Source organism: Arvicanthis niloticus, chromosome 22 (assembly GCF_011762505.2).
Source record: "Arvicanthis niloticus isolate mArvNil1 chromosome 22, mArvNil1.pat.X, whole genome shotgun sequence".
In the NCBI taxonomy this organism is placed as follows: domain Eukaryota; kingdom Metazoa; phylum Chordata; class Mammalia; order Rodentia; family Muridae; genus Arvicanthis; species Arvicanthis niloticus.
The window spans coordinates 39,904,589-39,976,677 of NC_133429.1; the positions used below are offsets into that span (position 1 = coordinate 39,904,589).

Genomic DNA, 72,089 nt, shown 5'->3' on the forward strand with positions numbered 1-72,089 from the left:
CAGCTGGGACCAGACAGTCCCAGCTACCCCCACCAGCTGACCACAAATTCATGAACTCGATTACTGAGATTAACCAAAGTACAAGGAGAGCATCAGAGATGGCCAGCTGACCCACAGACTCATAGTAGCGAATACATGGTTTTAAGTTTAAGCGACCGCCTTCGGAGGAGTTTGCTAGACTATAGCAATGGAAGATTAACAGAAGAGACAGAAGGAACCACTAGATGGAAGGAATCAGTGGAGGAATCGAAGGAACTAGGTTCTAGGATCACATCATCCAACTCTCGTGAGAGGAGCTACAGTCAGGAAGTGGTAGAACCAGAAAGCTCATTGAGAAGCCATTGCTACAAGCCCTAAAACTTATTTAATAGCCAGTGGTCAATGATATTAAATTGATTTCTTTTACTTTTTAGGTGCACTGTTTTACACCTGGGTATTCACTCTATACTGTCACACACCGTTGTTGGCTCATACTGAGAGACTGGAGGGCGGGCAGACAACATAGTACTGAGATTTTCTGAACTCATCTCTCCAGCAAAGCATATAAATCTGTTAGGATAACCAACAATGAAAAAAAAAAAAAAAAAAAAAAAAAAACCAACCAAAGCGGAAGAAACTGATGTCATATTCTGAAAAAACAAACAAACAAACAAACAAACAAACCAAGAAACTCAATCACATATTGACACTTGGTAGAGCATCGCTAACAGGAAGAAGGGTAATTATTAGCATTCTGTCTAAACTCCACCCCACAGTTACCTGGCAACAGCCAGGTAGGCCCGACCTTATAAAAGGGGCTGCTCGCCGGGTCCTCGCTCTCTTGTTCTCTCTTGCCTTTTTGCTCCCACTCTGTCCTCTCACCCCTTCCCTGCTCTCTCCTCATTCCCATCTCCCCTTCTCTTTCCATGTGCTCATGGTTGGCCTCTACTCCTCTACTCTCTCTCTGCCTTTCTCTGTCTCTACTACCCTCTTATCTCCCCCCCCCCCCATGCCCTGAATAAACTCTATTCTATACTAAACTGTGTGGATAGTCCCTCAGGGGAAGGGATGCCTAGGCATGGGCCTGCTGAGACACCCCTTTCCCCCACACCTCACCACACCTCCATAGAACATATTTCTCTTTCTCTTTATCTTTTTATGAACACATCATTAATCTTAGAAGGGGAAAGAAAACCTGGTCTTGACCCACAGTTATGAAGTGCACAACATTAACTATGTGGCAAAGAAATAGTTCAAAGTTTATGTTGGCCTAAAGGCAGACATTTACATGATTCTTGGGGGGTTTTGGATCAGATTCTCTGACAATGCCTTAAGAGATAGCATCTGGGGTCTGGATGATGGCTCAGTGGTTAAGAGTATTCATTATTCACAGAGGACCTGGATTTGACTCCCATCATCCCATGCTAGCTAATGACATCTGTAACTCCACTTCCAGAACATCCCACACCCTCTTCTGGCTTCCTCGTTGCTACATGCACATGGCACACAGACATACAAGTTAGCAAAAATTGAATACATATAAATACATATAAATGCATATAAAATAAAATAAATAAAAATTTACAAACAAATTAACGAAATATGACACCTGGGCCCTACACCCAGAGTATACAGGAAAACAACTGGGTTCACTGATTTATTAAAATAAAGGAGAAAGTGGGCTGGGAGGAGTTGGGAAGAATAAGGGGCAGGTGATGGATATGACCAAAATATACTGTATAAAATTCTCAAATGATTAATGAAACATTATATATAATATATAAAGTGTATATTATATATACACAGATGCCATTTTTCTACATATGAAATGGTATCTGATTTTATATGACAAGAAAATGCTTCCAAATCGACAGTTAGTAATTCTGGAGAAAAACTTATGGTCCCGTGGGTGCTCTGTACAGGGATGGTGATTTAAGACAATGGGTAATTAGGGGAGAAAAAGGAAGCTGATTCTTAGGTAGCAGAATCATCAACAGTGTTGGTGTCAAAATGGAAGGAATTTGTGGCCCCAGTTTTGTTCCTGTGTCTACCAGCGGAGGCATATTGTTATTTCGAGATGTGAGGTTTGTGGTATTTTCCGGTTCACTAAGAACTACTTTTCTTAGCCATGGCCCTGTATGGTGAGGAGTCCTTTACACTTACCCAAAGGAAAAAGTCCTTGATAAGAGAACCTGGAGTTCCTCCAAAGGACCCCCAAAGCTGCTCCATTTGGTTGTTACAAAAGCCACCCCCCCCCCCACACACACACACTGACAATAAACTATCCCTACAGTTAAAAACCCAGAGGGCAAATTCAACTTGACTCATTAGCAAGTCTCAACCACAGATTTGCCTATTCAGACTGACATTAATGTGAAGTATCAGACGGAGAGCCCCGGTTTGCTAGTTCAGTTTCTTTGCCTGTTGTACAATCAGAAACTCATTGGTGTGAAGTTAGTGCCTACAGAAAAATATTGGAAGAGCCCATGCGTTGGAGCCATTCCCATTTGGAAGGTGTGGAGCTTAAAATTTACTAAGGATAATCCCAGGAAGTTGCAGGGCTGAAGGACTGGGAGGGGGAACACATAGAGCTTCAGTCACTCTGTAGGGCATTTCAGAGAGCACAGGAGGCTGCTCACCCTGTCCGTGCACTGGGTTTCCAAACCAGCTTCACTTGATTTCAGAAGCAGCAAGGAAAGGGGGCGGGAGATACAGAGATAAGGACACAGCGATTTGCATTTGGCGGAGCAAATGTTAGTTACGTCTTCCCAAGGAGGGATCCAAATAACATCCAAGGAAGGATCCGAATAGCGTCCGGCTTGATGCGCTACTGGGTGGGGGGCGTGGGGAGGAAGAGAACAAAGAAAAAGTGAAAGGCCCTAGATCAGGTGTTTCTGAGGGTGGCATTTAAAAGCAGTTTCTTTGTCCCGCTTAGTCTTTCGTCTCGCCTCGGTGGAACTTTCCGGCAGAAGATTTAAAAGCATCGTTAGCATATCCAGGTGCTCTCCGGCAGCCCCTGCCCTGTTCTCGCCTTTCCCTTTATTTCCTGCATTCTTTGTCTGTGTGTCCCTCCTCATGTGAGATTGTAATCAGCTTTGACAGCAGGGCCTCGTCGTATTCATCTCTGTAACACCTTTTCCCACCCCCCTGTCTTCTGGTGCTTTACCCTTGTATAATTCTGTGTTGTTAAATAAAATAAAATAGATTTAGAAGCAAATACAGGTTCTCCAGTATTTCTGTGGCCACCAGCAGAAGAGACAAAGGATGCATCTGGAAGGCGACGAGCTCCCGTGTTTAATTGGATGGTATGCAAGTACATCTGTTTCAAGAGAAAATAAAAGTTTCCTTTAAAAAATTTCGTTACTGTTTTAGTGTTTAAGAGAACCGGCAGTATTATTGTAGTGTATGTAAATTAGAATGGCCCCAGAAGCGATGGTGGAAGGAGTTAATTTATATAAGGAAAACGACCCTAAAGGTAACTAACTATTAATACTGACTCCAAAAAGCTGTCCTTTGACCTCCACATATACACATGGCACACGTGTGCTCCCTCCATTAAAAATACTTTTCGTACCCTTATAAGTGGGCTGGGTAAAACACCTCTCTCTAGCTGCTGCTAATAGGGTTTGTGTCTCCCTGTGAGTATCATAAGACACATCTTTTCCTGTATTTGTCCTTTATTTCAACTGTTGGCAGGTCATATGCATACTCTGTTTCTTGCTTTTATCTCTGAGACTCTTGCACACTAACTCATGGAGACCCTCCCCCACCTCTTTTTTGAGATTCTGTATAATCCTGGAACTTGCTCTGTAAACCAGACTGGGCTCGAACTCCTCTGCCTCCGGAGTGCTAGGATTAAAAGTGTGGACTGCCTCTTTTTTGTTGCAGTAAATCTCCAACCCAAATAAGACTGGTCAAAGAAAACACAACTCAGTAATTATGGTTATATTCTGCAAGCCTAGATTGGGCAGATTCACCACTTCACTGCCCTGTTCCCCAGCTATGAGACCCTTATAACGTGAGGATTTTCCAGACCCTGTGTCTGTCCTTCTACCTCCTGCTTCCCAGTTGTCTCCTCCCTCTTCCTCTTTGGTCTTCTCTCTCTCTCTCTCCTCCCTTCTCTGCTCCCTCCCACCGACCTTTATTTCTCCACCTCCCCTTCTTCTGCCCAATCACTGGCTCCAGCCTTTATTTTACAAATTAAGATGGGCAGAAGGTTCACTAGAATTCACTTGTGTAATGATCCACTCCTCTGCAGCCCTTCACAGGAAAGGGGAATTAGTATCAAAATACAAGGCCGGGGCTATCCACAGCACTTTTTCTTTAAGGATTATACAGTGTGGGCAAGTTGCCTGTCAGTTCCTGCCTTCTTAGTTAAGACTCTGCAAACCATAAGGACAGCACCGTGTTAAGTTTGCTAAGAACCCCAGAGAGAGGCTGAAATGCTCTGAATGGAGCTGCTGGCCCTCGCAGTGGTACCCAAACAGTGACCTCATAGCCCCTGGTGGCAATCCGCGGTAGGTTTCAGCTTCCCGCTTTCTCTTTGCCCTACTTGGCCTTTCCCTGGTAGCTTCATGCTGTTCCCTCAGGGTGTTGGCACCACCTGGGCAGTGAGACTTTCTCAGAGGCTCATTTCATAGGCTTCTCCTGTAAATCTCTCCCCTGTAGGAACCCTTTATGGACATAACTAAGACACGCTCCCAGGCACCGATACCGTGTGAGTTGCTTCCTGCTAAGTTACTAATCCCTCTTTCTCCTTTTCCTTCAAGAAAATAAAGCCCATGAATTTTCTCTTTGCAGAAATGCCTAGGCAGTTTTGGTTGTCCTGGCAGGACTACAGCAGATACAGTACTGGATACCGGAAGACCCAACACACTCAGAGCTGCTGTGGCAGAGACCCTAAGTGGCAGAGCACCTGATACTCGTCTATCTGCTGAAAAGCCTGTTCTTTCCCTGGGCCTCAGATGAACCATATGTATTTAACTTGTCCCGTTGGATGGACAGTTAGATTGTCTCTTTCTGCATGAGTTACTTTTCTCACTGCTTTAAGCAGACTGTGCTCCACTGTCTGCGCCTCTTTGTTGTTGGCAGAAGCAACTTAAAGGAGGAAGGATTTATTTCGGTGCACAGTTTAAGGGATGTAGTCCATCGCGGTGGAAGACAAGGCGGTGGGACCACCAGGCAGCTGGTCATGTAGTCACGTGCAGGAAGCAAAGAGAGATGGATGCTGATGTCTGTGGTTTTTTTTTTTTTTTTTCCTTCCTACCTGCCCTCCTTCGCTGTCTCCTGAAGTCTCAGCCATGGGCTGCTGATGCCCATGTGCAAGGTTGAGTCTTTTTCTTTCCTTTCGCTGGAAACACAGAGAGACACGTTCAGAGGTGAACTTCCTAGACGGTTTTAAACTCACTTTTCGTGATCAGCAACGATGCATCAAACAATCTTTTTTGTTTTTTTCATAAATTTTATTGATTCTTTGTGAATTTTGCATCATGTGCCCCAATTCCACCTATCTCCTGGTTCTTCCATATCTGCCCTCCACCCTTGTAACCGCCCCCCAAATATAAATAAAAATTAAAAAACAAAATAAACCCGCCACAAACAAAACAATCTCCCCTTGGAAGCTGGGGAGTGTCACAGTATATACTCTTTAGTCCACATTTCTTTACTTGCAAATGTTCATTGCCATGAATCATTGGTCTGACTCCAGGCCTCTGGCTTCTGCTATACCATCAATACTGGACCCTCACTGGGACTCCTCTCCGAGTAGTGGAGATCCTGAAGCTTTGGTTCTGTAGGACTTAGACCTTCAAGCACTCTAGCAGATCAGAGGGTAGATGTTAGGGTGGGTGAGCTCAATGTCCCGAATCTGAGCCTGGAAGTTAACTGAGTTGGTCAGCCCACACCACTGGGACAGCTCTCCTGTGCTCACACCATCGGGGTTAGCATCAAACATTCTTTTCTTTTTGTTTTTTTGTTTTTCGAGACAGGGTTTCTCTGTGTAGTCCTAGCTGTCCTGGAACTCACTCTGTAGACCAGGCTGGCCTCGAACTCAGAAATCCACCTGTCTCTGCCTCCCAAGTGCTGGGATTAAAGGCGTGTGCCACCACCGCCCAGCTAGCATCAAACATTCTTAAATGAATATTTTTTCCCATATATGTATGAGTCTGTCCATAATATAAATTTATAGAAGAGGAATTGGTGTGTCAAAAGGATTGTCAAATTGCTCCTGTTTGGGATTAAAGGAAATCTACTTGTAAGGGAAATGGAGACTCTTCCAGAGAGAAGCAGGAAGCAGGTATGGTACCCTTCCTTGTCCCACTGTGGGAAACTGTTCTGGCCTGAGCTGCCCCACGCTTGGGGGCCAAAAATATTGGGGACCGCTCTATCACTGTTGGAACCCGCACTGCCAAAAGCCTTGGGGACTAACTTGTTAGTCCGCACTGCCCCAAGCTGCTCCAGTCCGAGGGTTGGGGTTCAGCAAGAGAGAGAGAGTGAGGATGGACTCGAGGAATGGAGACCAGACAGAGTGTGATTCAATCCCGTTTATTCTTCAGTCTCTCTTCTTCTCTCCAAGTCCCAAGTCTTGAGTTTCTAGTCCCTAGTTCCTAGTTTCTAGTGCCTCCAAGTTCCAAGTTCAAGTGTATAATCCAAGTGCCTACTGTCTAATTCCAAGTTCTTCCTCCAAGTGCCTAATACTTAATAATTCTTCTTCCGAGTTCTCTAGTGCAAGTGTCTTCTTTTTCAATGCCTAATTCCTACTCCAAGTTGTACTGAACTCTTCTGTCTGCCTCTCTCCTTTTATATGTCTCACTTCTAAGTCAAGCCCTTAAGTCATGCCCTTAGGTCTTATCTCTAAATCTGGTCTCTAAATCACGCCCTTAAGTCTCAGCTCTAAATCACACCTTTAAGTCTCATACACCACCCAAGGGAAGATCCTGGGTATCTAAAGCAAGATGTTATCAGAGTGTGCTCAGCTGTTGTAGGCTGATGTAATCAAATCTCTTGTCAGGGTATATGGCTCAAGATGGCTGCAAGGATGATAGCCACCTTCTGTTGGCTCCCCACAAGAAACTCCTATGGGAAGAGAGAAGAAGCACAGAATGAAATCTACCTTAAGAGGAATCACTTTCTGGATTAGTTCCAATGGACTTCACTCTGAGACCTTTGGAGATAAGAAAGGCCAAAAGCAAAGCAAAGCAAAGCAAAGCAAAGCAAAGCAAAGCAAAGCAAAGCAAAGCAAAGCAAAGCAAAGCAAAGCAAAGCAAACCAAACCAAACCAAACCAAACCAAACCAAACCAAACCAAACCACTCTCATTTGCTTAGTAGAGAGAACGAGAGGGAAGAGGGTGGTCTGTCACATATCCCCAGGCCGATGAGTACTTTTATCTAGTGGAAACTTAGTACCCAGCTACTGTGGTTGTAGCCAGCAGTAAGAAGACATCTATAGATCTTCTGCTATCGGAGAGAGTGGTTGTGGAACTGGGTGGACTGTGCATAGCATAAATATACCAGTGAGGCAGTTCCTATTGAGTCCTGGAAAATGTGTGTGGGATTTTGGAAGCTGCTCCATCCTTGTGAGGGGTTTTGTTTTTGTTTTTGCTGAGAAGGCAAGAGTTGGTAACACACAGACTATACAACTCATTCAGTGTTCAAACCTTTTTTTTTTTTTAAACTCCACATCTTTCATTCATTTCCCCAACGGGGGTGGGGGGGGGGTGGAGGTATTGATCTTGGCTTAACAGAGAAAAAGTAAACATTTCCCCCTTGAGTCCTTGTAATACATCTCTAGCAGACCTGGGTGTCACCAAGTCACTTTTACCATCTGCTATTTGTGTTTCCTGTCATTGATTCCCCACCCAGCAGAGCTTCATCACAATGGTCGTTGTCCCTGTTTAAGTAGACAGGCTACTACCTTCATGCTAACTTCCCCTTGAGATTGTGTGGTGACAAAGCTTTGTGTACAATCAGAACTGGGTCTTTCCTATCCCCTAAGGTTTCGGCTGGCTTCCTGCAGGGGGCCTTTGTCTCCTGATCCACTGTGTCTTGCCTGTGTCATTCTTAATTCACAAGGCTGCAGTTCTGTTCTGTCCTCACCGATTAACATTAATGAAAGGCCTCCTGGATGCATGGCAGCACAGAGACTTATTTAATATTCTGTTTTAGATATCAGGTGGCATCTTCAAATGAATTTTTAAGTATCTCCGTGATAATGAAGAAGATCAGAGACATCAATTAGGAACCAGAAAGACAAGTCTGAAGGGTTGATGTGAACATCCTAACACATGACAAAGGTAACCGGTAAATTCATTATTCCTGGATGAACCCTGGCAGCCTTCTCTCTAGACGTCTGTCTGCCTTGATCATCTTATTTTCCTCTTCTTGCAGTTGTAATTTTCAAGGCCAAGTCTGAAAAATTTCCCTGAGCCTTTTCTAATCATCTCTACCCTCAGGGACACCTCTGCTTCAAACTTTCTGTTCAAGCTTCTCACTTGGAAAGCAAGCCCAGGACAACATTATTATTATTATTATTGACTAAATATATGTATATCCTTCTCAAGCATGTCTGGGTAATTTCTTTCTAGACTTTTAGAATTAGAAGTGTTAAGAAATATTCATGATGGGCAATAACCTATACAAATAAGATGGAATCTTTTTGTTATTTATTCTTTCAAGACCGGGTTTTTCTGTGTATCCCGGAACTCACTCTGTAGACCAGGCAGAGATCTATCTGGCTCTGCCTCCCCAAGGTTAGGGTGCATGCCTTTAATACCAGTACTATGCAGACAGAGCCAGGTAGATATCTTTGAGTTCGAGGCCAGCCTGGTATACAAAGGGAATTTTATTTTTTAAAAGGACGAGAGGAGAAAGAATGCTGAAGGACTGGTATTTGTGATTTAAAAACGTGTTTTTTTCTCTCTAAGCCCTAGTATGAGCCTGTTTTTTTTTTTTTTTTTTTTTTTTTTTTTTTTTTTTTTGTTTTGTTTTGTTTTTTTTTTTTTTTTCTGGAGGGGGGTCAGTGGGTGAAGGAAGTTCATCAAAAGATAACACTCGGCTTTGCTGTCTTAATAAACTTTATTTGAATCAGCCTACGTCGTCGCATGTATTTTTGTACCTATCCTTTTTGACCCAAGGCTAGCGTAAGTTGGTAGCAACTGCTTTTCAGCCGGGTACTCTAGGACAATTTCCTTTATGGACAAAGAGACTTTGGGTTCTGTCGTGCATTCTGGAATGCCAGGCGCACTTTCACGTTCTGTGATGTCAGAGACCTGGAATCAAGGCAGGCTCTTGCAGAAGCCGGCCGCAGAGGAGCCGGGCTGCGGGACTAGAAGTGCCCGGACTTGGCCGCAGACCCCTGGACAAAGCTCCCGCGGGCCCCGCCCACCGCAGCTCCCGTACCTTTATTGGCCAGCTCTCCGCCCGCCGTTAGGGAGCGGGACGGTGCCCTTACGAGTGCTGGTTGGTCTAATCGTAATGACGGTAAGGTTTGCCATTGGTCTTCAGAACTTAAAATGGGCGGAGCAAGGCAGGGAGGCGGGGCGGGAGGGCGGTCGCGGAGTGCGCCGGCGCGTCGTCGGGGACGCCGGGTCTAGCATCTTGCTAGGGAACCAGTGTTGTCGCCCCGCCCCCTCGGGGCTTTTGGTCCCGTTAACTGTCGGCGGGGCTGGTTCGGCAGCGCAGGGCGACATGCCGGTTCGCTTCAAGGTGAGGCCCGGGGCTCGGCGGCGGGTGGCGGCGACGCCGCGGGGTGGGTGCGTGACGCGCCTGTACTATACGGAGCCTCCTGGCCGGAGTCTGTGCGGGGCGGAGGATGCACCGTCCCGTGGCCCAGCGTGGAGGTGCGGGCGGGGGAGAGTTCGATGGGGGGCCCCGACGGAGTCAGTCTGGGGTCGCCAGGAGCGGAGGCGGAAGGAGGGCCCTCGACAGTGGGATGAAAGGCTGCTGCGGGACACCTGTGGTCCTTCTGACACTGTCATCCAGCTCCTTTCCTGCAAAACTTGAAAGCGCGCGGGTCTTTTAAACGCTTAGGAAACGGGCCCCAAGTAAAAGGAGAGCGTGGGTAGGTGTGCAGCCTGCTAGTTGTACGTTTGCTTTAGGTTTGTTAACAGTTCCACATAGCGTGTCTGTGTCTAGCGCCTCTCCACGCAACAGGTGGCCACAGTGTTCCTTTTAATCCTCCACTCTTAATTCTAGAGTGCCTGTCGACCGAGTGGGAGGGGAAACTCGTCTTTCTCTAATTGCCTTTTAGTAAAAGGAACTAAGCAGAACTCATAACATTATGTACTTGATGGTGACTTAGGATAAATCTCTCGTGGTGAGGACTTCGGTTTGGAATTAGAGAACCAGTTATAGCGCAGCCTCATTGAGCGCCAGACTCTTGCTTCCATCTGCCTTAGGTGGTGAGGATTAAGGGGCTACTTAGCCCAGGGCTGGGTAAATATTAGCTGTTATAAAGGAGCTTGTCTGGGGTTTAATTCTCATTCTTGGGCCTTTCAAAAACACTCTTCAGAGGTCGTGAATTTTTTTTTTTTTTCTCTTTCCGATGCCGGATTTTAAAACACTGTGCTCAAATTGTACTTTTCGTTATAGGGGCTGAGTGAATACCAGAGAAACTTCCTGTGGAAAAAGTCCTATTTGTCTGAGTCTTATAATCCCTCTGTGGGCCGAAAGTACTCATGGGCAGGACTTAGATCGGATCAGTCGGGTAAGTTGAGCAAACTGATAGCTATTATAACTTGAATAAATTTTGGGTTATGTTTACAGAACAATTAAAATGCACCTGTGTTGGCTGACTAGATCATGTATCGTTGACAAATATTTATTGACGATATACTGTGATCCCAGAATCCCTTAGGTACAGAAGAACAGAGAAACTCAGCGAATCAGGTGTTTCAGGTTGTATATAAAATAGCATGATAGCAAAAAGCTCGAAGAGCAGTAGTATGGAAGGAGAAACACCTAAGATTGCTTGTTTGGAAGAGGCTTTTCTGGAGGTGTTTGATCTGGGACCGGAAAATGGAGAGGGAGAAGCCTGGGGATGAGAGCTTGCAAAGTCTTGAAGCATAGGTAACAGAGGTATGACTCGAACTTGTCCCTCTTGGTCAGTGTCATGAGTTCAGAGATGATGCCCTTCTTCTTACATATGCTGCTTCTCCTGACCTCAAGAGAATTTGAGCCCTCGGGCCAAGGCTTCCTACAGCAGGTTGGAAAGAGAGGACTGACTTATTATATCTGCTGTTTCTCTCACCAGATAAGATTTCAGTGAGAGCCCTCTGTCTCCTTGTTTGTCAGTAGAAGCGCAAGGCTTTGAGACACCCTCCTCCCTAGTAAAACTGAGTTTTAACTTAGTTTTATTTTTGTATGCATGCCGGTTACACCAGTGTGTATATGCATGCAGAGGCCAGAAAACCATCCTGTGTGTTTCTCCTCAGGAAGGCGGCCCACTTCATTTTAAAACAGGGTCTCTCATTGCTCACCAGTTAGACTAGGCCTCCTGGCCAGAGAGCCCCAGAAGTCCACTGATCTCTGCCTCTCCAGTGCTCAGATTATAAGAGCACACGGCCACACTTAGCTTTTTTACATGGGTCCTGGCCGGTCAAACTCAGGTTTTCGTGCTTACAAGGCAACTGATCATATCATCAACCCTAAAACTAGATTTTAAATTAATGAATACATCTGAATTTGGATATACAATAATAATAATCTTGAGCAAATCAGACCTGCCAAGTGGGCCTTAGGAAGCCACACTGCACAGGGTGGACGTGGGTGTTTGTTGGTTGGTGAGGGTTTTATGTGCATAGGTTGTTCCGTGCACCTCCCGAGTCCCCTTTGCCCGCGAAAAAGGACACGGAGGCAGTGATCAGGTAATACTACAGCGAGGCTTTACTCTTGTATAAGCAGAAGCGGAAAAGATGGAAAGACAGGAAGAGGCGCTGCTTAAATACACCCTAGAGTGACGTATTCACTTCTGATTGGCTGTTCACTCATCACCCATAATACGCCCCGGGATGGGCAGTGATTTGGCGCGCTTTTTGCCTCTTGCACCTGCACAGTTAGTTGTTTACTTGTGGAGACACGGGATGCCCGCGCCATCTTGGAATGGCAGATGTATCACCGCTAACCGAGGCTTCCTACAATAGGTCAGTACCTAGTGTCCTGTGGGTGATGTGGAAGAATGATGCATAAACCCCTCAAATGTTAGGCGGAAGCCAGGGAAAGACAAGACTTACTGTGAGGGTCTGAGTCTGGGAAGGCAGTAGAATAAGGAACGTGTTTACATCAGGTTTGGAGAACAGAAGAGAGTGTGGGTAGCTCTTTAGGGCTGCTCTGCTGAGTAAAGAATCTTAGCCCCGTGCTGGACTTGAGGGACAGGATGTTTCCTGATTCTCAGGCAGCATGCTGGAAAACCTCTCTGCTCATAAGTTCTGCACGTTGAAGGGTTCTTTAGACCGAGAAGACAAAATAAACTGTCTTCAGGCACAACCACCTCAATTGAAAGCTATAGGGGGATATCTGGACACCAGACAACTGGTCAACCTGATTAATTGCCCTTTAGCGTTTTAGCTGAGACCAGTTGTATTCAAGGGACCAGTATGAGGGGAGCCCAGGCAAGGGAAGCCATTCTGGGGCAGGGTACATTGTGAAGAAAGTCATGGTATAGGGGAGGAAAGGCTACTAGGAAATTTCAGTAAGCACAAGCGATAGTACAAGAATCTCAGGCTGTTCAGCAGTGTGTGTGTGTGTGTGTGTGTGTGTGTGTGTGTGTGTGTGACTTAACAAGGAGCAACAGGCTTACCTAGAAATGGCTGGCCGTTCTGGCAATACAGTCCATCTCCACCATAAGGGGCATTTGCTGGAGCTGGGAGGACAGAGGGCCCACTGACTAGAGAGTCGTTCTGTCTTCACACTTCCTATATTAACAGAGGGCCTGGGGAGAATGGCTCTGGGGTTCAGAGCAGTGGTACTCTTGCAGAGGACTCAGGGTTAGTTTCTAGCACCCACATGGCAGCTTACAACTCTCTATAAATATAGTTCCAGGGGATGTAGCTCCCTCTTCTGGCCCCTGAGGGTACCAGTCATGTATGTGGTATGCACACACACACACACAGGCAAGCCAAACACAAACATATGATAAGGATGAACAGAATTGGGAGGATAGCCGGGTGGAGTTCAGAGGCAGAGTACACACCTAGCACAGGCACTGGGTTTGACCCCTGTGCTCCCTACAACATTAGGAAAATCTTGTTAACCCTCCTCCCACTTTCAAATTGATCTTTAGTTTTATCCTAAGCTTTTACAAGTAGTTTCAAAGGGTATAGATTTTTGTAGAGTGTGTATATGTCAATATATATATATGTATATATATGTGTATATATATATATATGTATATATATGTATATATATATATATACACATACATACATATAAATCTGTTCAAACTTTTGAGCTGCCTCCTCGGCTCCTTCATTTATAGAAAGTGTTCATTGTATAATTCACACTCAACACCAAACGGGCTTGCCAAATTAACTTTCTGTGAGCAAAGTCTGACTTTAGCCTTGATTCATGTTCAGGTGTGTCCGTGCTCTTCCCAGGCTGGTTCTCTTCCCTGAACTTTGTAGGTGGATGGACACGCATGGAATCGACTGCCAACTCCTTTTACTATTTCTAGCCTGTGTCTTTGCTTTCCTGTGACAGTGTCTCTTAGGACACTCGTGCTTTCTTGTCTGTTGACCCCCCGGCCCTGAGTCCTTGTACTGTATTCCCATGAGCAACACAGGCAGTGTGAGGCTGCTTGAGACGTGTGCCTGTCTTTTGTGACGTGGAAGCAGGACCATGGGGGCTGTAGCAGATAGACACACAGATGACAGACAAGCATTAAACAAGAGCACACATGGAATTCAGAATTGTCCCTTTCTGCTCGCCCCACCCCAGGATGTCTCTGTGTGCCTGTCCATTGAAGTCTACTGTCTGGGAAGCCCCTGAGCCTGGGACCCTTGCTTCAAAGGCAGACAGAGCTCAGAGAGAGGTTTGGGAGTGATGGCTTTACCTCATGTCAGCTTTTCCTTTGTCTCCTCTTCCCTTTGGCGGTCTTACTCTTCCTGTGGCAGGAGCAGCTCTCTTTCTATTTAAAGAATGGCCTGAACTAGGGCGTTCGCTCAGCCCACAAACCTCGGTAGAAGGCTGAGGTCTTGTATATGTGCCTCCTGGACAGAGGTGTAGAGAAATTGTATCTTAGCTCTTGTTAAAAGGGTCATTCTTTTTAATTGTCAGGAAACCAAGGCAGGAGGAGGATCAAGGTCTAGCATGGTGACATCTCATCCCTTTTTGTCTTGGTCTGTTCTGCATAAGAGAAGCTTTGGGAAAAGTTCCAAATGTGGACAGACCAGGGCTTATTGTTCTGCTAAGTAGCACAGGAAAGTGACCAGAAATGGAGGAGCAGACACTTCCTGGCGGGCCAGGTCTCTCGCCGTGTGACCCCTGTGGCTTGTGTGAGAACAGCTCGGACACTGACCTCAGCATTCAATTTTAATACTTCTTTAAAGCAAAATAACTTGAAATTGAAAACTGTACCTTGTTAGGTTTTAAAAGTCCTACAATCTGGAGGAGTGTGTGTGTGTGTGTGTGTGTGTGTGTGTACACACGTGCGTATGCATGCATGCATATTTGTGCACCACAGGGTATGTGTAGAAGTCACAGAACTACTTGTGGGAGTTGATTTTCCTTTCTACCATGGGGTCCTGAGGACTGAATCAGGCTGTCAGGCTTGGTGGCAAGTGCCATTTTGCTCTCTCAACTGAATTTTAAAAGCCATCCCTCTCCTCACGTTTAGTTAAAAAGCTTTTCTTCACTGTGAAGTTTGGTAGTAGCTACCTTCATGTTATATGTTTTGTAGGGATCACGAAAGAACCAAGTTTTATCTCAAAAAGAAGAGTTCCCCACCATGACCCTCAGATTTCAAAGTACCTGGAGTGGAATGGAACCATCAGAGAGAATGATGCGCCTGTCCCACCAGAACCCCAGACCATTCCAACTCCAAAGCCACCAGAGGCAGAGCAAAAAGAAGACGCCAACCAAGAAACAGTTCCCTCACGGGAGGCTTCCAGGGTTCCCAAGAGAACTCGATCTCATTCTGCAGACTCCAGAGCTGAAGGGGCTTCAGACACTGTGGAAAAGCACCAGGATGTAAGCAGAAACCATGCACTGGTTAATGCAGGTGTGGAGCTGAGACCTTCAACCAAACCTCTTTCCGAGAGCACAGATCCCAGGGTAAGAAGAGCCACTATATTTCCTTTCAAAAGTATATGTAGTTTTTTTTATTTGTTCTTCTCTTGTCTTGTGTCTCAGGCTGCTGAAAGTTACTGAGAAGGGCTCTGTTCTTAATGGTTGCTACTTTGTACTGAATGTACTGAGACGTGCTGTCCCTACATGGGCAGTCTGCCTCTGGATTTTATTCATCAGAGATCGAGTCCCCAGGACCAGGTCACGCTGAGGCAGAAAGGGCAGTAGGCCGTTTCTCAGCTGACTTGTACGTATCCTTGTTTGACTTTCTTATTGTACCAGCAAGAGAGCAAACAGAATCTCAGCTGACAGGAGGCAAAACGAAGAGCCTTCTGGCTGGCTCTCAAAGAGCTTGCCGTTCTGTCCTCTTATGTCACAGCTGGCTTGCAGCAGGTCCCCAGAAGCACATAAGCAGAGGCTGCAGGGTGTGTGGGAAGTCTCACTGCTTCCCACAGTTCCTTCTCCAGGCACTGCCCTTCCCCTCATTTCATCAGCCACTGCCTGCAAGCCTGGAGCCACCCAGGAGAGTGTGACTTGTTGAGGAAGCCAGGGCATGCAGGGGTCCATGGAAGGTGATGTGGGAGCTTGGTAGGTGGGGGAAGGGTGTCCACAGAGTTGTGGGATAGGTCAGGGGCCTGTGCTTGCTTCATTCATTTTTGATATTAGATTTACTTGTGAATGATGGTAGAAAGGAACTGAGCAATGGCTCTACTCTTTTTTTTTTTTTTTTTTTTTTTTTTTTTTTTTTTTTTTTTTTTTTTTTTTTGAGATGCATTAATAGCCTACTAGCAGGCTGCTGTTAATAAGAAAGGAATTTTAAATATTTAGACAGTTTAAAAGTGATGATGTAAAAGTTAAAAGTTTGCAATACTATGAATATAGTTAGCAAAACTGTAAGGTACACTTAAAATTTAAGGGGATAAAGTTCGTGTCTCATGCTTTATAGTACAATTTAGACTTAAAAGGAGTTTGTGTTAGCAAATTGTAATAGCTTTAACTGGGTTTTTTTCCCTCCTCCAACAGTTGGATAGGCATCTTCGTAAGAAAGCTGGATTGACCGTTCCTCCCTCAAATAATGCCTTGAGAAATTCTGAATACCAAAGGCAGTTTGTTTGGAAGACTTGTCAAGAAACTGCTCCAGTGTTTGCAACCACTCAGGTAGCTTACCAGATGTGTTTCTGAGTGTTCTCACCTGACTTAGTAACACAGACGTGTATGTTAATACAGGCTAACGAAACAAGGTGGGTCCTGACCTAGGCCTGGTTCTGAGTTCTGGGAGACAGAGCTTTGCTGGGCCCTGGCTCTCTCTTAAGCTTTACAGTAGTAATGCTACACTGTCCTGTGCCGAGGATGATCAGTATTGCCAGCCACTAAGGAGGTGGGGCGGTGAAAATGTGGGGGAGGGTAAGTTCACATATCAGAGGATCTTTTTATTTCACTCTCTTCTTAATCATCAAATTGGTTATATTCTAAATTGTTTATTTGACTGACATTTTCCCATGATGTCTATTTTTTTTTTTTTAAGAAAGACTAACTGCTTTGGATATTTATGTATTGAAAGTAGCACTCCATATAATTGTCCCCTCGAGTCAGTTGAATGATGACAGTAATTGAGTTTTTATTTGCAAAAATTCAAAAGGCATAATGGACTAATTTGCGAAACAAATTTCATTGTATTTTGTGCAATTTTAGTATTTTATCACCTTGCTAATAAATAATTCTGTTAAGTAAGTGCTGCTGCCCTCTGGGGTACTCTTAGACTGAATTTTTTCTTATGTTTTTGACTATACTTTCAGTTTCAGAAGCCCCTGACAGCTTCATCTTTTTTCCTGATTTTTTAAAAAAATAAGTCTATACATCCTTTTCTATGCCCTCAGTTTCTTTTGCCTGTACTTGAATGGTCCTTGTATACTCTGTACTTAAAATCTACAGGATGATTTGGAGGCAGCAAAGCAGTAGCATCTGTGAGCTTCAGCGCACACTCACTGACCGTCAGTTGTGGAAGCTGTGTTTACTTGTTATCAGAATACGTTTTAGGGTCATGTGGGGTGGAATGCACAGTGATGTGTCCTCTGTCTGTGACCTGCTAGTCTGAGCCGAGCCTCTGCTGCCCGCTCCCAGGGTTCCTCCGTACCAAGTGCTCCTAAAGGTGCCCCTGCCTTGCTTGAGAATCGTGTTTTGTTTTCGTAGAACATTCGAGCTATAAGCTAGAGCCGATTCAGATCAGAGCCTGCCTGACAAAACTTACATGCCTGCGAAGGCGTGTGGCAGAAATGTTTCGTAGGTTGAGAAGCACAGTGTAAAATACACTGCTCTCAGCCGTCTCAGTCGTGAGCCCATTGCTCCGTTAGTGAGCCATTCAGAGGGCTGCTGTGGGAGCACATGCTCTCTGTAAGTTCAGAGCACGTCAGCTTTGAGGTCTGTGGAAGAGCTTGCTGACGGGCTTTCAGTGCCCTCTGAGGAGCCGTCTGCTTTTACTCAGGTGCCTTATCTGGTAAGCTTGGCATATTAATATTTAAAGGAGTTGCAGTAGTTTTGGCTGGAAAACCCTTGAGGTTGTGTTGTCCCGAGAAGATGTACCGTTTGGATTGGGTCTGTGTAGTCAGCGTTGCAAAGTAGGGGTCATGGCTGTCTTACCTGGTGCCCTCTTTTCCTTGTGACTTCCCTGTCACCAGTGGCATGATGTCACCACATGGCAACCATAGTGAATATTATGGGTGAAAGAAAACATGTAAAAGAGAAATAGAGTTATTTTTGGGTGTCCTTTCTTGCCTCAGTGAAGATGCTAAACATAAGAAGCAAGGGGCAAGAAGAAACCCCATCGTGAACGTCAGCTGTCCTCTTAGGTTCTTCCAGAGAAAGGGAAATTCAGGCAAAGAGAAAGCTTATTCATAGAGCTGACAACAGTTACTTTAATAAAACTAATGTCTCTTCGTCTTATGAAAATATGCTTATTTCATTTGTCTCATTACTAACCTGGTAGGAGGAGGTGGAGGAACTCTGGGAAGGAAAAATCTGATAAGGAGTATGGAGTATTTTTGCTTATGTAATAGTTTGATCATGATTTGACTGTTTACTCAAAACATAGTAACCATATAGAAATTTGACCATTGGCTACTAATGACACATGTGAAATCAAATTGCAGTCATATACAATTTTGCCTTTTTATGTACTATAATTTAACTTTTTACAGGTTTCTAAGATCAATTAAACACCTAAGTTCTGTATCACTTAATAACCAACCAAAAACTTAACAACTGCTTTTTTGTTTGTTTTAAGGTTTTCCGTAATAAAAGTCAAATTATTCCACAGTTTCAAGGCAATACATTCACCCAGGAAACTGAATACAAGCGAAATTTCAAGGGTTTAACTCCAGTGAAGGAACCAAAGTTAAGAGAGTATTTGAAAGGAAACGGCAGTTTTGAGATGTTGTCTTCAGAAAAGAAGGTACCCACCAGCTCTGACCTTCTACCAGGGCTCTCAGACTCTGCATGTCTTCCTTTGTTACCACCTGAAGCTCTCTCTTCTAGTGTTAATCCATTTGTTCAATATATGTCAGGTGCTCATTGACTCCTTAGTGGAGCCAGGTCCCACATAGGTATTGAGAGTACAGGATGCAGACGCGCCAGGCTCAGCAGCAAGGCTGCTGGAGACAGATCCATAGATAGCTAACATTGATGCAGCATGACCGTACTTAGCAGTGCAGCAGGTAAGTCTCCCACTATAACGTCAGACAACTGGGCTTGCAGCAATGTGAGCTGCAGGGCAGCAGGAACCATAGAGATGTGCATTGTAAAGTGTCGCTGTTAAACATAGCACACACTTATCTTAAGGGAACATTTTATTATGCTAAGTTATAGTCAGTATAATTCATATCATTTACTTCAGTGAAAATAAGCATCTGGATTTGTGTGTGAATTCACAGGTATTCTGAGTTATGACATTAGGCTAGAACCATCACACAGTGTACTTTGTAGCTTTTAAAAATAGCAAGTATATGACTAAAAGTAAAATTATATGCCCATGGTGTGTGTGCACACACATGCTCATACACACGCACACACACATATGAGCTCATGTGCACACACGTGCATATATACACACATGCATGTGCATACAGCACACATACTTTTGACCTATAACATTCTTGGTGGGGGGAGCATTATTTTATATAACGTTGTGATAATTAACAAAACTTTAATTACTATAACACTTGAATATAAATTTAAGGGCTAATTAAAGATCTCTGTTCAATATGTAATAGCATTGTTTGCTTAATATTTTGATGATATTTGTTAATCTTTACATTCATTTTTTAAAAAAAACCAAGCCAACCATATGATCAGGGATCTAAACTCCTTGGTTTCAAAACTTGATTTTTTTTTTTTTTAAGTAGCTTTAGCTACTTTTAGATGTTTTAACATCTAAAAGCAAAAATGTAATAGAATCTCCCGGCCTGCCTTTATAACATGTTATGTTTTTACTTTAATGTCTGACATCTCTAAGCATAAATGCTCAAATTATTTCCATTTCAATATAATAAGGCAGCCGAGCCTTTAGAGTTAGAAGTAGACATGGCGTCGGAAGACTCAGACCAGACTCCAAAGAAGCCTGCTCCTTGGAGACACCAAAGGCTTGGGTATGTATCTCATCAGGAAACAGTCATATTTGGGTGGCCAACACGCTAAAATACTTACTTGCATTCTGTCTTTCTTAGAAAGGTGAATTCTGAATATAGAGCAAAATTTCTGAGCCCAGCCCAGTATTTATACAAAGCTGGAGCTTGGACCCGTGTGAAGGAGAACTTGTCAAACCAGGTGAGTTTGCGATTTCAGTGTTTTTCCGGCCTAGCCAACAATTTCACAATGAGTTTCATTCACAGTTTAAAGGTGGATGATCCAGTAATAGCACCCCAAGTCCCACCATCCTAAAATCACAGTTGTCAACCTACCAGTGTGTGTACTGTTTTTATACCAGTGAGCTCCGTGGAGATTGACATTTAGTATTAAAGTCATTTTTTTTTTTAAACCGTGAAATATCTGATAGTTGTAGTAGCCTTTTTGGTTGGGTTCTCATGTCATTCAGACCTCAGTCTTTGAACTGAAGGTTCTTTGTATCAATAATGAGTCTGCTAGAAAGACTGCTACAGTTTGCACCCCTGCAGCATGTAGGAAGGGGGCGTGTGCAGCCTGAGCTTGTCCTGGTTCAAGTTCTCTCGGGGTGTCCTGATGTAAGGCAGAAGCTGGGCATCTAAAGATGGGTCACAGGAGAGGGCAGTTATAGCCTCCTGCTGAGAAGTGGGGCTTCTAGTCAAAAGATAAATGGTAGAAAGTTTATATTACTGTATAATTAGTGTCTTAAAACTGTATCTCGACACTTTTCAACCTTTCTCATGTGCACAAGCTAAATTAAAACATTGTTTTTGGTTGGACTGTATAATAATAGACAGATTGGATCTGGCCCAGTTGAGCTGCTGGTTCCTTTAGCTTGCCCCTCCCAGACAAGCGGCCTGCCACGCCCTCCTTAGCGCTCTGATTTTCTTTCCATTGCAGCTACTCTCAGAACTGCCTAGCTGAGCCTAGCTCAGGCTAACAGACTGGAGCAGCTATCATAGTTCAGGCCACATGGACAGCAGCAGTGCCCATCCATCTGGGCCTTTGTCTTTTCACTCTGGTAAAATCAAATAACAATTCGAGTCTCACCAGCAGTCCTGATGGAAAAAGGACTGCGTCCTGGAAGCTCTTGCACAGTTTATTAGTTAGTATTCTAGGTCTTGGCAAAGAGATGGTTTCTGGGGGATTGGACAAGGCAGAAGAAAGTGGGAGCACAGAACCATGTGGCTGCTGAGAGCCTGTGGACAGGGATTGAGGTCGGAGAAAGTTGCTTTGGAAAGATTCTTGGCTAGTGTATGGTTTCTTCAAACTGAGGAGACTTGGTATTTAGGCCTCATTTAATGCATTTGGAGGGCTGGAGTGTTGAAGTCAGGTGGAATTCTTACATTGATTGCCCGAGGGAGGAGAATACTGTGCTGTAATGGAAAGGCCGCTTTCTCAGTCTCACCTGAGGTGACATCTCCATGCCATAACCTTCTCTTAGACGTATAATTGCTACTGGAAGTGACAGGTTTATAAATTAGGGTGAAGTTTACCTTAGCCTTTTACCAAAAAAACCCAAAATTTAAGTTGGCAAAAGAAGGGCCTAACAATTCTCTAAGAAGCCAGTGATCAGTTCTTATTAACCAAGTTACAGACATTTAATAGGGCCCATGTTTTGGTTAAATACTAGATTTTTTTTTTTTTCTTGGACCGTTGTTTGTGGTATGAGGCTGATACTGAGTGGCCTGACTGTCAAGTGTTCTGCCGTCTCCTCCCTGCCCCCAGCATTTCCTGGTGTGTCTGCTCTGTATGTGTGGTGTCTGCAGTGTGAACACATGGCTGTGTCTGTGGAGGCCACAGGGTGGTGTTGCTCTTCACCACCTGTGTGTGACAGCATGTCTCACCGAACTCAGAGCTCACCGATAGGCCGTGTGGCTGGCCACTGAGATCCCATGATCCTCTTTTCCCTTCCAGTGCTGGAATTATACTGGGGGTAAGTGGGCAAGCACTTTATCCCACTGAGCCATCTCTCCAGCCAGTCCTAACACTGGCTCACTTTCTGGCTCGTAGTTCAGATACCCACTTCATTTTCTTGAAGCCCCACGTCCTTACTCATGGGATATGTTTGCACATGTGCGCATGTGCTGTGCCTGCCCATGGAGGCCAGAAGAGGGCATTGTATCCCCAGGAACTGGAGTTATAGCCTTACTTACAGCCCTACTGTGGGTGTGGAGAGCTGAACTGGTGCTTTGAGAGACATCAGCCTCTTCAGTTTAATCTTCGTTTAGGACTATAGACACTTAAATGTCAAACTGAATGTTAGCATGGACATTCTTAGGAAGGCTGGCTGATGACAACTTCTGGAAGCATCTGCGTTCATAAGTCATTAATAAATAGAACTGAATAGTCCTAGTGAGTCTCTGTGAAGTGCCTGCGCTGCTCCATCCTTTCCAATGGCTGTGGACAGAGTGCGCTCCTCCCATTATCTCAGTCAGTAAGCACAGGGAGCTCCCTGTGAGCAGGAGACAGCCTCCTTGACTGGTCTTTCCACTGCTCCGCACTGAAGGCCGTGCTGATTGGAGCCCTTTGAACCTGCCGTTCAGTTCATGCCCTGGTTTTTCTGCTAGAGCACAGGTTGTGCCAGCGCTGGGTTGGTGATTTACATACAGGTTGGGCTTCTTTGGTAAGGCCATTGAGTGTGAGAGTAGGCTCTGGTCACTGTGTCCCTCTGTGCTCAGTCCACACTCTGGATGGGTATAGCTCAGTGCTTCAGTGTGACCACCCCTACCCGCGTTACATACTGCTGCTGTGAAAGAATGAGACCCACGGTAATACATAAAGCATCTTCTCTCCTGTGAAGGTGAAACTATTCACAGCTATACCTAAAATAAATTGTCCAGGGATAAAAGATTTTATAAAAGTTTGGGAACTCTGTTTTTAAAAATATAGTTATTAATAGCAACAAAAGTGGCTAAATGTAATAAATGACATTTTAAAAGCAGAATTTCAACAATTAAGCAATTTCTTTCTTTCTTTTTTTTTTTTTTTTTTTTTTTTTTTTTTTGGCACTGTATAGGTACATTTAGAGAAGCCAGTAGGTGGTAGTGTCATGTATAAAATAAAACGGCTTCAATTGGTAGTTGGGTTCTTTTCATATGAAAGTGCATTGTTTGCAAATTTGAGAATTCAAAGTATTTATAGTTCCTCATGATCTTAAAAAATCTTATCTTGTTGAGTATATCACCATTATTTGGTAAGGATTTATTTTCAATTATATACTTAGTGTGTTTTTGTCTTTTTTTTTTTTTTTTTTTTTTTAATTTGAGGTTTTGCTGACTTCGAGGGAATCTGAGGGATTTGGAGAAAGAATCTCACAGTTGTTAGTGGGGTCTTCTGTAATAGGAGAAGCTGGCAGAAAGCTGGGGGATTAAGCCAGACTGGGAGTTACTGGTGGTGTGTAACCACTCTTCCAGAGATGGGGAACCAGGAATAGCAATCAGTTACCTATCAGCAGCACCATCACAGCCAGAGATGGGGAGCGAGGGATGGCAGTCAATTACCTATCACCAGCACCACAGCCAGAGATGGGGAGTGAGGGATGGCAATCAATTACCTATCACCAGCACCACAGCCAGAGATGGGGAGCGAGGGATAGCAATCAATTACCTATCACCAGCACCACAGCCAGAGATGGGGAGTGAGGGATGGCAATCAATTACCTATCACCAGCACCACAGCCAGAGATGGGGAGTGAGGGATGGCAGTCAATTACCTATCACCAGCACCACAGCCAGAGATGGGGAGTGAGGGATGGCAGTCAATTACCTATCACCAGCACCACAGCCAGAGATGGGGAGCGAGGGATGGCAGTCAATTACCTATCACCAGCACCACAGCCAGAGATGGGGAGTGAGGGATGGCAATCAATTACCTATCACCAGCACCACAGCCAGAGATGGGGAGCGAGGGATAGCAATCAATTACCTATCACCAGCACCACAGCCAGAGATGGGGAGTGAGGGATGGCAATCAATTACCTATCACCAGCACCACAGCCAGAGATGGGGAGTGAGGGATGGCAGTCAATTACCTATCACCAGCACCACAGCCAGAGATGGGGAGTGAGGGATGGCAGTCAATTACCTATCACCAGCACCACAGCCAGAGATGGGGAGCGAGGGATGGCAGTCAATTACCTATCACTAGCACCACAGCCAGAGATGGGGAGCGAGGGATGGCAGTCAATTACCTATCACCAGCACCACAGCCTAGCCAGAGTATGGCTGACCCTGAGCAGTATTAAGATGTCATGGTTACTGAGTTAAATATCACTAAGGATACAAGAAATGTAATTGTATCGACAAGTTGGTATATATTTAGAAGGAAGAATAATATGGTACAGCGTCTCATTGATTCCCAGTAGTACTCATTTCTGGCATTAACCTGTCATTAAGTGTGTCTCTGTATTCCTCCCCCAGGGTTCTCTAAATGCCATGTGGTATGCAGAGGTTGGTTGCTTTTGAGTTCTTAAAAACTATAATAATGCATAGAATACTTGTGTAATTTCAGTTGGAGTAAAAAAGTATTTGTCAATATTTTTCTTAGCTACTACAAATGTCTCTTTGCCTAGTAGTCCGGAACAAACTAGCTGCATTATGCTTTTGCCTAATTGTTTTAATTTCTGCTGAAATGCATAGTCTGATGAGTGTCTGTGGCTGTGATGTTGCCTGCCTTTCTCATTGGACGGTGGCTGTATCTGAGCTTTGGCTTTCTTAGGTACTTGTCACGTGTTTGTAAACAAGCCTTGGCAATAATGGAAGACATCTGAACTCTCCTGCCTAGGTTAAGGAGCTCCGAGAAAAGGCCGAATCTTACAGGAAGCGAGTTCAGGGAACACATTTTTCTCGGGACCATCTGAACCAGATTATGTCTGATAGCAACTGCTGTTGGGATGTCTCCTCGATCACAAGCTCGGAAGGCACCGTTAGTAGCAACATCCGAGCATTGGATCTTGCCGGGTGAGATGTTCTTTGTGGAAAGTGAGAAAGTGTATTGTAGCTTGTGAGCATCATAGGATGACGTCATAGGATGATGTCATAGGATGACATAGGAAAGCGACCCAGCCTGTGTGCATCATAGGATGACATAGGAAAGTGACCCAGCTAACTCACAGTGTGCTGTCTAGTCAAATGGGTCTCTTATTTTATCATTTAACACTTATTCTCTGTGGCAAATACAGCTGGCTATATTATACTTGCTCTTTGTTTTTCTATATAAATAATAAATAACTCTGGGCAGCTAACTTTTGCAATATTCTTTGTAAGAACAGAACTAGAATAGCCATAAGATAGATGTAAAAGGGCTTTAAGACATTAAAAAGCAACCATAAAAACTTATGAGAGTATAAGCTGGTGGTGTATATCCATCATCATTCATTAATGAATTTGTGGCTCGTGTGGAACTGGGCCTCTAGTTGTAGAGAATTCTCTGCTGTTTTAAATTTTAAACTGAACACAATTTAACTATTTGTAAGGGAAATTACACATTGATTTGTAACTAATAAAATAGAGCATTCTCATGTAGTCACAGACACCAAATTCATTCATAAATTCTATTATGTGATCTTGCTTTAAAAGTTCACAAAATACTCCTAAATAATATTTTGGAAAGATGAATCTAAGATATAAAAATTTGAATCTGCATACTTGTGCATAGCATGAGTTTAGTTATGACAAATCAACCGAGTTGGAGTTAGTCCTTTGCATTTTGAGGGTAACCTTTTACACTTTTGTCACCAAAAGTGCAAATGTAAGTATGTGAAAGTAGTAACTGTATCACTTTCTGGAACATTGAGTGGACACTCAGGCATAGCTCTCACTTACCATATTGCACAATAACTGCAGTGCCCAGACAAGGCCCTTGGTATGGAAACCAGGACACAGAAAGTCACACACTCACTAACCCAGTATAAACTAAGACACTAAAATGCAGATTTACAATAAAACTGTTTCTTGGAATGCAGAGATCTTACAAGCCACAAGACCCCCCAGAAACATACTCCTACCAAAGTAGAAGAAAAAAAAGTTGTCTCAGCAGATCAGCCCCTGAAACATACCACCAGGAGACTGGAGCAGCCAGAGGCTGCTGCCCCGGTCAGGAGGAAGTTGGCTTGGGATGCTGAGGAGGGCACAAAGGAAGATACCCAGGAGGAGCCCAGAGCGGAAGAGGACGACGGGAGAGAGGAAAGAGGAAAGGACAAGCAGATCTGTGCCGGAGAGTTAGAGAAACTGGACACACAGACGTCTAAGGCAGACAGACCGACAGAAGGGTGAGACATACGTTCCTCAGCATATAGGCCATTCTAGTACATGACTAATGCGTATTTCCTCCATCACTGGGCATACGGTTGCCCCGTCAGCTCTGTGACTGATAAGGAGCAGTGTCGTTGGGGCTGCCACATGGGATGTGCTGGGATTCGACCCTGTAGACCCTTGAGTCACACTGAGTGCACTGGAGCTTCTGAAACCTTGGGAAGGTCCCTATTCTAGGCTGTTTTCTCCTAGGTATTTCTTCTTTACTCTAAGTCTTATTTCTCTGGCTCAAAACCTGAGGTCCCTTATACACTTTAAATCTCTTGGCTGCTTGGTTGCACTCATATCTTAAGAGTCCATCTGTGCATTTAGCTTGGTAAGTCTTTTGCTTTCTGGGGCGTATAGTTCTCCCTTCTTGTGTGCGCCATTGTCTCTTTTAGGCCCCAAACCGGGAAGGGCTCCTGTATCAAGCCACTTGATCTGTCCGGTTATTGCCTCAGGCTGGAGTCTCCTCCCTTGTTGTCCTGGGCAACAAATATTTACAGCTTCTGGTTTCATCAGGGTTTTCCTCTCTTGGCATATAGCCTTGTGGGCATGGGCTGTGGCAAAAGCATACCTGCTTGTCGACCCCAGGTTCCAAGGTTGCTCTCTGCACCGATGATCTCAGTCCAGATGACATTTGTGTCCACCACAGTAGTGCTGGCTTGTCTCTGACCAGCATGGAGAAAACTGCTCCCATCTGTAAAGCAGGTTACCTCGGCTCCTGGCTGGAGTCAGTCTTCTACCCGTTGAATTCTTGTCAGCTAGTTGCAGCCCGGGTAGGAAGTGTTGTATCTGGATGTCCATCTTAGGGAGTAAGTCTCAACTGACAGGGGATAGGAGCAGTCTAGGATGACCATAAATGAATGGGATACCCAGCCCATCTCTTAGTCCACCATTTTCGGGTAGTCCATGAATACGTTTTGACCCATTGGCCTGGAGGAAGCCCCTGTGTCTATCAAAAGTTGGTTGACTCCAAGCCGCCCCGTCTCCATCTTCACACAGAGCTAATATCTTCGCCATTTGGGGTGGTTTTCAAGGCTTGGGATTTTCTGGCCCTGGCTTCTATTTGAGAGGGCCCTCTTGGACCCTGAAGCTGGCTCCTTTATTTGCAATGTGCACACTGGTCTCTATTTTTCTCTTCTAGACTTACTTAGCAACTTACACTAAATCTTTTTCCACTCTTCTCTATTCCTTTCTCCTAGACTAATATTAAACCTTCTCTACTCCTCTCTATTCCTCTGGACTTTCTCAGCGACTTATACTAAATCTTTTATCTTGTCTGTTCCTTCTTCTCCATACTTACTAAACCTTGATGAAAATAGTGGGGTCTCATGTAACTCTCTCTCTCAAGATCTATCAGTGGGATCTGGCGTGGGCCTTTGGGTGTCCCTTACCTTCTGTCACATGAAGGTCTCAGTCACATCTGGTCCGAATTAACCCGCTGCTGACCACGGTCTGATCAATTGATGGTGTCCCCAATGTCTCCATGTCTGAGGGAACATTCTTTTTCCGGTGTCCCCTCTTGTTCTTCACTTCTGAAGACCAGAACCTGCAAGGGTCTTGTGAAAGAAAGGCTCTTATCTAATTTATTGCTTTTGATCACCTGTAAAAGCAGTAAATAGTCTCTTAGAACTCTGTACAGACTAATGTATCTGTGAGGCTGCATGACTGTTGTTTACATCACACTGGAGACTACAACTACCTTGTCCACAGGTGTAGTGTGAGCTCACCTCTGAAGCTCCAAGAAGAAAACCAAATCAGAATGAATAGCCTTATCCACAGTATTTCACAGCAAGGACTATTAAGATGACACTTACTTGAATTTAACTTTTGACAAAATAGAAACTTTGGTCATAGTTCTATAAAAACCTTTTAAAGAGTTATTTCTGATTAGAATATTATTTTAGAAGTGATATATAACAAGAACAATAAAGTAAACATTTTTATGTCTAACATAAGAGCACAAGTCTTCACCACTTCTTCAATTTTATCTTGTCAGAACTCTCATCTTTGAACCAAATCTTAATGAAAATCTCATATAAATAATGAAATTGTCTCAAACAGCAATGGCTAGAAAGTCTATCAAAACAGAAGCATATATAGATATAGATATAGATATAGATATAGATACATATATATCTATATCTATATCTATATCTATATATATATTTAATAACAGGCAGGCAACCAGTCTGACCTGTCTGACCTGTCTGCAGGCAGGTTCGTTGGTTCAGCGTTCCTAAGCTGGAATCACGTCACTTGTCTCAGCGCTACTTATTTATCTTTACCTTTTTTTTTCAAAATCTCAGCACTATTCACTCACTACTTTTAAAAAATATATAATTATAACTCTCAGGTGAATAATCTTGCTGGGGCTGTTTGTCTAGCTGCCCTGGCTCCACTGCCAGGTTTTTTTTTTGTCACCTGGGTTCTCATCTATCTTCATAGGCGGCAGGTGGAATGCCGCTGATTTGTTACAGCAGTGACCTCAAGGTACCCAGTACGGCCAGGAACACCAAACTAGGTAGCTGTTGCAAGGTGTTGCACGCTGTTGCTGTGCTGGGGAACCACGAGTTGTCGCCCGCCAAGTGCGGGCTAGGCGAGGGCACCCTCCATGTGCTGTTACCTGGAGCATACCCTACACGCGGTAGGCGGGCTGTTGGAACACGAACCGCGAGCATGAACCGAGGTAGCTGCCCCTTATTAAAGGACCTGTCCGCCTTTCTGCAGCTGTATTCTTGTACCTGTGGCTTCATTCCTCTCTCTGCCGGCAATCATGTTACCTATTTTTAACTCAAGATGTTTAACACAGTAGATTAACAGCTAACACACAGATGATTTGCCAAGAAAAGACACACACATATAAAAAAACAACACAAATAGCTCACCCCTCTCACGGGTGGCACATAAACCAGGTGATACAGACAGTTCTCGCCCCTGCTACAGGCACAGGGACCAAGTTACACAATAAGGAAGGGCATCAGAAATCTGTCTGCCTCTGCCTTCCAAGTAAAACTCCAATAACCAGACAACGCGGTCAGTCTTCACAGATTCAGATTTAACAGATTCAGATGACTTGGTCAGCCTATGCTGGACCAAGTCTACCAGATTTCTAACACGCCAGCAATGAACAACCCAAAAATAGACACACTGCCATGAGAACATAACAACCACGGTGGCCATTTCTGACCTTTTCTCTCTAGTTTCATTGTTAACACACAAAAAGACTAACAAAAAAAACCCGTCTCAATCGCCAGTGCCAGCCAAGAGGGATTCCACGTCCTCTCCGGCACCTAGATGCAAACCTGTGCCAGCCTAGAGGGATTCCATGTCCTCTCCGGCACCTAGATGAACCCCCAAACGTCTCTGGGGGTACAGCAGCTAGTGACTCTCCAGCACATCTGCTAATCACTCATTTATCTCCTCTCGAGACAAAAACGGTTTACTGCCCCTCACAAGACAGAAACAGCTGCCAGTCCAAACCGAAGTGCACTTTTCAGAAACCAAATAATTCAGACAGATGGGCACAAACAACTTAGAAACCAAACAACTTAAACAAACCTAGACAAAACAGCACACTATTTAGGCAACCCCAGCACACGAGAAATCAGACAATTTAGGCAACCCAGCACATGAAAAACCAGAAACCAGTACATGAAAAACCAGGCAATTTAGACAAAAGGTCATACAACAACCAGACAGAAAAACTGTGGTGTCCCTTCACCTCCCAGCGTGGTTCTTGGATTAAGGTGGTCGCATATCCAGGACGAGCCCCCAAATGAAGACCCCCATACTTGGGAGACCCTTCCTCAAGTCTCCGGAAATCGCGACCACCCAAAGATCATAAGAAACCATACCTGGATGCAATCAGCAAAGGCTTTATTAGGGAAAATAGCTGGTGGTCAAAACTACAAGCTCTTTAGCTCCAAGAGCAAGGTTTTGGCCCCGAGTGGTGGGTTAAAGGGTCTTTTATAGTATGGGGTGGGGGAAGGAAGGCATTTTTGCGCGCTTACACATGAATGATTGCATTTTCGCGCGGTTACACAATTGGTTGTTTTACAAATTTTGACATAGCACTGGGAAGACCAAGGGAGGGGTAACCAAGAACAGTGGAACATTTCAGAGGAATCCAGCCCAAATGATCTAGAGTCATGTGAAAATGACTCTGCACACTCATTCTTCTCAAAAATGTGGTTTTTACCATGCCATTGTGCCCTATCCTGCCATTTCAGATTAACTATCTTCCGGCTATAGCCCCACCTAGGTGGCAGCATCTTTATCTGTGGTCAGGAATGCCTTCCTGCCTTGGGCTTCTCCCACCCATAGGTGGACCTACTGCTTGAGGCTTGAGGAATGTAATTTATCCAGCAAGTGTCCTGGGGTAGTGAAAATCTTACATTCAGTTCCTCTTTCTGGAACTTACATTCTTGTTCTGGTATAGGATAAAGGAAAAGCCTGTATATATAATTTTTCACTCTATACTCCGAAGCACTGTGCTTGGCAGGGAGGAATCAGATAGCTCTCACGTCCTGTGGTGAGGATTCACCAGATTTGTAGTGTGTCAGGAAGAATGACTTCACAGGGGAAACTGGAATTCGTTAATATTAGAGGCTCTGTTCAGAAAGAGAGGCTACTCTCTTGTAATATTTTTAAAAGTGGTTTCTGAAATCGCCATTAACAGTGGTTTTGTGTGCAGACAGCTTTGGGGAGTGCTTCTTTGCTGTTGCTGATGGTCCACTTTGTCTGTAGCCAAACCCTTTGTTTATTCATGGGTGTAGGTAATGGGGAACGTGGGTGCCGACTAACTGGAAGACTTCTTCATTATGGACGAGTGCCCTACAATGGCCTCCCTCTTTTCTAGGCTTAGTTTCTCTAACTCCATGTGGGTTAAGAAGTTTTAAAAGGATTGTTTTTAAGTAGTGACTTTAGTAGCGACTTTCCTGTATAGCCAGAGCTGGCTTGGAACTCATGACTCTCCTAAGGCTGCCTTCTAAACACTGCAGTTATAGGCTCCCTGCATTTTTTTCTGAAACAAAAGTAGACTTCTCTTCGATGGTTTATGTTTTATTACTGTACTACTTAATGGTGACGGTGCAGCTTTGATCGTATTTTCTGGAAGAAAGGCTTCCTAATAGATTGTCTCACTCTTTAGGTCGGAGACGTCTTCAGTTTCCTCAGGGAAGGGAGGCAGGCTTCCTACACCGAGGCTGAGAGAACTCGGGATCCAGCGGACTCACCATGACCTCACGACACCAGCCGTTGGTAATGATCAGCCCTGTGACCCGTTGTCTGCCCTTTTAGAATGTAGCTTAGTGTGATTGACTTGTGGTTGCTGTGGGATTTTCCAGGTGGGGCAGTCTTAGTGTCTCCATCTAAAGTGAAGCCACCAGGCCTCGAGCAGAGGAGGAGAGCATCCTCCCAAGATGGCTTAGAAACTCTGAAGAAAGACATTACTAAGGTAGGTATTTATATTTCAGAGAAAACTTCTTATGTTGCCATAGTCGCATGTGGTAAATAACATACAGGCTCAGACTTCGGAAGATCGTACCTAGTGCCTGGAGAAGTATTTCTGTTAACTCTTAGTAAGGCAAGACCAAGGCACTGGGACTTATTTCAAGGCACTTGCTTATTTCGTTGGTCTTGACATTGTATTGCTGCTGATATTCATTCAAATATTCTTAGTAGCGACTCGTCGGGAAGGAAGAAAAGTGCAGTCTGTTGTCTGCTAGTTGTGTTCCAACCACATTCCAGGCTCTGTGTAGCACTGGAGATAAGAGCTGAGACCAGGGTTCATCCAGCTTCAGTCTAGTGGAGGGCGGGGCCACAGTCATGATGTCAGAGGTAAAACGCAGCAGGTAGGTATCAGTGCTGTGAGAAAAATAAGCAGGGGACTAGCAGGAAGTGGTCAGGGAGGTCCTCACCAGCAAGGGTGTGTTGAAGCAGAATCTGAAAAAGATGCAGGACTGATCTGGACATGGGAGATGATGTTCTGGACAAAAAGAACAGTGATGCAGAGTCTCTGAGGCGAGAGGACCAGTCATGTGTTCTTGTGTCAGGAACAGAGAATAGTCTGGGCAGTGGGCTTTGAGATGCCCACTCTGTACTGTGCTGAATTGTGTAGGGCTTGGTAGAGCATGGAGAAGGCACGCATGTTCTTCTCAGTGAGACAGTATTGGAAGGGCAGAGCAGTGACTGGATTTGACTCAGGCGTTTTCAGTCACTCCTGCCATTGCATTAAGAGTGGACAGCAGGGAACACATGTAAAGCAGCCAGCAGTCAGTTACCAGACCCAGGGAGACTGGACGGTGCTGTTGACTGTGTGGTAGGTGACGAGGGTCTTCTGATGAAGTCCAGTTCTGCATGTACACTGAAGACGTGGATGCCGAGAGATGCTGAAAGGGGAGACGGCATGGGAAGAATTAAGGATAACTGAAAAAAATTTGGCCTGAGCAAGAGGAATGGAATTGCTGTTTAACTGAGATAGGAAAGATGGGTAAGAAAAGACTTGTCAGAAAATAGCAAGACTTCTCTCAGGACATGTTCAACTTGAGAAGCTTACAAGCTGTATGAGTGGATGTGTGGGTGGGAGCTGATGTTACACATTTGAAAAGCTGGGTGGCGAGAGATCCTGGATGTATGTATGTGTATATACATGTATGTGTGTACACACACACCATTGAATAGGTATTCGAAGGCTTAGGCAATCCAGGGAATAAATATTGATGGAGAAGAGTGGGTGTAGATACACCTGGGCCCCAGGTTTTGGTATTAGGGAGTTCAGAAGGAGGAGACCATCAGTGAGGTAGTGAGAGTCACAGTGATGTCAAAGAGACAAGAGCGTCAAGAGCCTGCACTGTAGCTTGGTGGTGGAGTGTATATGTCTACTGTGCACGGGGCCCTGGGTTCGATCCTCAGTACTACAGCTAAAATGGAAGATACATAGATAGATAGATAGATAGATAGATAGATAGATAGATAGATAGATAGAATGAATCTTCCTTCTGGCCTGGGGAGAAGGTTCAGTGACTAAGAGTGCTTGCTGCTCTTTCAGAGGACCAGACTTTGGTTCCTAGCACCCAGGCGAAATGGCTAATAACAGCTGGTAACTCCAGCCCCTGGGGATCCAGTGTCCTCTTGTGGCCTCTGGTGTTAGTCCCACAAATGGCATTCACAAGTGCACTCAGGTGTTCAGGTACACGCGCGCTCGCGCGCGCGCACACACACACACACACACACACACACACACACACACACACGAAAAGTGAGTGTTGGTGCTGCTAAGTCAGTAGGAATGAGACTTAGAGTCAGTCAGAATCTTGTAAAAGCCGGAGTGCAAGAGATTCAAGAGAAAAGACAGGCTGAGTTAGGGACAAACACTGTGGGTTTGCAGGTTTGCAGGTTTGCAGGTTTGCTTGTAATTGGCAGTGGCAGGAGTTGGTCCACGGCTGTGGGCATGGTAGGCAAATGCTGTACCATTGGCTTCATTCCCAGCCTCCAGACACAGTCTTTCAAGAGCTCTGTCTAAGAAAGGATGTGAAGAGCAGTGGGTGTCCACTGAGACTGACACATATCATCTGTAGCATAATCTGTAGATACCTGGCCTTAAGCTCTGAGAATGGGCCACACTGCCAGCCCCGCCCAGGTTCCCTTAGATCCACAGATGAGAAACAGACACACACACACACACACACACACACTTACACACTTTGTTCAATTTCAGCTGGTCTTATTGGTTCAGTTGCTTGGCACTTCTAATCTCCCGCCCTTCCCAATACTTTGTAGGGCAACACCCTAAATCTTCCCTCAGCTTCAGTTGCTCAGTTACCTTTAGTTTCAGCTCAACTCCCTAACATCTCACCTGGAGAAGCGGCCTAAGGTTGGTCGCTCACATGGCTGGTCACCTTTTCCTCCTCTGAAGGGTGGTAAAAGTTCCTCTTCTCCATCGCATCTCCTCACCTCCTCTGCAGGGACCTAGAAGTCCCACCGCCTTCCTTCCACCCAGCAATCTTTGCACTTCAGATCTCTGAGGTGCCCCCAGCACCATCTGGATGACACCCCAGACATCTTTACTGATAAATCAAGAGCCAATTGGGGAACAGGACTTTCCCATTAGACCCGCCTCCTGCAAGCGCTCATCTGTTGATGAAGACAAGCATACAGAAAAGTTTCACACACATGCTGTGTATTTCTCTCATATTTGCTTCTCCTCGCCCTCTCTTACTCACCTCCCACTCACCCCCTTCCTCCAGCTAATGCCCCTTCCAGCCTGCCCTTCCTTCCCTCTCCTCCCCTCCTCCCCTCCTCCTTCCCCCTGTGGTTTTGGTGTGGCCCCACAGTGTTTTATTAGGGTTTCTTACAGAGCCCTTTGTGAGTAGGTCTTTATAAGTGCACCTGCTGCCTACCAGTCATGCTACTGAAGAAAAATGCCTCTCCCTTCCCAGAGACCATAACTGTCTACAGATACCCAAGGAGGGATGAGCCCCTCCCTCACAGCTACCACTGTGTATTTGTGAGTCCCCAAGGAAGAGTGCTGAGTGTCAGAGAGAGGGGTGGGGGTAGATGTACAGGGGAGGCAGGAGAGGCTTGAGTTGAGGTTCAGAACTAGACCAGTCAGTTTCATTCAGCCCGAGGATCTCTTCAATGAAAACATGTTGTCTTATTCAGCTCCTTTTAACAGTAGTAAAACCAAGCCGACAGAGTGTCTAAGCCATATAGGGAGAAGAACACAACTGTTGTTTAGTGGGACTTGTAATGTACTAAGTGTACAGGAGAGAGAGGAAGCAAATGGGAGGTTTATGTTCTTTTCCTGGACCTTAAGTTCTCATGGGAGGAAGCCATCAGCTCCTCAGTCACAGATCCATCCTCTTGGAAACTGTAAATGTCACATCCATGGGCTCAGATGAGGGTGCGGTGGAAGTCCAAGCAGTGATTAAGACTGAGGTGCCTGTGTGTGACTTTGCTACTTTGCCATCTATCAAAAAGTACCATCAGCCAGGCAGTGGGGGCGCATGGCTTTAACCGCAGCCCTCAGGGGGCAGAGGCAGGTGGTTCTCTGTGAGTTTTGAGGCTAGCCTGGTCTACAGAGCTTGTTCCAGTACAGCCAGGGCTACACAGAGAAACCCTGTCTCAACACCCCCCCCATCCCCCCACTCCCCAAAAAAAGAAAAAGAAAAAGGGCGATCAGTCATCAAGAACTCTCAGGGTTCAGCTGCACTGTTGCTGTGGAAAGCTGAAAATACGGATGAGTGAGAGAGAACTGTTCACACCCACGCTGTAGCCAAGGTCACTCATAGAGGTCCTGAGGGTCTTAGTGACAGTGCAGAGATACATGGTAACTACAGGCAAGGTTTCATAATCTCATTTTTTTCTTCTTACTTTTTATATGCTAGTTTTGTTTCAGTTTGTATACATCTTTTTCTGTTTATTTTTTCCTACTGAGTTCTGCTGTGAACATATTTTTGCATCATTAGGTATCACTTATTTTAATGACAGTATGAATGTTAGCTATAGTTTAAAAGTTGTAAACCAGATACTGTTGTTCAAATATAATTTTCAGATTCGTATCATTTCATTTTTATAAAGGATACATCTGTCAGCTATGTTTTGGTTCATATTAAGTAAGTATGTAAGTGTAAGTAAGTAAGTGAGGAAACACTCATGTGTTTCTCAAGTATTAATACAGAGTTCAAGTAGGCACAGATGCGAACCTTGTGCTGGGTTTTGCTGGGCTCTCTGAAAGAGCGAGCTCCTGGAAGTCTGTGGAAGGTTCCTGTTTTTCTTCATCTTTGTCATGTCTGCATATTCTATTTAATTTAGTTAATTTCTACACTTTGGTAAGTGAACAGTGCTTTTATTCTGTGATTTATTCTGTGATTCCTTTATTTCAGTGCTTTTATTCTGTGATTTAAAAAGGCTAGTGAGGTAGACTGGTCACTATACTTATATCTGTCTGAATCGCTCACCTATGCCGTTTTCTGCTTAGTATGAAGCTTAACGCTTATTGCTCCAAGGGGATATTTATTGTCGTAATAATAACTCTGTTGATGTCTCTGCATACTTTGTCGGTTCAGTGCATTGTTAATGTGCATTTTACTGTTACACTAGCTGGTCTGTTTCTCTGTTGGTGGTTAAGCCATCTCTCCAGGGACGCTGTCACACCTTCTGTGACGTGTGACTGGTTACATCTGAATGTTGATTTGCTCTTTACTTTTGCACACATGTGTGCATCTTTTTTTTTTTTTTTCCCTCCAGAAAGGAAAACCCCGTCCTATGTCTCTCCTGACTTCTCCTACTGCCGGCATGAAAACAGTTGATCCCCTGCCTCTGCGAGAAGATTATGATGCCAATGTGCTGAGATTTACTGAGGGTACTCTTCCTGTTTCGAAAATTTTGGACCATCAGCCCACCACCCCCGGGCAGCCGTCTCCATGTGCCCTGCCTTACTGTCGTTCTTCTAGCAGGATCCAGGGCCGTCTGCGAGACCCTGAATTTCAGCACAACAGTAAGGATTTTGGTTTTCATTTCTTATCTTTTAAAAAATAAAAATGTTATTATACTGATAGACCCGTGCTAGACCTGTGCTGGTGAACTCTATTATGTGTTTTTTGTTTTTCTTTTCTCTTTTCCTTTTTTCCTTTTTATTTATGATGGATTTCCCCTTCTTTCCCCTCTCTCTCCCTCTCGCCCCTCCCTCTTCCTTAGTTTTAATTTCCTTCCTTTCAGCAGGGTCTCACTAGGCAGCCCAGGCTATGGGTTTCTCTTGTGGATACTGGACTGTGCTGCTGCACCCAGGTTCACAGTTCACTCCATAAAGCAAAAGGCGCATCTCAGGTTCTCACCAAGGCACATAGGGAGACTGACCAGGTGCCAGTGGTGCGTCTTTTTCAGGCAGGACAACAAAAACGGTCCCTGAACGTTGCTCGGTGTTACTCAGATGTGGAATTCAAGATTTGCGCATTCAAGGAAATTCTGGTTTCTTTAGGTTTTGTTAGACATTGCTCTGCTGGTTGGGGTCTTCCTCTGTCACAGCTGAGAATTCTCTGGCAGCTTTTGTCCTGTAGCTTTTGTATGTAGTGGCTGCTTTCTGATGGTTTTGGGATTGTCTGTTCAGACAAATGCTGCTGATACTTTACGGTGATGCTTCTTAGAGGTGGGTGTCTCCCCACTCATTCTCTTTCCACCGGATCAGTTCTTCCAGGAAGTTTCCTTAAGCAGCAATTGCTTCCTTCTCTGTTCCTCTGTCCTTGGATACAGGGTGCATGGTCACAGGAGCTCTCTTGAAAGCTTTAGGCATATTTTTGGTGCACTCCTGGGAGAGGCAGTTAGCCATCTGGGTAACTTTGGAGAAGAAGCTGTGGGCTAGCCATTGCATAAAAAGGTTTTCAGAGTCCCCTGCTTCACCTTACCTTCACTACATCTTGCAGGAAGACCGAGCAGTCTCCAGCCCTTCTAACCCCCATCCCATACCCCCATCACCTGGGGACAGATACAGGCTGCTTCTCAGTTCCTCCACTCTGCTGATGAAAGGCTTCTGCCCCTCCAGGAAATTTCATGTTTATCTGTCCCACTTGCTTTCCATTCTCCAACTTGGTTACTGTTTCCTAGGCTTTCGTTTTCTTTGTTCTGTGAGCTTCTGGTGTCTCTCCAAAATGTGGATATTTGAGTTTTCATCTCTCAATAGAAGCCTACTTTGTCTCTTTGAAGTTACATCAATGTTATCCTTGGGCAGAATTCTAGGCACCTAGTCATAATACATGTACTTGCTAAACACATTACAATTACCCAGTGGCCCTTTGATGTCATAGTGTCTATTAATATACAGACTTAACTGAAAACATTTCTGATGGTTTACTTTCATGAATAATTTACTGATTTGCTGTGTCAGATTACCTGAGATTGGCCATTGTATAACGAGCAGAGATGAGTGTCCCATGGCCACTAGAAGCTGGGAAGTACATGACAGAGGGGCTGGCATGTAGTGGAGGTGTTCTCGCTGCATCATCTGGCAGGAAGTGGAGAGGAGGAGGGGCAGACCCTCCCTGATATGGCCTGAGGCCACAGCCATGTCTAAAGGTCCAGTCTCCTCATGTGATCACGGTGGCAATTCAGTTTTCCTATGAATGTTTAGAGAGGACAGATGTGCAAACCAATCCACTAATGTGATGTTTAGTAGCTAAAGAATAATGTCTTCTGCCTTTTTTCTTCAAGTGGGAAAACCAAGGATGAACAATTTGCAGCTACATTCGCACGATGCCTTTAATGATGAAGGTACTTATTTAGTAGTTATTTAAGGTTAACATATGCCCCTTTGCAGGGCAGTTGCTAGCAGGCTTACATTTGCCTAGCACTTCCCAGGTTGCAGAGCGCTTCTGCAGATGCTCCCACATTAGGTCCTGAGACCCCGTGACAGGGATGCAGATGTTCCTGTTTTACCCAGAAGTCCCCTGGGCTGTGTGCTGGGGAGTCTTTCCCCTGCAGTGGGTACCTTGCTCAGCAAGTGGGTACCTGCCTGCTTCTGCCTGTCTGTCTAGGAAAGTTGGCCTGATATGCCATCTGTATTTTTTTCAAATGCCTGTATATTCTTATTTTTCATCTCTAAAAATATGTGTAATTGATGGACATGGCTCTTTTCCTTCTGTACAGTCTTCATCCTGTCAGATTTTTTGATTTTAATAAAGGCAGGAGGAGTTTTGAAGTCTTGAGGTAAACCATCAAAATGACTATTGTCCCATCCTAAGAAGCATGTAACCTGTGACGTGCCAATAATTCTTGAATTTATTGACTTTGGGTTGGGAAATAAATTTAAATGTAATGCTCTTTCCATTGGATGCTAAGTATGTTAGAAGCTTTTTCTCTTTTAGTAAGTTTGTAGATCTTTATTCAGTGAACTGTAAAGCAAGTTATGTTTTGAAATACAAATCTGGCCACTTTGAATCTACTACTGCTTTTTGTCTTGATGATAAATAGCAGTTTTTGTAAATATGTGACGGGTTTGCTCACTCGGAATATGGAATTTCAGTACTGAGAAGGGTAGCATATTGCCAGATATTTCCCCTCTACATTTAGTGAGATTTTTCAAAAAGTGATATAATAAACCATGTTAAAATATAGCATTTAGAAAAGATTTATTTTTATTACTTTGATAATGCGTATGTGAGCATGCGCACATGTATATGGGTGCCCTTGGGCCAGAAGCACGGGAATCCCGGGGAGTTGGAGGTGCGGAGGTTGTGAGCCACCCAGTGTGGGTGCTAGGAATTGAGCTCTGGAACAGCAGTGTGTGCCCTTAGCCTCAGCCAGCTCCCCAGACCCAGCATTTTGCTTTTTAAATTGAAAACCTTTTTTTTTTCTCACTCCAAATAGTTGTACTTCTGAAAGTAGGATGGTTTCCCCTGATAATACTGAAATCAGAGGCTGTGTTTAATTAATGACATTATGGGATTCCAATGGTATAAAAAATTTCTCATCCCATTGGCATGTTTGACCTCTGATAAACTTGGAAAATGGCCAGGAAAGACGATGAGCCAAACTCTCCATTGACCAGGTCTGTGTTTCCTCATAGACCCAACATCAATATTAGGTCTAGATGGCTTCAATTTCCTGGCAGTATCACATTAAGCATGATATTGTTGTGTAGATGTTCTTCCATGGGTGTAATCCTGGGATTCTCTCATTACAGATGCAGACAGACTGTCTGAGATCTCTGCCCGCTCTGCGGTTTCCAGCCTCCGGGCTTTCCAAACTCTAGCCCGAGCTCGGAAAAGAAAGGAGAATTTCTGGGGCAAACCATAAACCTGCTGATCTATCTAGAGACAAGTCGGCTCACCTTTTTTTACTCACTGTCTTAATATTTTCAGAGGGTTTGGATTTTCTTCTGACACTTCTGACTCTGATAATTTGAATTTTCAGAGGCTCATCTTACCAGAAAATTGTAATGCCGCTATGTCTAAGTTTAACTCCTGTGAGAAGTCCTTTGCACTTGTCTGAGTGCAAAGGCATGGATTATGTAGTTCTTCACACACTCTGCCTATTGTATCAGGTGTTGTGAGTTGCTGGGAGGAGTGTGAAGGCCATCCGTCAGCAGAGCATCCTAAAGGATAAAATGAAGGCAATGTTAAGATCTTGGAACTTAATTCCCCCTCAGATTGGCTTCAGGCATTTTAATAGCCGTAGGTATCCTGAAGGGACTCTGTCACTGTTTTTATTAGCACCTTCTGTATACACAGGTGCAGTGTTAAAATGATTGGACTTTGAAAATCTGGCTGTACATATTTTTCTTATTTATGTAACAAAATGTGCTGAGAGAATATGTATATTTTTGATCTTTTTATGTATTTCGTTTGTATAATAACTGGCATACATTTAAATAATGTCTAGATTTTGAGAAATTATTTGTGGAATGGAGAATTAAAACTTTGTAGACATTTAAAAATGAAAATAAAGTGTGCTTGGCTTCTTCTGAAAGTTATCATGTAGAATAAATATCTTCTAGAAGTATTTTATTAGAACTGATGAATCAAAAATCATACTACTATTGCAGCTGCTAAATGCAGTAAACCTGAGTCTACAGTATTTGTTTTTGTTTTTTTTTTTTTTTCACAAATACAAGGTTTTAAAAAACAGATTCATTGAAAAATTTAACACCAACTTGGTGATTTTGTTTTTCTTTTACAGGAGATATTTAACTGTTGTTTACAAATCGGGATAAATTTAAGTTTCTAGTAAGAATGGGTTTCATAAACACGTTAAACACAATCTTTATAATAGTACATGTAAATTGCTTGGTATGGTTTGGGTTTTCTTCTTTTTGGTGAAGAGAGGGTCTCTCTGTTTCTAAGACTCCTCAAACTCACTCATGTTATGATTCTCTGTGTTAGCCTCCTGAGCCTCGGATTACAGGCAGGTGCTATCCTGCCTGAGGAAGGTTTGCACCTTCAGTGACATCCCCCCAGATGGTGTGTGTTGGAAGGCTGAAGCCCATTTGATAGCACTGTTTGGAGACAGAGGAGACCAGGAGGAAGGCAGGCCTGGCTGCAGGAATGAGCTCACTGGGGGTGTGCCTTTGAAGGGTGTATTTTGTCAGCAGGTGTTGACCTTTGCTGACCTATGCAGTTCTATTTGCAAGATTTGGGATTTGAGGACCTTAAAGGATGAGGCAGACTCCAGTCTAATGCTGAGGCAGCCTCAGTGTCAGTGTACTTATGTACACAAATGTAACAAGGCGCGTGATGCTCCAAGGAAGGTTGAGCTCAGAAAAACATGTAAATAAACACCAGGAAGGCATATTAAATACTAACAGCAGCCCTTTCTCAGGACAGACCAATCTAAACACAATTGCCCGGCACTTAGATTATATCTGAGAAAGCATGAGATCAAGGCAGAAGGCTGTGTCCAGACTCAGGATACCCCGAGGACAGCCCTCCACATGTCCCTTCACCAGATGGGGCTCTATAGCTCTGATCTGACATCCAACAAGAATGTGCATGTCCCATAAGTTGAATGGAAATGTTTAACACAGGAGGCACGAGATCACATCCAAGGACAATTCAGGGAACAAAATGCAGCTGAGGTGAAAGGCCTCTGTCTTCTTCCTGGAGTCTTAGTAATGAGAACAGGCCGTGAAGTTTCCCAGTATCTAGAAGGAGCTGGGAATTTGAATTTGCTTTAAATCAGTTTTATCTAGGCATACCTTAACAAGCTGATATTGTTGCGATTATATCTTGATGAGTTTGGACAGATTTCCACATTTGATTCCACCAGTGCAGGCACCAAGGTTCTATCTGTCTGGTGTTTCCTGGTCTTCAAGGCAGCCACGACTCAGAGTTCGGCAAATATTTCTCTGGATTTCACTTATATTTTTGAGATCGCTCATGTTTTGGTGTGGATGTTTCCTTTTTAGCTTATTCGCCCACTGGTAAACTTTTGGATGGCTTGCAGTTTGAAGCTATTACCAAACATATTTGCTGCTTGCATTGTGAATCCTCATGATGACCCATGTTTTTACCTTTAGTGTTAAATTTTTTTTTCCACCCCTTGAGACAGTGTCTCTTTGTGTAGTCTTGGCTGGGCTGGAACTCACAGACATGCACCTGCCTCAGCCTTGGGTTAGACATGTGCCACTATCTCTGACTTTAATATACCATATTTATTTATTTATTTATTTATTTATTTATTTATTTATTTATTTATTTGAGCATATGTGTTAAAGTATGGCCAAGTGGGTATAATAATCTGGTGACTTTGTGTGTTTGAATTGGCATTTCAGGAGCTAGACTCAGGAGTGAACATTTAAATTTAAATCTCTGTAAGAGGTTTTCCCCAAACACACCCTCTCCTCCTCTCTCCACCCCCATATCCACTCCAGGAACGGACTTTCTCTATGTTCCCCTGGTTGAGAACCCAGGACAAATGCATCTGTGTGCATACGTATGTGACACGGTTTGCATGCTAATCTTTGGTCGGGAGTCTGAATTCCAAGTTAAGAACATTTGAAGAATGATTAGGAACATGATAGGTATGTTTGGTATATTAGTAGGAAATAGCATGAAATTTGAACAGAATCATGTTCGTTTTATAAATAAAACAAATTTAATCCCTTAGCCCAAGACCCCATTGGCCAGTGAGTTAAATCTAGGTCGTCTTACTTGAATTCCACCTACACTCCTTTCTCTGAAGTGTTTTCTTTGCTCACATCTAATATCTACTATGAATCATATTTCTAGTTGATTCATTTGGGAGTTAGTTTTTCCTCCTTGACTTCTTGGAAGATAAAATATCTTTCTTTTCCAGTCAGGAGAATGAGAACGTGGGCACTGGTTATCATGCGAATAGATTCAGTCAGGATGAAAGCAAATTAATACACAAAGTCAGTTTGTCCTTCTATGGAGCAATGTCAAAGCTAGCCTTCCTGGGGGGCTAAAGGATACACTTGTGTATGCACCTCTGCTGTGGTTATGTATACATATAGTAGACACAGCATAGTTACAAACTGTATTGATCTTTCTGGAGGTTTAACAAAGGAACAGTCTAAAATGGTGGATGAACACAGAGTTGATCATATTGGATCTGGGAATATACCTAGGATGCTTTTCCATGTGCTGGGTTGTAGTCTGACTGTGTTTGGGGCCTAGGTAGTATTTGTCAAGCTTCCATAAACATATTCTACTTCCCCAAATAGAATGATTTCTCTGCCTGCCTCATCGTAGCTCATCATAGCTCAACCGTCCAGTTCATCCTGCAGATGGAAAGCAGGCCCGTGGGCTCCTCAGCTTCACGCTGATGGGCTTCCATGGCAGTGATACTGACCCAGCATAGACATGCCTCTTTCCTGTGGTGAGTGCAGGCACAGAAAGATCTGCCCCTCACTCACTTTCAGAACCAAGCTTCCTTAGTCCCACTTCGTATTTCTTCCTGCTCTGGTGCTCCCAAGCAAGGGACAGCTCTCCCAGTCCTGAGAGTACTGACATACAGCAGGTGAAAGCAAGCAGCTCCCTTTAAGGTGGTACCCATTTTCTTTCTGCCAGTGACTCATCTACTAGTCTAATTCACAGGTTTATGACACCCCAGACTCTGTCAGAGTATTTCCTTGGAAACAGTGAGAAACGATGATTTGGGGGACATTGAACTACCTTTGAGAGTCAGGTCCTGGTCCCACATATGTAGAGTGATATTAGGGAGACTCCCATCAATTCAAGCCAAACAATGAATATTCAGATTATGCTGTGAAATTTCTCCATATATCCTATGTCTGATAGTATGTTAGAGCTAGCGTATGGGCCCTTTGTTAATTACTCATAAATCTGCGAACAGCTTGCTAAACCATCAACAGTTTGAAACTGCCCCCATCAGCAAGCCATGTCAATCAGAGCATTTCTGACCTCCCGAGAGGCAGTGTACCAGCTTTCCACTGCTGTGCGCTATCGATCGCTGATGTTCTGTTCGCATCATTTCTCTGCTGAAGAAAACATTCATTCCAGGAGATAAGCAGCGTAGTCCATCGTCTAATCTCAGTTCCTCCTAGAGCAAGTGTCTTCAGCTTTGAGCCTGCGTTCTTCATCTTGCCAATGAACCCGTTTAGTCTGAAGGTTAAGTGCTATAACGCTTGTAAAAGAATTTTACATATGCCACCTCAAAATATCTTATTGACAAACTTTTTAAATGAAAACAGGAGGCGAAAGGGGCTCATCTCAGGGTCACTCATGATGAGGCCAGTGAACAGGTGACACAGTGCCCTGAAACGAAACTATGGCACACCTCAGCACAGACCTATCTTTTCTGACCTACATTCTGCTCACACGGAGAGGCAGTTTTGGGAAGAGATGCTGAAATGATTTGTCTGTTTCCGTTATGTGGTAAAGGAAAAAAAAAACGATTCTGACTACAGTGTTGTGACTCAGCGATTGCACAGGGCAGAATCAATTACCTGGTGTGTGCAAAGTATATTAGCGTAACCATGAATTGGAGATGTTATCAGGCCTGAGTCAGGAAATGCAAGATGCAGGAGCCCTGGAGACTGCTGATGGCAGAATGCTGACTGGCAAGCTTGCTCCATGAATGAGTGTATATCCAATATCAAAGGCTTCCTATGTGTGCTGCTCGGTATTTCTAAGACGAATGAACCAAAAACTAAGCTCTGCAATCTCAAGAAGAAAATAAAAGCTAACCTCAATGCCTTGTATTATGGGAAAATGTAGATGACTCTCTCAGACTTCAGTGAGAGTCCGGGTTCAGACCCTGTCTTCACTCAGGAAAATTGCCCACAATGACTGCCTTAGCGTGTGATGTTCCCATTAAAATTTGGGTCAAGACAGATGATGGGGAAACCAACACAAAATTGAAAATGGGTTTGTGCAACAATGCTTAGCCTGGTTCCATATAGGACCCATCATTGGAGTTTGCCTTGTAATTTTGCAAAGATAGAACCTGTCAAAGTACATTAGCCATAGAGAAAGTACACTTGGGATTAGTGACATTCAAACTGGCTTCTGTCATGTTAAGACCCGGCCATTTCCTCTGATCAGTCACAATCCTAGGTGAGGAGACCAAGGGAAGAAATCTGTCCACATTTATTTTATAATTTGGAGCGGTTGAAGCTCAGAGCAGTAGACACAACATGCATACATGTACTTCTATAGGGGCCATAAGACAGCAGTGTGAGTAGCTTTGATGCAGAAACGTTTGGAAAGACTGGGTGTCTTAAGAAGATCCAGTGGTGGTTTTCACTCATTCACTCATTTGCTCATTCATTCATTCATTCGTTCACTCATTCATTCATATACTCATTCACTCATTTATGCACACATTCACTCATTCACATATTCATTCACTCATTCATTCACTCATTCACATATTCATTCACTCATTCATTCACTCATTCACTCATTCACATATTCATTCACTCATTCACTCATTCACTCATTCATTCATACACTCATTCATTCACTCATTCATTCATTCATTCGCTCATTCACTCATTCATTCATACACTCATTCACTCACTCATTCATTCATTCATTCATTCACTCATTCACATATTCATTTACTCATTCACTCATTCATTCATTCACTCAAACTGCATGTGAAAGTTCCACAGACCATCTTCAATGTGCACCACAGCTAGTTAAACTTGGCGGCAAGTTGAAGGTCTTACAGATGTCGGCTTCTACTTTTTTGTCCATTCTGTTTAAGGAGAAAGACTACTTTCCACTCATACTTCATGAATTTTTGGTGACTGGCAGTTTCCATTTTCTCCTTGTCCCCGAAGGATGGCAAAGCCAGAAAGTCTCACTTTTTCCCGTGTCGCACTCTCCTTATTAAATGGTCTCCTACCCGCTGATGACAGAAGTCCATCTAAGCCACAGTCTACGCCTGGTTTGAGTGTGTGAGAACATGTTTGAGTGTGTGTTAGTGACTCACAACACTCTCACCAACCACAGTTGCTCTAAGATACACACGCAAAGGTAAGATAAAAAGACAATAACCATGCATTCATTTTCTTCTGCCAGTAGTACGGCTGCTTTAAAGGACATGCACTTTGCCCATCAGAGCAAAGTTTCCTTCTGAGTCTCAAGCTACCAATCAGTTGCTTTAGGACTCTAGAAATCACCTTTCCTTGTCTTCTGAAGGACCATAAAAGCCAGGCATGGTGATGGTGCACAGTCGGTGTATTTAGAAATGCATTGACTTGCCATCCTCTCTCCTGGATGCAGCCTCCACAGTCTTCTACAGAACAGTGGTTCTCAGCTTGGGAGTTTTGACCCCTTTGTGGGGGCTGAATATCAGATATCCTGCATATCAGATATTTATACTATGATTTATAACAGCAAAATTACAGTTATGAAGTACTAAAATAATTTTATGGTGGGGGGAGGTCACTACAATGTGAGGAACTGTGTTAAAGGGTCACAGCATTAGGAGGGTTGAAAACCTGCTCCAGCAGGTTTTCCTCAATTATGTGAACAGACCACAAAAAATTGGGGATGGGAGAAGTGTGTGTGTGTGTGTGGGGGGCAGAAACAACCATAATCAGACAATGGTGTGTGAAGCTGTGTGATTCTAGGCAAGTTACTTAACTTCTCTGAGCTCTTGTGCCTGAGTGTGCTAACCGTAGGCTAGATAATCCTAAACCATCTCAGAAAGTGTGATCAGCAAACATGATGGCCCATTGTCGCTTGACCACATCTGGAATCAACTAAAACCCAAGCATCTGGGCACATCTGTGTAGGACTTTCTTGACATTTGAGGTGAGAAGCATCATCTGAAATCTAGGCAACACCTGCTGGTGGCAGCCTATATAAAAAGACCCGTTGTTGTTGTTGTTGTTGTTTGTTTGTTTTGCCTGTTCCTCTTCACTCTCATTGGCAAGTTCATCTGTCCCATTCCTGACTCATTCCTCCACTGGTGTGTTCTAACTGCTACTTTGGTTCTAACTACTACTAGTAGTTTCTACTACTTCTTCGGGGTTTCAATGTAGACTGGAAGCCCGCAGCTCTCCAGGACCTCCCTAGGACTCTAGCACCAGATGGAGATTGCCAACGGTTCAGTCCACGAGACTGAACCATTACCACGCCCTTGACCTTTCTGTCAGGAGATAGCCATTGTTGAACTGGTCCTCCCGCAGCCTGTAGGATAAATAAACCTGCTAATAAAGTCTTTGAATGCACTTATATGTTGTCTTCCCGAGCTCTGTTCCTTTAGAAGACTCTGACTAGTACAGATCTGCTGTACCAGGAATGGTTCTAGAGAAACAGAGGATGAACTGGTTAAGTATCTGGAACAGGTTTTGTACCTCAACAGCACAGTCACTCTTCTGGTAGCGCGGAGAAGACTGAAAGCCCATGGTTAGACATATTTAAGGGCTTGCTGTGGGGAAAGGGGAATTTAGTGACTATAGATAAGAAGTTAGATAGTTCATGGAAACATAAGGAAAGCAATGATATTGGCCGGATGCTTCCAACATTTTTGGATAAACGGACAAAGGAGAAGAATGAACTCGGTGATAAAATTAACCAGCTTCTGGCATCTCAGGATACTGGGGCAAAGGAAGGAAGAACTCAATCGATACAAGGCCAGCAGCAAGACAATCTAAAGGTTCCTAAGTGTGCCCTGGAAAAAGAACCTTCTCCCCAGCAGCCATGGAGCTCAGGTTGCAGAAAGTCAAACCGAAGCCCTCATTATAAAGGTGACTTAGCTATAGCGAAAATTCAAATCCTAGCCCCCAGGGTATTGGTGGTTACAGTAAGGAAAGTGATTAGTAAGAAAGGGGATCCTGTAACTTGAGATGGAGATGGGGGTGTCAGGGGACCTTACTGAGACCGAGGACTTTGAGCCCTCAGATTTGAAAAGGTTTTTAATGTCACCAGAGGAAGTAGTCCCTCCACCCTCAGCAGAGGACACACCCTCAGTTCCTCTGCAATAGTGCCCTCTTTGCCTCTGACTGAGGGAATTAATCCTTAATTGTCTTTCAAACTCTTGGTGACTTTCCTTGAGGGAGATGCCGGGCAAGACAGTCCTGGTGTCACAAATAGTCACCGCTAGACCTATAATAACTAGAGTTAAGGCAAAGCAGGTTTCTAGCGGGAGGTAGAAAGTTTGGTCCACAAGGTATGCTACACTACTAAGGAGTTTCATGAGGTTGCTAATTCATTCGAGCATAACTCTGGGGAATACTTATAACAATGGATTTTAAGGACATGGAATAATGGTGGAAGAAACGTAAAACTGGATCAGGCTGAGTTTATCAACATGAACCTTCTGAATGGAGACTCCAGGTCTAATATGGAAACTCACACCGTAAAAATGGTGTCAAATGTTTGAGTGGTTTGTGGAAGCATTCAGTCAAAAGATGGCCTACTGAGAAGGAGTTGAAGATGCCTGATCTTCCTTGGCTTACTGTTGATGAAGGGATTTTATGGCTCTGGGAAATAATATTAAAGTGGGTACTATGTGTAAAACCTAACTCTTTGAAAGGGAAGACCCAGAAGACACCATAAGGTGCAGAGTGGAGACAGAGAGAGGTATCAGTGTGTTTGAAGGGCGTTGTTGTCACTATTTTCCTTGTGTCAGACCTTAGGTTGGAGATGCCGCTCAGTGGCATGAATTAAAATGTGTTGTGTTTAATTGGGCCCCGAGGTAGCAGGAGCCAGGTGGTAGCACCTAATCACCAAAGACAAGGTTATTATAGCTATTTTCATGAAAACAGCATAACTTAGTAAGTTATGAGCTGTTTTGAGACAGTGTCTTACATTACATCTTAAACTGGCCTAGACCAGACTGTAGCCCAGGCTGGTCCGTAACTCATACAACACCCATGTCTTCATTTCACGAGTGCTAGAGTTACAGATGTGAGCACCACATGTGCCAGATTTATGTTGTTTTGTATAGAGAGAAGAAGCCCTTCTCTCAGGCCTTCCGATGAGAAAAAAGTATACCCTGTCAATCCTCTATCCTCTTACCTATAAAACCCACACCTTTTTATTTTGCATCAATATACTGCAGTACCCGGGTTTCAGTATCACCAATGACTTTGTGAGGGGAATAACAGTGGCTGCGAGATGCCTGCGGCGGCTGGGAGGTGTCTGCGGGGGCTGCGAGGTGTCTGCGGCGGGACCTGATGGAAGACAGTTAACTTGCTAGGCAGGGCGAGCATTTGGTGGGGTGTGTGTGAGCAGAGGTGGTTTTTGCTTTCTGAGGATATTCGGAACAGTTCCTAGAAAGGAGCCTTCCTGGGGTGGGGTGGGGACATTTATAACTCTATGCTACTGAATGATATCCAGGTTGAAAGTCTCAAGCTTTATGGCCGCCTTTTAGAAACTCTTAAAACTCTTCACTGATTTTTCAAAATAATATAAGTCTGAGAAAGAAAAGTGAACTTGCCCCTGAATTTTGCATAACGAGCTCTCAAAACCATTTCTTCTTGTCTACTAAGTTCTCAAGAAATGGCCACTGGGGTGGGGATGGGTTGCTGGCCACAGCAGCAGCAGCAGCAGCAATACCGGCAGGACCAGCAGGACATATGCAGATGCAATGGTTCCCATTTCTAGACATGGGGGCTGAAGAGATGGCTCAGAGGTTAACAGCTCTTTTTGCTCTTGCAGAAGACCCAGGTTCGATTTCCCAATGACTGAACGGTGGTTCACAACCATCTGTAACTCCACTTCTAGATCCAATACCCTCTTCCGACTTCCTTGGGCACCAAGTACACACGTGCACATAGACATGAGAACAAAACACTCTGCTACATATGTATCTGGAGCCATGGGTCGCTCCCTGTGTACGCTTTGGTTGGAGGTTTAGTCCCTGGGATCTCTGGGTGGTCCAGTTAGTTGATATTGTTCTTCTTATGGAGTTGCAATCCCTTTCAGCTCCTTCAGCCCTTCCCCTAGCTCTTCCACTGGGGTCCCAGGGCGCAGTCTGATGGTTGGCTTTGAGCAGCTGAATCTGTCTTAGTCAGGTGCTGGCATCAATGGGAGGAGAGGCCCTTGGTCCTGTGGAGGCTTGATGCCCCAGTGAAGGGGTATGCTAGAGCAGAGAGGCAGGAGTGGGAGAGTGGATGAGTGGGTGAGTGGGTGGAGGAGCACCCTCACAGAGGCAAAGGGGAAGGGGTGAAAGAAGATGGGATAGGGAGATTGTGGAGGGGAAACTGGGAAGGGGGATATCATTTGAAATGTAAACTAATAAAATGATTACTAAAAAAAGAACAAAAGAAAATGATAACAAAATAGTTCACAGTTCAAGGTTAAAAACACTCATACACATAAATAAAATGAATAAATTTATTTATTTTTTTAAAAAGAAAAATTTCAAGCCCCATAAAATGGATTTGTGGTTGCCTTCCCACAAGACATGCAATAGTGGCTGCCTGTGCCTGCTGCTCTGTTTGACTTATCTCTGTGTGTCAGCCAACTGATTCCTTCAAAGCCCCGAGGAAGCTAGCACAGAGGGGCTTAGTGACTTCAAACTGAGCATGTGCAGGAGCCAGCTCCAGCTGCCAGTGCGTGCCTGAGGGAGGGTGAGCTGAGCTGGAGGTGGGGGAGGCAGGAAACCCTTTGTTCTTGATATTACACATCTCGGAGTCACTTTCTTTCTCAGTAGGGACCTGGTTTATTAATCACCAGATTATCTGTGGTTTGTTTCGGGCACCCTTGGTCCCCCACAGTGGGAAGACTTCCCTCTTTTTTCTCACTGTCTTCTCTTTGGCCATTTAGCTGTAGCTATCCTCTCTCTTCATCTTCCAGATGAGTCTGCTGTTTGGAGGTCCTCAAACTTCCTCATCAGACACGTTTGGCCCACTTCTCACAGCAATGGGATCTCCTTCCTCTTCTTGTTCACAAAGGAAATACATACATGCATAAACACACACACACACACACACACACACCCCTACAATAAAATGAAATAAAATAAAATATACCCATGAAGTGAAGATTACCTGCAGAGAAAACCACTTTAACTGTTGGATGACTCTCAATATTTTCAATGCCTGTTAACTGGTTTTTATTCTATAAAAATGGGGCTATGCTCTGTATATCATGTTTGTACGCGTCTTTCTTTACTTGGGAAGTCTACCCAGCCTCTTCTTACTGAAATCCCCTTTGTAATGGTGTAGATAATGTTTTGGGTCCCTATTACTTTCACTTAGCTTCGAACCACATGATACAGGGCAAGGGACATTGAAGTAGGAAGTCAGAGACCCGTGCTTCTAGCATAGCCCCGCCACTAGCTCATGATGTCAACTAGACACAGTCCTCAACCTTCCTGGCCTCAAGTTTTCTTTGTCAATTAAAACATTGGCTCTTGACTTCGAAAGTGTCTCCCAGAATATGACAAAATGGCATCCAAAAGATTGGGGAAAGATCATTACCAATCCTACATCCGATAGAGGGCTAATATCCAAGGTATACAAAGAACTCTAGAAATTAGACTCTAGACAGCCAAATAACCCTAATAAAAACGGGGAACAGAGCTAAACAGAGAATTCTCAACTGAGGAAACTTGAATGGCCGAGAAGCACCTAAAGAAATGTTCAACATTCTTAGTCATCAGTGAAATGCAAATCAAAACGACCCTGAGAGTTTACCTCATACCAGTCAGAATGGCTAAGATAAAAAACTCAGGTGATAGCAGATGCTGGTGAGGATGTGGAGAAAGAGAAACACTCCTCCATTGTTGGTGGGATTGCAAGCTGGTACAACCACTCTAAAAATCAGTCTGGTGGTTTTTCACAAAATTAGACATAGTATTACCTGAGGACCCAGCTATACCACTCCTGGGCATATACCCAGAAGATGCTCCAGCGTATAACAAGGACACAAGCTCCACTACGTTCATAGCAGCCTTATTCATAATACCAGAAGCTGGAAAGAACCCAGATGTCCCTCAACAGAGGAACGGATACAGAAAATGTGATACATTTACACAATGGAATACTACTCAGCTATTAAAAACAATGACTTCATGAAATTCGCAGGCAAATAGATGGAACTTGAAAAATATCATCCTGATATTTTTCATCCTGAGGTAACCCAGTCACAAAAGAACACCCATGTTATGTACTTACTGATAAGTGGATATTAGCCTCAAAACTTGGAATACCCAAGGTACAACTCACAGGCCACATGAAGCTCAAGAAGGAAGACCAAAGTGTTGATACTTCAGTGCTTCTCAGAAGGGGGAACAAAATACTCACAGGAAGAAATATGGAGACAAAGTGTGGAGCAAAGACTGAAGGAAAGGCCATACAGAGACTGCCCCACTTGGGGCAGTCCATCCCATATACAGTCGTCAAACCTGGATGCTATTGCAGATACTGGGAAGTGCTTGCTGACAGGAGCCTGATATGGCTGTCTCCTGAGAGGCTCTACTAGAGCCTGACAAATACAGAGGCAGATGCTCGCAGCCAACCATTGGAGTGAGCATGGGGTCCCCAATGGAGGAGTTGGAGAAGGGACTGAAGGAGCTGAGGGGGTTTGCAGCCCCATGGGGGGAGCAACAGTGTCAACCTGCCAGACCCCCCGGAGCTCCTGGGGACTGGACCTCCAACCAAAGAGTACACATGGAGGACCCATGGCTCTGGCTGAGTAGGTGGCAGAGGATGGCCTTGTTGGACATCAGTGGGAGGAGTGGCCCTTGGTCCTGTGGGGGTTCAATGCCCTGTGTAGGGGAATGCCAGGGCAAGAAGTAGGGAGAAAGTGGGTGGGGAGAGGAGAGGGAGGGTGCCTAATAGAGGCAGGGGTGGGGCATGGGATAGGGGGTTACCGGAGGGGAGACCTGGAAAGGGGGTAACATTTGAAATGTAAATAAATATCCAATAAATAAAATTTTAAAAAGCTCAATGAGTTTCTTCAGGATAGTAATTCTGTTGATCTCCTGTAATACAATGAACCACAGTCACCATTCAATTAAATTACTGTTTAAATAATAGAATGAAAAAATGATGTTAAATATGTCCAAGCAGAACATAAGTAAATTGATATAATAAAGAAATAGGAAAATGTAAAAAAAAAAAAAAAAAACCTCAATGAATTTTAAAGTTAAAAAAAAAAAAAAAGGAAAGTCCTTCCCATTTCTATAAGGTTGATGGAGACCCAGTATGGATTGCAATGTTTCAGGCACTGATCTAAGAGCTCTGTAACCAGCATGAGAGAAAACACCCTTCAACTTCTTCAGCACTTTCAATACCAATGCGACCAGCACAGCCAAACTTCCTAAAACAATCTTGGCTTCTCTCCTAAGCTCTTGTTCCAATCATTCCCAGGAGGGAAACCTAACAAGCACTGACAGAGGCCTTCAGTTGGTGCAGTCCACTGGATTCTACCCAGACTCCCTTTTGCTTAGCTGGACTGTGAAATGTAACATGATTGATTGCTTTATCCTTTTACCAAGAGTCTCCCTGGAACTGACGTGTCTCGAGAATGCCCACTCTTTCCTTTGAATGTACACACGGTCAACTCGTTGTGATTCTGTGTATGAACTAACTCATCTCTGCTAACATTAATTTGTAACTCTGAAATCAACAGGGATGGGACTTTTAGGGTTATTTGTAGAAGTGGGCAGAGCACCGAAAACTGTGAACAATCACAGCTGGGCTGAATTTGTTTCTTTGTTGCGATTAAATACCCTGACAGAGGACTTAAAGGAGGGAGGCTTTACTTTGGTTCATGGTTCAGGGCTCCTTGGCAGGAAAGCCAAGGCAGTAGGAACCAGAAGCAGCTGCCATGCTGATTCCACACTCTGGGAGCTGAAAGCAATGAATGCATTCAGGCTGTTCTCTTTCTTCTCTTAACACAGGCTGCCAGTGGCCCCATCCTCAGGCATACCCAGAGGCCCATGTCCCAGGTCATCCTAAACTCTGTCAAGCTGACAATATCCACCAACTCACTCATCTCCTGCCTTCTCCTTTCAACTCTCAAACTATAAACGATACACTTTTTTTACTTTCTTTAAAAAAATTGAGCTGTTTTGTGGATGTGTTGCACATTTTGATTTTTTGTTCTGTTTGTTTTTGTTTTGTCTGTGATTTTATTATTTAAGATGCACCCCACCCACCACCGCAAGTATATTTGGAAAAAATTAAGCATAAGAAGCTGTCCTGTGTCTTATGGAGAAAAGACATTGCAGCTCTTACCTGCAGTCAGGACTTCTGCACCTTTACTGTTTCCTACTATGAGGCCAGAGAAGGCATTCCAGTAACACGTTAGGAAACACACATTTGGTGCCTCCATGGGCCAGACCTGGTGTTAGAGATCAGTACATTTGGTAACCCTGTGCACAGTTATACACATTAGAAGGGAGACTCAGAGGAGACAGAGACTCATGAGTAATGAAGTTCTAGCTCCTGAGTACTGGGACATCAGACTCTTTGGGATGCAGTCCCTGGCTACTCTGCCAGCTTCCTGTCTCCATTCTCCAAGCATCTTGTGTCCTTGCTTCCTTCCATACCAGTCTCTGGAGTGTTCTCTGCTTGTGATCTTGTTCCCCTTGTCTGCCTGGTGGGCATTTACCAAACTGACCACACTTGGCTTACACACCATCTCCTTGAAGAAAACTTACAGGCTTTCAAAGTACAGCTGCCCGTGGCCTCTCTGTTGACCCCACCGTTCCCTCTAGGGCGTCTCTAAGCATTGCTTTACCACATTGCTGTATAAACATCACCCTCCCAGGCTTCCTCTTTACATGTCACATGAACTCACCCTTGCTCATGACTCTCTGACCATCAGTATGATGAGTCCCTGATTCAATGCTGTGGCTCCCTGGCCTCTGCTTCACCCTGTTCCTGCCCTCCGTTTACCAAAATGACATAAACAAGTTAGCAATGTTCTTCCCTTTCTCTGTTCTTCCTCCAGATGCCCAGTGAAGGAAATCCCATCAGCCCCCAATGTTCAAGCTGGATCTGTCAACTCTCCCCTACCTGTCTCCTCATATCCATCTGTCTTTCAGTCTGCCTAGCTCAGTCTGATTCCCTCCATCCTTTGCATTCTTTCCATCCCAGTGACCTACCCCAGGCTACCATCTTCCCATGCTCTCGCACCAGCCTGCTGACACGTTTTTCTGCCTGGTCTCTGGCCATAGATCTCTTAATCGTTCTCATCAGAACGCTGTCTCAAAGGCACAGAGGAGACCTCACTGGTTCATTCTGCTGTCCTCCATTGACATCTAGCTAGCCCCTGTAGGATGAAGTGTGAGGTCTGAGAGTGACTCATGCTTTTTGTGCCTTCGTGCTTTTTCTCTTAAGCCTCATCTTTCTCTGTTCGGTCCTCTGATGTAGCACAGGCCTTCAGACTGGCTTACCCATGTAGGCTTCACCAAGCTGCCTTTGTGCCTGTTGATTCCTCTGGGGTTGGTTGCATCCCATTCCCCCCCCCCCCCATGGCTTGACCCAGCAGATCTCTTCAGCTTTGATGTCTCCTCCACCTTCAGAGAAAGTCCCTCTCTGATATTTCACATTATATCCTTCAAATACCTGGAAGGTAGGCGCTTTCCATCACCCAAGCCTAGTGGCCAGCAAAGGGAGGATAAGAGATAGTGATTTGTTGAATGAGGACATTAGCTCAAGAGTTTCAGGTGGTTGGTCACGAATACTGCTGACCCAGTACATATCTGTCTGACCAGTGGGCAGGTTATGTCAATACCTAGTCCTTTTGACCACACTGGGGGTGCGGTTCATTGAAAAACACATTCCTGGGATGTAGTTATTCTTCCTTTCTGGGGCCACCCTTGTAAGCTCATCTGCATTTCTTCTCACCCTCTGAGTTTTACTAATGTCAACCGTGTTTGAAGAAATTCCATATAGCATAAAGCAGGCAACCAATTGCCTTTTGTGTTATGTGAATAATACAAATATTTCTATGTCACTTCGTTTTCCTGGAGAAAGAGTGAGTTCACAACATTAAGACCATGTCACAGCAGGACCTTGTTTTTGTGCCTGGTACATAGTGAGAACACAGTATTTGGTGAATGGATTGGAAAGAATGAATAGGTGGATTCATGAATGAATGGGTCATGTACTGGGTCAGCAGTATTCGTGACCAACCACCTGAAACTCTTGAGCTAATGTCCTCATTCAACAAATCACTATCTCTTATCCTCCCTTTGCTGGCCACTAGGCTTGGGTGATGGAAAGCGCCTACCTTCCAGGTATTTGAAGGATATAATGTGAAATATCAGAGAGGGACTTTCTCTGAAGGTGGAGGAGACATCAAAGCTGAAGAGATCTGCTGGGTCAAGCCATGGGGGGGGGGGAAATGGGATGCAACCAACCCCAGAGGAATCAACAGGCACAAAGGCAGCTTGGTGAAGCCTACATGGGTAAGCCAGTCTGAAGGCCTGTGCTACATCAGAGGACCGAGCAGAGAAAGATGAGGCTTAAGAGAAAAAGCACGAAGGCACAAAAAGCATGAGTCACTCTCAGACCTCACACTTCATCCTACAGGGGCTAGCCAGATGTCAATGGAGGACAGCAGAATGAACCAGTGAGGTCTCCTCTGTGCCTTTGAGACAGCGTTCTGATGAGAACGATTAAGAAATCTATGGCCAGAGACCAGGCAGAAAAACGTGTCAGCAGGCTGGTGCGAGAGCATGGGAAGATGGTAGCCTGGGGTAGGTCACTGGGATGGAAAGAATGCAAAGGATGGAGGGAATCAGACTGAGCTAGGCAGACTGAAAGACAGATGGATATGAGGAGACAGGTAGGGGAGAGTTGACAGATCCAGCTTGAACATTGGGGGCTGATGGGATTTCCTTCACTGGACATCTGGAGGAAGAAGAGAAAGGGAAGAACATTGCTAACTTGTTTATGTCATTTTGGTAAACGGAGGGCAGGAACAGGGTGAAGCAGAGGCCAGGGAGCCACAGCATTGAATCAGGGACTCATCATACTGATGGTCAGAGAGTCATGAGCAAGGGTGAGTTCATGTGACATGTAAAGAGGAAGCCTGGGAGGGTGATGTTTATACAGCAATGTGGTAAAGCAATGCTTAGAGACGCCCTAGAGGGAACGGTGGGGTCAACAGAAAGGCCAAGGGCAGCTGTACTTGGAAAGCCTGTAAGTTTTCTTCAAGGAGATGGTGTGTAAGCCAAGTGTGGTCAGTTTGGTAAATGCCCACCAGGCAGACAAGGGGAACAAGATCACAAGCGGAGAACACTCCAGAGACTGGTATGGAAGGAAGCAAGGACACAAGATGCTTGGAGAATGGAGACAGGAAGCTGGCAGAGTAGCCAGGGACTGCATCCCAAAGAGTCTGATGTCCCAGTACTCAGGAGCTAGAACTTCATTACTCATGAGTCTCTGTCTCCTCTGAGTCTCCCTTCTAATGTGTATAACTGTGCACAGGGTTACCAAATGTACTGATCTCTAACACCAGGTCTGGCCCATGGAGGCACCAAGTGTGTGTTTCCTAACATGTTACTGGAATGCCTTCTCTGGCCTCATAGTAGGAAACCGTAAAGGTGCAGAAGTCCTGACTGCAGGTAAGAGCTGCAATGTCTTTTCTCCATAAGACACAGGACAGCTTCTTATGCTTAATTTTTTCCAAATATTACTTGCGGTGTGTGTGTGTGTTGCATCTTAAATAATAAAATCACAGACAAAACAAAAACAAACAGAACAAAAAATCAAAATGTGCAACACATCCAGAAAGCATAGCTCAATTTTAAAGAAGAAATCTATCCTAAAAGATCCTATCTCTAAGGACATGGGAAGCTCTCATAAATTTTAAACGGGTTGGTGGCATGTCGCCATGTTACAAATGGAGTATGAATAGTCTTACACAGATTGAGATATTTGAGCTTCTTTCTGGCACCCAGGGTGACTCATTCTGCAATGACAAAAGAGTCCATCCGTGTCTCAGTTGAAGATGCCCCAGCCTTACCCTGGAGTTGAAGTCGCTTCAATGCTTTTACATTACGGTTTACGTACTTGACAACTTTTAACCTCCACAGGGTGGGCACACATCATTCCCACTTGCACACGCTCCGCGCGTGCACAAACAACACATACATCACACACACGCTCACACAGAGAAAGAGTTTGATTTTTCCTCCTACGATAGGCATTAGATGAGGGACGGCTACCTAGCAGCCACTTGGTAAATGGCCATAGAGTGACTGGCTTGTGTAGCTTTTTTACAAATACATATAAAGAAAGTCTTTGCAGATAGACCGGGATATCTGAGCAGAAGGCCCATTTAGCATGGCAGAACTTCTGTTTTCTTATAATGAACAACCCTTTGCCAGTCTGACTCCCTTTGCCAGTCTGACTGTTTTCTCCTTAGTTCACGAAATAAATCACCTTGCAACAGCGTAGCCGATGGAGATCTCTAGCAAGGTGGATTATCTGCAAAGATCAAGGCACTTTGATTCTATCTGTGGGTGCAAAGATCCGACATAAGGAAGCCTTTGTGGCTCTTGAGGTGAAGTGATGCTAGTTTCCAGCTCTTTCCCTCAGCCCTCCTCAGCTTATAGTCATTGTCGAGAATACCAAACCACCTGGGTGACACAGGGGAAATCCCACATGTGACCGTGACTTTAACTCATATTCCTGGAGCAGTCCCTGGAAGAGATTTTCTGGACATTGTAGAGGAGTCAATGATGACTCAGTAGGAAGCACATAATGAGGGCTCTGACACCAGTGTGATGCTTCCCAACAATCGGTATGGTGCTCCCCACAAAATGCAACCTCCCTTTCTAGGATATCAAAGAATACCTACTGTTTCTTTCTTTTCTTTTCTTTTTTCTTTTTCATTGTCAGTTAGTATGCTTAAACATAGCCCTTTCCAAAGAGGTCACAGAAACGCCATGAGAAAATCCGAGGATTAGGGCTTAGCCTAATGGCCAGAATAAAAGATGAAAAAAGTAGCCACGGGACAAGTGTCTAAGCCTTGTCCCAATCCTGTCATTCTCCTTCACATTCCTGTCCATTGCTCCTTTGAGCTGTGATGCCCAGGGTCTTGCAAAACCCCCCACATCTGACTTTTCCCGGCTATTATGAACAGATGTGGATTAGTTGACCGTTATAGTCTGTAGCACCTGGTGTAATGTAGTGCTTAGACCCTAAGCCGTGGTTCTCAGCCTGTGGGTAGTGACTCCTTTGGGGGCAGGATCAAATTCACAGGGGTCACCTGAGACCATCGGAAAACACAGATATGTGCATTGCGGTTCACAACAGTAGCAAAATTACAGTTTTGCAGTAGCAGTGGAAATAATTTTGTGGCTGGAGGTCACCACCGCGTGGGGAAACTCTGTGACAGGGTCTTAGCATCAGGGAGGTTGTGAACCACCTCTCTAGAACATAGGGCGCCGTGCCGGGAGTATGCCTCACCTGGGGGAAACTCTGAATACTCCTAGGGGTCAGGGCACCAGGGCTGGCTGAATGGCAGAGGGGGAAGGGGTTTCCTGTGAAGAGGCGCATGTGTTGTCAATGTGTCTTGTGTCTATGGTGCTCTGGAGGAGACCTGTGACATTCACAGATAGCACTGGGGGACTTGGGTCTCCTTGGAGTGGTCATATTATCATTTTCTAGTCTCTTTATTTTCCTTCAAGTTATTCCGGGCAAAGCATGAAGGAGAGAAGAATGAAAGCGAGAGGAAGGGAGAAGGGGAATAGGAGGAAGAAATGATGGTGACGAGGATGATGATGATGGTGGTGGTGATGATGGTGATGATGATTTCCTGGAATTACAGAAAGAAGCAATTACAGATTGATGTGTCCATGCCTCCTGCCCTGACAGACAGAAATGGGTCAGAGTATTTTAATTGCAATTGTTCTGTGCTCCATATGGTGGGAGCAGGCACAGGATACTGTGCACAGTGGGGGTGGAATATTTTCATGGGTTCCAGCAAGTTTCCCTTGCAGACCAAGTATGCTCCTTGGCCAAGCCCAGAAGAGAGAGTACTGAGCTAAGTTCCAGAGTGGAGAGAGCCCTCCATTGATTCTGGATCCATTACTGTGCGGCAATACAACCCGGAGAAAGTCATGTCGTCTCTCTGAGCCTCGTATTTCTTACCTGTGGAAGTACAGCCACATGACTTGCCAGCTTATTATAAGGATCAAACGAGATGAAATCCAGGGGGCAGCTTGAAAATTATGGCTCGTATGAATTCTGTGATTTATGACAGTCTGACTAGGGAACAGAGGAGGCGGAATCTTCAGGTGACAAAATGAAGGAATCTGGGGGAGGAAGGGGCACAAAGTCCTCACAGTGGTCCTGTGTTGCTCTATGGCTTTGCTTCCAGAAGGTCCTACGTGAAGAAAGCAGTCATGCAGAAATTCAGACAATTGCTTCAAATGTTCACGGAGAAATGGAAAGAAAGACCAGGTGTGTAGTCCAGCCAGTGTCATGGCCCTGCCTACATGAGGATACACTGTTTTCCTCCCAACCGTGACTACGACATAGTTCATGTAGTTAGTACATGTGCCTGTGTGGCTCAGATGCAAAGGCTGTGTGTAGTTTACACAGGCGCACCCAGGAGAGCATTCGTGAATGCCAGAGAACAGCCTGAGCGTTTGCAAGAAGTGAGGAGGGAACTAGACCCAGAGAGCAAAATCATAGCGACTGAAGATGACTTTTGGGCAGTCCTTAGGTTGCCTGAACAGACACTTGGAGCAGGCATGGCTCTTCTGACTTCTTCCTTGGATAAGTCTTACCTTAAGGTGAAGTTGGCTACGAGTTGCCTCCGCGTGTGTTTATCTCTGTTGACAGTGTGGGCAGTGTGGACAGTAACCGGCACGGAAGTGGTAGAAATCAGAGTCTGTGACTCACTTGGCTCTTGCGAGCCTCTGCTGAGAAATAGAGGAATTTTGATTTTACTCTGTATGTGACCTTGCTTGGGCTCTATCAAGAAGTTGTCAAGACAGGATGCTAAAAACAAGATTCTGCCAACGAAAGATCCTAGCATCCTCAGGCTTAGGTGTGTGGCCCGGGTCCACAGGGGCTATCTTAGAGTCAGGCTTAGGTGTGTGGCCTATGTCCATTGGGGCTATCTCAGAGTCAGGCTTAGGTGTGCAGCTCATATCCACAGGGCTATCTCAGAGGAAAGCCTTTTGCTTTTCCCTCAAACTCAGGGGCTCATCGCCCCCCCCCATAATTCTTATTTCTATTCTTTGCCCCCCTCCCCGTTCTGTGGGGAGGATGGTACAGGTTTCCTTCTGCTCTGGCTGGCTCCCCACCTACCATCTTAGCAGAAGCAGGAAGGGATGTGTGGGGAAGATTTTATTCCCCCTGGGTCCAGTGAGTCTAAGAAGAAAGGTCAGTACAAAATATCCGGACTAATGTAGCTGTTGTCAGTCACATGACTCTGTTTTCAGATTGACCCAAACCCCACTTAGCGTCAGCAGATTTTACCCCATGAGTCCCTGTCTAGGTGCTCTTCCCTTTCTCAGGGACCTCCGTGGACCACATGTACAGTCTGGATGTGTTAGTTAGGTGTTAGGTCACTTGAACTGGTCGTGCGCACTCCTCGGGACTGAAACAGTTTCTAAAACCTCTTCAGGTTGCTCAGATTAAGGCCAAGGGAAAAATGTTTTGTGTTGTGACATCAGGTCATAAGCTAGGGTTAGCTCTAAATTTTGCACACCAGTGGCTCAAGCATTTGTAGGGCAGTGGGCATTGCCACCTTCTCTCTTCACCGATGCTGTTAAGGACCCCTGTGGCTGTTGCTACAGTGCTGGTGGCTGCCTGGCCTATCTATGCTTAGGTCGTCTCTCAGGCTTGTCTTCTCACCCTCCCTTTCCCCTCTCTCTACCCCTTGTCTTCAAAGAGCTGTTTGGTAGTCATTTTATACGCCTCAAAGGCGAAGAGAGCACTAATACACAGCAGATGTCCGTTAGCACACGCTGCGTATAATAAAGTTAGTACTAGCTTGCTTGCTAAGATGAGGCCTCTCACGAGGAGGGCCATGTAGACCCCTGGTGTACCGTGGTTTAGCCATGACCTAAGAGGAGACTCCTGAACACACAGTGAAGATCAACGCAGACCACTTCCTGGGAGGTACAGAAGGAGAAGAGAAAGTCCTGGGGCTATAGCCTAGTTTAGAGAAAAGGAGGGCAGGGAGGTCCCTGAAAATGTTCAATTGATTCTAAGGATCACCCCAAAGATGTTCAAGTGTGAAAAAAGAGAAGAGTTAAAAGAAATATGAACACACAGTCTGATGACTCTCTTGTCAGATAAACACACCCATACAATCAGCCAGCTGAAAAAAAAAAATCCCAGGAGCTCCCTCTCCCCCTGTTCTTGGCTCTGACTAACCTAGAGTTGACCACTTTGATAGATCGATTTCACCTGCTTTTTTTTTTTTTTTTTTTTGAATGTTACACGAACTTCATCACAAGGCTTGTACTTTTCTGTTTGACATTTATGTTTAGGAAATCCATCTCTATTCTTGCATGGTGAAACAGAATACATTTTCGTTGCTGTATGATATTCTAATATACCGTTACATGGTGCTTTATCTGTTTCAGTGGGTTCAGTTTAAGGTGATTAGGAATGATGTTGGTGTGAGTAGGTTACATGTATGTGCTCTTGGTATGCAAACTCGTTTTTGTTGAGTGTGTGGCTAGAAACTGCATAGTTGAGTCACAGACTTTGTATCTCATATCTGCATTGCTTCAGAAGATGCTGCAGAACAGTGTCTGAAAGGATGCATTGTATGAGAGAAGAATAAATTAAAAAAAAAACTTAAAATTAATGAAAAAAAAGTAATATTTCCACTTGCCAGAAACTAATGATTATAAAATATAATCAATCAATCAATCAATCAATAAAAGAGAGGCGGTAACAAATTGCTCTTCAAAGGGCTTGTTATGGTTTCATTTTCTCTGATACTTGCAACAATCCTTTTAATTGAAGTGATTCTGGTGAATGGCTTCTTTCTCTCTTTCTATTTATTTTGAGACTTGGTATCATGTAATGGTCCAGGCTGGCCTTGAACTTACTATGTAGGCCAGGGTGATCTTAAGTTTCTGATCTCCTTTCGTCCACCTCTGAGATTATAAGCATGTACCACTACATCTGATTCAGGCATCTTGCTTCATAGAACAGAATTTTACCAAGTGAGTCACACTCCCAGCCAAAGTGTGTAGCTTTTGACTTTACATTTCCTTGTGCTGATTAAATTAATCTCTCTACCTATGTTTGTCGGACAATCTCCTTCCCAAAGTGCATGTCCAAGCATCTGCTCTGTTTTTCCTCATGGATTTACAAGATTTTTAAAAATGTATTCTGGATTTGAGAAATGTACTTTGCAAATATCCCTGGGGTGATTTTGAACAGAAACTTACTTGTAGTGGCTCTCCAAACTGGAAACCGTTGGTGGATATTTATTGTCCAAAAGAAAAAGACTGCGGGTGAAACCCTGGTTCTTAGCACCACAAGAAAACGTTATGCTTTTTGTCAGAAAAAAATGTGGAACAGTTCCTAAGTCAAGACATATTTCAAAAGAAGAAACAAAAGAAAGAGGATAATTTGACAAGAGAGAGTGCAGACTTATACTAAGGTTTCAAGAGAGAACAAGGCTCAGGTATTGAGCAGATCTGAGCTACACAGACAGCTTCCGGTTCCGGTGCTGGATCTCTATCTAGCTCTCGACTCTCGAGTCCCTTGTTCCATATCTTATTCCTAAAGAAGCGCCCGTGAATGCCACAAATTTCTCGAACATTATGCTTGAGGAGCGACCTTGAGAAATGTATGCACAATGTCAACCATTCCAGAAGGTAGGTGATGTTATAGTCATCCGTTTATATAGAACAATGAGGGATAAAGGCATAGAGTTACTAAGAGAATCAGAACATCAGATCCAGAGAGAGAGAGAGAGAGAGAGAGAGAGAGAGAGAGAGAGAGAGAGACAGAGAGAGAGAGACAGAGAGAGACAGAGAGAGACAGAGAGAGACAGAGAGAGACAGAGAGAGACAGAGAGAGACAGAGAGAGACAGAGAGAGACAGAGAGAGAGAGGAGAGAGAAAGAGAGACACATTCTCTATGGTGCTTCCCTGCAAATATAAGATCAATCTCATACAGACCAGAGGACCTTCTGTAATTCCAACTAAACGCAACAAGCTGCTTCTGGCCAATGCATGGCTTGCGTTGCTCTTCATCAGAGATCAGTAGAGGATGTAAAAGGGAAGAGACAGATGGTCACTGAGTTATAAGACCTGAATTTAGTTCAGAATTTTTCTTGATGGCTAGCCAGCTTTGGGAAAATTACAAACAAATTTAAATCGCTATAGTTATAAAGAAGGGGACAAAATATCCACCTTTAATGCAGAGTCTGTTTGCAATTATGTAGGGGATCAGAGTTACACTTTTAATAAATATCCAATTGCACTTTCAAGATGGGGGCTGTTATTAAAAGTTCACTGGACATCAGCCATCGCACAGTGTACTCAGCAGATGGGATGGATCAGGAGAAGGACAGCCACCCTTAACTTTCTTAGTCAACATTCTACTCGGGTGTTTCATGAGAACAATAAGAGAAAGAAATAGAGAAAGAAAAATAGAAAGGAAGAGGTTAAATTATTCCCAATTGCAGACGATATGATTTTACACTTAAAAAAAAAAAAAACAAAAAAACAAAAAACCAAAACAACCCTAAGGACTCCATTGATAAACTTCTTGTTCTGATAAATATGTTCTTCATAATAAGATAGGAAGTCAGTATGCAAAACCAAATTTCTTCTCTGTAGGAGGAGCTAAGGTGGGAGGAGTAAGGGAGGAAGAGGAAGAGTAAGGGAAGAAGAGAAAAGGAAGAGGAGGCGCTAAGGGAGAGATGAAGACAAGACATGGAGGTGGGTGTTTGCGTGTCTCTGCCAGTCAAAGGTAGTTGGTACATCTAGATTGGGTATTGGGTCACACTTCTGATTGCAAGACTATCTTGTTATTGATCATTACCAAATATATAAAGCCTTTGGATGATCTAAGCTTTAGAGTCTCATCTGTACTGAGCCCGTGTGGTTGGCGGGATGGTCCGGGCACTGCCCAGCCTTGTAGAGACAGTGTGGAAGATTGGCAGAGCCATCTCCCATGCTGGCGTTTGTGGGTGGCAGGTCTGGTGTCTCTGGCTGGCTGATTCTAGCTGCAGTGTGCACGTGGCCTAGGCCACGTGGTTGAGCTAGGCAGAGCCACTGTAGCCTAGACAGTCTGCTTGACCAGCGGCCCTTTTAAAATAATTATTACAATACTTGTCTACATATGGATAATGAACATGCCAGGAAATAAATGTGGAAAAAAATTCCATTTACAATAGATTCACAAGAGACCAAGGAATAAATCTAACCAGGGAGAGAAACAAACAAACAAACAAACAAACCTCTACAACGAGAACTTTTAAACCTTGGAGGAAAAATGAAGACATTCAAAGACAGACATTTTATGGTTACAGATCGACAGAACAGGTAGGGTGAAAAATGACTGACTAGCCAAAGTGACTCACACATTCAACACAACACACATCAAAATGCCAATGAAGGAGAAAAAAAAGAAAACAAATCAAAATTTTATACTAAGCACAGAAGATACAGTAGAGCTAGAGTAATCTTGGTAAACAGTGACACTCGAGTTGTCAGAATGCCTAATCTCAATCTGTACTACAGAGCCATAGTAACAAGATTTATAAAACAGTAACATGGAAAAAGACACATAGACCCACACAGGTAGAACCAGCTAGCTAATTTTTGACAATTGTGTTTAAAAAATTAAAGAAAAGCCAATCTCTCCACAAATATTGCATATAAAACTACAGTCTTCCTGGGTATAGTGCTTCACGCTTTTAACCCCAGCACCGAGGAGGCAGAGGCAGGAGGAGTTTAAGGTCAGCCTACTCAGTAAGTTCCTGGCCATGGGCAGCTAAATAGTGAGTTCCTGTCTCAAAACAAATGAATAAGAGAAAAAAACCAAAACCCTTGAGTATCCACATGTAAGAGGCCGAAACTACATCCATATCTTACTTTGTACACAAGACATAACACATAGTAATGATTGGAGAGAATTTTAGAGAAATATCTGGACAAGGCAAGGACTTTCTGCATAGGAGATGAGTAGCCTAGGAATATTAGCAAGAATCAGAAAACATGACAGCACAGATACGAAGGCATTCATACATCAAAAGAGACAATTACCACAGTGAAGAGAAAATATCTACAGAGAGAAAATCTTTTGCCAGATGCTGACCTGACAGGGGATTAATAGCTTGAATACACAAATAACTAAAATCATTACTCCTTCTCCCGACACCCCTTCTCTGCTCCAACCCAAATAACAATCACTCAGCCAATGAATGGACAAAAAATATTTGAAAAAATAGTTCTTGAAAGAAATAGAAGTTGTCAAAAATGCATGGAAAACTGTCCAGCATCCTTAGTGATCAGAGAAATACAAATACAAAATACTACACCTATGCTGGGAGTCCACCTTGCCCCAGGTGGAATGATTCTCATTAAGAAATCAGACAACAAATGCTTATGAGGATGGGGGCAGAGGGAACACTTACACATTGTGGTGGGAATGCAAATCAGCACAGCAATTATGCAAATCAGTATGGAGCCCCCAACCCCCAAACTAAAACAAGTACCATATGGCCAAGCTATCCCATACCTGGGCAAATACCAAGGACATATACACACAGAGACACCTGCTTATAAGGCTTCTTGTTGACAGCATGTACAACTGTGGAGTTCTGGAATCAGCCTTGGTGTCTGCCAACTTATGAATGGGTAGAGAGAAAATGTATTATTCAGCTATAAAGAACAAACCTGTAGTATTTTCAGGAAAATGAATGGAACTGAAGACCATCATGTTAAGTAAAACAAGCCAAGCCGTATGACTTGACCACCACTGCAGTTAGTGACGTCATCGAGATGTTGACAACCATGTCACTTTACTGGCATGTTTGTTAATACAACCACATGGCATAAGCTAAAATGGTGGTACCCATATGTCTTCCTGGTACCACTGAGAACTCTGGAGATCCTCCCCACCCTTTGAATTTCCTGTGCCAAGGGCATTTAGTCACTTCTCAGTCCTCCCCCCACTTCCCCGTTTTAAAAAACTTTTTGGTTTCACCTTCCTGGATGCCCATGGGATCATGGAAATAAGAGACCCAGGCAGGCTGTGGTAAGGTCAATGCATTTCCTATATCACTAGGGACATAATATCAGACCTCAACTGTGGATATTAAAAAACAAAGTGGGTACATTGTTTTGCATGGTGTGTTTACTGGTTTCTAAAGGTGAGTAAGATTTTCCCCAGTCTCGTGCTGTCAACACTAGACAGCAACCAGTGAGTGCTAATACTTTGGGCTGGGTAGACTCCAAAGCTCATGTTAAGTGTGGCCAAGTCTTGGAAGAATTCAAGTCCCAAGCCTGAAGCGTACATGGCCAGTTGCTAGACACGGCGATGCGGCTCCTCTGGGTCTTAATGCCTGCCACTTCTGCCTGATGTCTCCGCGCCCGCTTTTCTCTAGCTGAGACAGAATATTCTTTCTTTCATTGCTGCCTGTTCTTATTTCTGCCCCATTGAGCCCAGGGTACCCCTGCGTTTGTTTTTTCTTCCCAGTTACAGAGACATAGTTGGGCTAAGAGAAAAGAGGTTGATGTCATCTCTTTTCAGGTTCTTTTAGATGGTATTGTTTTCTGTGTTCTGTTTTCTCTAGATTATGGATACTTAATCCGAAGTTAAACGAAGTCAATTATAATATAACCTTCCTAATCCGAGGCATCCTGACTGATAGCCTTTTTAAATGGAGAATTCACCCTGAGTTCTTACAGTGTTTGCTTCCAACTTAGACTGGGAAACACAGTAGGGACCGACAAATTATAAGTGGAGGGCAAGGATCAAAGACAATGTTTAAGGGAATATTGGAGGTTGAAGTCACCAGGAAGATGAACAAAGAAACAGAGAGAAAAAAAATTCCGTCGTCTCAACCTAAAGCAGGGAAGTCCATACCTCTTCCTACGAATTGTCATTGTGAACACCTAACTTAATATAGTTTTTCGAAGTCAGGTGATATGTGAGACTTATTTCCTGATATGTGAGATTTATTTACTCCAGAGGACTCTTTTTCAATGATGGATCCTGAACAGGTGGGATACGACTGACCAGGCAAAATGCAGAGAGAATTCATCATCAGCCAGACTAAATGCAGAAAGAATTCGCTAAAGGTGCGGGGTATTAAAGAGTCATATCAACAAAGATGAATAATTTGAATAGACTCCCCTCCTTTATGGCTGCTTAAGAGGAGGCAGAGGATTCAGGTGCCCAGGACCAAATAGGTAAAAAGAAGTCACAAATATCATTGGTGGCTCTTTCTCTCATTAACATAGAATCAAGATCTAGGAAAATCTCCATAGGAGGCTCTGGAGAGGAAGATAAAGAAAGTTTGGAAGATGTCCCAACACATTGTCTTCTGTCATATGGATAGTACCAGCCAAGACTCCCCTAGACTGTGTCCTTACCTGTTAGCATCTCTCAGATCCACAAGACTGAGGAGAGGAATGGCTGTTATTTTTCTACATTCAAGCTTAGAATAGTTGCTATTGGGGAAAAGTGGCCTCTAATGGGAAAATATCAATCAGAACATTTCGTTGTCCTACAGCTTGGTCTCTTCGTAGTAAGGAGGGTATTTATTAAGCCTTTCAGGTCACCTCCATTTTACAGACACACACTAATCAATTGTTGGTATAATTTAAGCAGCTGGTCATACCCGGTCTAGCCAGCGAGGGTCCCACGTTAGATACTGGTCAAGGCAGATCTGTTGTCTTGATCTCCCTTGATTATGGATGCTGATTGCCACTCATCCATGGTCCTAGAAAGATGCTATTAGAGGGTTAGCCCTTCAAAACCAATTGTTCTGTCTATTTTTGTATTTTTAATTTTTATTTTAATTTTTTGATTTTTAAATTTTAAACTTTTTAATATTTTTAATATTTTTTTAATTTTATTTTTAATTTATTTTAATTTTTTAAAAATGTGTTCTGTCTCTTATAGGACTCTACAAGAAAGAACATGTTTCCTATCCCTTGTCAGCTCCTATTCCCGGCACACAGTTGATAAGACACATTTGAACACATCTATACAGGGTTATTAGGAGGAGAGGTGCTGTGGTTCCAGCTGGTTATCGCTGGACTCAGTGTTTAGCACGTCTCCTGTCCAGTAAGGACCACTCTGTTCAGCTGTACTGAGAAGCAAAGGTCTTCCATGCAGACACTACACGGACAGGCTGCCGTGTGCTATTAGAGGTCACCGACTTTGGAAATGGGATTTGTCTCTCCTGCTTCTGACACAGCACGATTATCTCAACATGTCCTTCAAAGCCCCACTTCTGAGCCAGGCTGTCCCTCCGATTCTGTGACAGGGAGAAAGGACAATAAGGGAACCAGTGGTAGAGTAAAGGGATTGCATTCTTAAGGGTGGCTAAAGGGCAGGAGGAGTGGGTCTGAGGTGGGAAGAGAGATGATGGGTGGGGACTCAGAGGAGAGGGGAGAGTGGAAACTGCGGTTGGGTGTAATATATGGACGAAGAATAAATACATGATAATAATAAATGAATATGTGTTTATTGATGGAGATGATGACAACGTATTGTAAAGTACAGATACTATTTTTAAAATATCGTTTACTAAGACCTACTAGGAAAATGTGGGTGAATATTAGGGAGAAGTGGAAAGTACATATTAATATATATGTGTGTGTGTGTACATATAATATATTATATATACACAAAAAAGGAGAGTGGACGAAGGACACACTATTTTCAAGATAATATAAGCAACTGCTACTGCTTACCTCATGACAGAAGAATGACCACAGTAAGGCAGCTGAGATGCTCATTCATAGAGAAGACAGAGAAGACTCTCCATCACCATCACTATCATCATCACTACCATCACCATCATCACCACCACCATCATCATCAACAAACTTCAAGCAATAACTCCATCAGTGGACTCTTAACAGGGTTTCCTTAGTTGATCTCTGCCGTTTCTTAGTTGATAATTTGCTGTGTGTCTGCTGCTTCTATCTGCTGCCCACGCTCACTCAAAACCAAAAGCACCAGATTACTCTCTGGACTGTATTTAAAAGGAATTTTGACTGTCTTGGATTTTCTTTAAGGTTTACTTGGAAACTTACTAAGTCCATAATTTGGCAGAATCTACAGGGTAATATTAATTATGTGATGCCATGTATTTAGTTTGGATTAAACTCTTTTATTAAGATGGTGTTGCATGGCACTGTCTTCTAAGCCAGTCTGCTGCCTTCTCCTGACTTCAGCTATGTCTGTCTCTCTGTCTGTCTGTAAAAGATTGGTTTTACTCGGTTGGGCTTTTAGACTGACTACTAATGCTCCTTCTTAGAAGGAGGGCGTGGGCAGGGTAATTGGACCTCACCGCAGACGCTCTTCCAAGCCAGAGGCACTCAGATCTTCCCTTGTTGTGTGTGGCCTTGAGACCTTGTGGAGGAGCTAGAGAATATAGGTTGGGGAAACTAGGGAGAAGGGGCTTTACCTGTGTTGCTATGGAGACGCTATCATCCAGGCTGAGTGAAGAAGACTCTCATCTAGTGTGTCTGCTTTTACATCTCCTGTGCTCTCCTCAGTAACTCCTTACCTGTGTTCTACAAATAAGCCCAATAAATTCACTGTTTCCTCAGGGCAAACACTTGGCAGAATTGACTATTACTTTGTCACTGGGGCCTTAGGAGGAGGAATAGACGTTGGTTAGTACTCAAAATCACTGACAGAACGAATGGCAGAACTAATGATTTGTGTCTGAAGATTAAGATGGTTGGACGTCCCTGAAATGGGGAAGAAATCTGGAAAATGTATACAAGTTACAAATGTCTTAGTAAATGATTTAAGGTGTGTAAAAGACAAAGCGTAGAGATGATGTGTATGACCTTAAAATGTCGAAGATCAAAAGTCAATCAAACTTCTGCCTAAGTCAATGGAACTATTGTCCTGCTCTTGGTAACAATTACATCTGGCCCAAAGAACGAAAGTATGCATCCAATCAAACTTTACTTAAAAGTTTGAATGTTGACCAACCTTTATCTAAATACTGCACAGTGTTCCTGATGGGTGTGATTGACCTTCTGGGTATTCAATGAGACCTTGAGACCCCTACTACTGTGGACAGAGCTATTTAGAGGAACACTATTGTGACATTTGCTCTCCAAAGTCAACAAGGTCCTGGAGGGGGGTCTGTGGGGACAACTCTTGAGATATCCTGTAACTGTGGGATGTTGCTTGTTCAGGGAGGCCATGGAGACCGCACTGCATGGACTCTCACCAGTGTCCAGTCTACAAAGAGACGGGTCGATACCGAGGGAAAAGTTCCTCAGCACTTCCTATGAGGTCATGGTCAAGAAAGGCCTTTGACTTGTCCTCACATACGTGGAACAAGAGAAAGATGGTAAGAGAGAGGGTAGAGGATCCAGAGGTTCTTCTCATGCCCACGTGACTCCCAACGATCAAATTCCCAACTGACTGTGATAAAAAAAAAGAAAGATTAATTTTGCCCATTTTCATGGTGTTAAACACCCAACAGAAATATCTAGCCAAAGATTTAAATGTTACATATGTGTGTGTGTGTGTATACACACACACATACACACACACACACACACACACACATATATATATATATGTATTACACACCCCAGATGTGAAGCTTAAACCCATATGAAATGTTTGGGCACTGTTTCCCACTAATGACTTTTTTCTGATAAGGAAAATGCTACTCAGATATAAGACTATAAGTCAGTGGTTCTCAACCTGTAATGCAGATCTTCATATCATGGTGACTGTCAACCATGAAATTATTTCCTTGATACTTTATAACTAACTGTATTGTTGCTATGGTTATGAATCAAAATCTCAGTATCTGTGTTTTCCTATGATCTTTGGG

The 72,089-nt window shown here is 44.0% G+C and overlaps 1 protein-coding gene across 2 annotated transcripts; it reads left to right on the forward strand.

The window, feature by feature from the left end:
- The first annotated feature begins 9,523 nt into the window (after window positions 1–9,523).
- Mdm1 (Mdm1 nuclear protein) lies at window positions 9,524–40,701 on the forward strand. Of its 2 annotated transcripts, XM_076920312.1 has the most exons (15): window positions 9,524–9,682; window positions 10,568–10,682; window positions 14,871–15,244; window positions 16,280–16,414; window positions 18,537–18,704; window positions 19,802–19,896; window positions 19,975–20,074; window positions 24,331–24,360; window positions 24,695–24,870; window positions 25,875–26,180; window positions 31,358–31,467; window positions 31,554–31,663; window positions 36,457–36,706; window positions 38,413–38,472; window positions 39,884–40,701. In XM_076920312.1, exons 1-15 carry the CDS (start codon window positions 9,665–9,667, stop codon window positions 39,994–39,996), a joined length of 2,160 nt encoding a protein of 719 aa, XP_076776427.1. In that variant the 5' UTR covers window positions 9,524–9,664; the 3' UTR covers window positions 39,997–40,701. The 2 variants fall into 2 exon arrangements, with proteins under 2 accessions (XP_076776427.1, XP_076776428.1); XM_076920313.1 differs by lacking the exon at window positions 24,331–24,360.
- The last annotated feature ends 31,388 nt before the right edge of the window (window positions 40,702–72,089 follow it).

Excerpts from the sequence above, each read along its gene's own strand:
- Mdm1 (XM_076920312.1), top strand. Across the intron at positions 10,683-14,870 it reads ACTTAGATCGGATCAGTCGG|GGATCACGAAAGAACCAAGT; the intron begins GTAAGTTGAGCA and ends TATGTTTTGTAG. Across the intron at positions 36,707-38,412 it reads CCCTGAATTTCAGCACAACA|TGGGAAAACCAAGGATGAAC; the intron begins GTAAGGATTTTG and ends TTTTTCTTCAAG.